At 41.0% G+C, this 72,089-nt stretch overlaps 1 long non-coding RNA gene across 1 annotated transcript; it reads right to left on the reverse strand.

Annotated features, from left to right (window-relative positions):
- Positions 1 to 6,879: 6,879 nt before the first annotated feature.
- LOC131700497 (uncharacterized) lies at positions 6,880 to 35,896 on the reverse strand. Its single transcript, XR_009308384.1, has 3 exons — positions 35,730 to 35,896; positions 11,005 to 11,227; positions 6,880 to 8,589 (listed from the first exon to the last, which is right to left on the reverse strand). It is a non-coding gene; the product is annotated as an uncharacterized LOC131700497 (long non-coding RNA).
- Between the last annotated feature and the right edge of the window lie 36,193 nt (positions 35,897 to 72,089).

The raw sequence follows: 72,089 nt of genomic DNA on the forward strand, positions 1-72,089 counted from the left end.
ACAGAGATAGACAAGCAGGGACCTCATTAACAGTTTAGAAATCATAAACATAAATCAATTACTGACATTTCTTTTTTTCCTCTTACAGTACACACTGAACAACAGAAACAACTTGAAATTAAATTTAAGCTCCATGTAAATGCTGTGAAAGTACCATTATCTGTCGCCCACACTGTGTTGCATTTACTGATTTCTTTCAGCACAGACAGCTGTTACTCATAGATGACAATCAACAAATCATGAGGGACCAAAGTGGCTGAAAAATATCCAAAACAGGGCAGATACAGAACTTATGAAAACCAAGAGGTAACAGGATGCATCACACAGCCTTGTAATGCAATGTAATGGCAGGGTTAAGGTAAATCATAGGTCAGTATTGGAAAGCACCTCGAGAGGTATGGAAAGCAGTTTGGTAAATATACAGTATAAACATGGGGAAGGTATGGGACAACTGCTAAATGACTTTGCAAAATGAAACCTTTATAAGAAGGGAACCTCCAGGAAACACTTGAAACTAGCACTGCCGAGGCAAGCTACTGTGTGCACCTCCACTTAACCCCAGAACATCAAAGTGACCGTGCCCAGCTATGAGGGCACACACACTGAAGTCTACAGAGTTTGAACAAATCTCACTCTGAGTTTCATGAATACTCCAGTATGTTTTACTTCTTCAAGAAATAACTTTTTCATTACCTATTGCTTTTAGCCTGCTACAGATTAAAGTGCTGATTTTTTTTTTTTTTTTTATGTTAGAGAGTGCCTGGAGCTTTTCATAAACATAGGAACAATAGCATTCAATGAGCTGTGACAACAGGCCTGGTCCTGCATATGGAGTGGCAGTAGTAGTGAGATAGATAAATGAGATGAAAGCCTCAATAGGAACATAACTACCCCCATCACACCCCCCCACTTACAACACACACTTACAAAGGACTACAGCCATCGCCAAAGGTTTAGCATCAACAACAATTTTAGGGTTGAGACACAATTTAAACAAAAATCATAACTGAGATTTTTTTGTGTAATATCATGTATTCAAAGGAACTACACAATTATATTGCAAAAGTCTACAGTATTTCATGTTGATTTTGAAATGTCACATTTTTCAATTTTTGTCATTTTTTCGTTAAGTATACGGAAAACTGGTTTTGTTCGGCTTTATGAAGCAAAATTAGTTAATTCAATAGGGTGATGCAAAACTTTTAGCCTGGCTGTACCAACTGTGATAAATTAAAAAATGTGTTTCTATTCATGCACGTACAGAACTAACCTTCCCTTGAACAACAAAGAAATTATAACAACATATTCATGTTTGTCCTTGTTAATATAATCTAATACAAAGAATTTGAAGTCATACAAAAAAACATTGCACAATGTTGTGGTACTATTGAAACTGAGATGGATTCAAGATCGCTGCAGTGGACCGATCACATGATTTGAAAGGGTTTAAAGTGTTTACCGAGAGCCCTGTGTCCTATGGTAGCAGAGCCGTCTCACGATGACTTCAGTCCTTTCTGTACCATTTCTATCCTATGTGCCTCTCTCTCATGCACGCGCGCACGCACGCACACACACACACACACACACACATTATGGTGTTTACTTAAAGAGAGGTCTAGTTCTATACAACCTAAATGAAGACAAAGCATTTGAAAGCCCTGTTTTGAAATGTCCTTCACGCTAATAATCATCACCAGTGCAGCCTGTGGGAATTGGGAGGCACCTGTACTCCGCAGTCAGCTCCCGCCGCAGTTGTTTACATTGTGAGTCTGTCATAACTGTGATGAAGCTGAATACAGTGGAACTCATCTTGGCACTGTCAGTTCACTGCCTCGGCTCCTCTGCTTCCTCTCTCCCTCTCATCTGTTAACATGTTGACAGCCATTTGTTAATAGGTATCAGTTTGCAGAAAACTAAATAAGACAGATATAATAATGGTCCTATCACTGGCTGTTGGGCTGTTCTCTCCGCGGCACTCAGGCGGGCTGCTTTCATTGAGCGGCTGTCGAGCAGAAAGGGTGCGGGATGGGGGCGAGCCAGCTGAGGTTAGTTAGTTTGGAAACTTTGGGTGGGCTGAGCTGTGCTGCCAGCCCTGAAGCTTGTCAGCGTAGATAGACATGCAGAACTGATGGCAAATTACAGCTGCCTTCCCGTGGAGCCAGCTTGATGTTTAGAGAGGTAACTGTCAGGCCTGCAACCGCCACAGAAGCCTTAGCATTATAAACACGACCGCATTTCCAAATGAATACCTGTTGATGATATAAATGAATGCCAGAGTTTGGGTTTATGACAGGCTTGGTTTGTGTCACACATTGATGTTCACATCATACCAATTCCAGGTGAATACAATAGGGAACGATGGTCTGTGTGTAATACTGTTTTCTATTACTGACACAAAGTGGTGACGGAGGAACAGTCAAAGTGCAATGCATTGGTAGGACAGCACAGTGCCTTGTAGCCTGCAGTTTAACAAAGTGATCTTAAACCAGTGAGAATGCAATTACACTGATCTCGTTACAGTTCATGGTACTTTTAATACAGCTAATAATTTAACAACACTGGGGGACCTGTTTCATTGAGAATACAAAGCTGCAAACCCTAGTCTTCTGTCCAGGCAACGATCTGGGCTTCAATAATATAGTGACTCAGTCCATAGCTTCACCACCATACCCCCTGTGTAAAATCTGTCCACATTTCATTTCCTTCTTTCTTTGAAGATTTTAAAGACTTCTATTAAGCCCCCCCCCCCCCCCCCTTCTTCGTTTTAGGCTAAATAATGCATATTTATATTCATATTTCTATCATAAGAAAAGGCAAGGCGATGCTGCCCAGCCTCTACACCATGCGCTTCAGCTCATTAGGAGTGTCCTGCCTGTTAATGTGCCTGCAGCAGAGCAGTGAGCAGGACTAGCAGCACAGCAGGTTAGGGACTGTGCTGCAGGGGGCTGTGGAACACACTGGACATGACTGTGGGTGGTCCAGTGAGCTGCCTGCTGGGTTTTTACTGAATACGACCTTAGGGCTTTTTAAACTATTAGAATTCAGGAAAATGTTTGTGGTGGATATTTATTCATTTAGTTTTTCTGAAATGACTGCTTCTGAATGTCAGCTTGAAAGGGAAGGCACACTCTACACTCAAATCTAAGCCAGCGTGTCTGAAGGTTCACTCTCCCATGATGAATAACAATTTGGTTTATATTCGCGCATGTACAGTACTAACCTTCCCTTGAACAACAAAGAACTAATAACAGCATATTCAGTGAAGTTTCGTCCTTGCTAATACAATATAATACAAAGACGTGAACCCATACAACTCAAAGTATAATGCTCTGGTATTGTTCAAACTCAGATCCAATCAAGGCCGCTGCACTGGACCTCTCACAGTTTGAATGGGTGGCCTCCAGGATTGGTTGTTTAAAGTGTTTATAAGACACCTGGATAATAAACGGAAGGATACTGCCTCCTCCGGAGTCCGTAGGTGATACACTACTACAGTAATTATGAGCTTGAGTTATGGGCAGACTGTTCCCTTGATCGCCAGGTTTAGAAACAGCTCGCAGCGCATTCACTTCATGTGTTTCTTTTTATAAGATGACAGCAGCTGCTCAGGTGGATTTCATTGAGAGTCCTTCAAGACTGAAGGCGGGGGAAGCTTCAGTCGATTGCCGTTCAGTAAGTTGTTATACGGTACAATTGAAGCCACTCTGTCATCGTCCCCCTCGCAGCATTGACGGATGTGCTGTTGAATAGGTATTGGTTTTAGTTAAACACGACAAAGTGAAAGATTTACAGCCATTGGTCAGGAGGTTTACAGAGGTCTGGTAATGCCTCAGTGCCTTGCTTTGTGCTGTGCTCTGTGTAATGGTAATGTGCAGGAAAAATGCTGAGGTGGTAATTGGCAGTCAAAAACAGACCTGAAGAGACATTGGAGTTTAAAGAAACACTATACAGTATAGAAAAATATAAACACACCTATACTTATCCAGTAAATGTGTGTGTTTAAGTGTGTGCATGTGTGTGTGTGTGTGTGTGTGTTTAGGGTTTGGTTTGTCCATGATGTAGTTACTGTATGTTTCCTAACTCACATTATGAAAAGTTTTCAGTCAACATGTGATCGGCAATTCAAAGTTATTGGGTGTATGTTTTATTAAAGATGTTTCGAAAAGGGAAGCAGTTCCAAATACATTTTTAATTCAATCTTAAAAGTTATATACAAAAAAAAAATTCCATTCTGAGCTTAAAGAAATCCAAAGCCTTTCATTCAATCTCAGACAAACCGCCAATAAAACTATATTAGCAATTAGAGTCTATATTGTAGCCATATTTATTTCAGAAAGCTGAATGCAAAGCTGAATGCAACATTAAAAGATAAAAAGAAAGAAACTTTGCGAGCTGTTTTTCCCAGCGTTGGCCACAGCAAGCAGTGCGTGTCAGGCGCAAGTAACCTCAGTGTGGCCTTCCTGCAGAGGGATACCCTCGAGTTCACAACAACAAATGGGCCCCGGTATTCAGGGAGTCAGCGCATTTCTCAGCTGGCCAATTAACTGCTTTGAAAGCCTGGGGCTGCTGGGAAACTTTGACACCTGGAAATAAAGCATGTACACCATTTTCTGAGGTACAAACAGAACAGCGATTAAAAAGCTCATAATTCCTTAGTAGTAAGCGACTTTGTGTTTTTGCCGGCAGCAAATTTTGTTGGGATTCTAGAGTGGGTGGGTGGTTTGGGGGTGGCAGTCAGCCTTCAGTTTAAAACACTGCTTTAGAGTGATCTTGGGTTTTTATTTATTTATTTAGTTCCCATGATGCAGGCGGAGTTGATATTTCAGTTTTTACCAGGGCTCTTGGTTCAACACAGAGTCCACCGATGAAGGTCCCAGAACACCAACCGAGGCGGCAGCACCAAAGTTTATTGTGTCCCGTCCAACCCTTGTGTAAAAATCCATAACTCCACTGCTATTTGAAGAGCAGCACAGACCTTGTTATCAACCAGCACATATAACACACACAATATTTCAGTACATAAGATCATTCATGAAGACTTCAGAAGCCTTAGAAGTCAGCCAGTACCTCAATGTATAGCTCTCCAGACGGAGAGGGGTGGGGGTATGCAGTGCTGTGTCAGGAGTCGAGAGGCAGCTAATTACTGCAGGATCTCCGTGGCACAGCTGATGAGCCGCATGGGTGGAACGGAGGATGTCAGGCCAATAAATCAGACACTGGTGTGGCAGCGGCACACAAGAAGCTGGATTGTCCTTGGATCTCCGTGCAGACAGCAGTGAGGTGACCCAGCAGCAGCAATTGCAATAGTCTGTATACTGGCCAGGTCAAACACATGCCCTACCAGCTCCACAGCCCCATTTGTTTTTCTGTGCCTTGTAGCGGGCCAGCTATGAACTGTTTCCAGAGTTACTTACCAGGATAATTGAAAGTGCTTTGTCATCGCTTTCAGTATAACACTGATGGATGTGATGTTGAATGGGGTTTGGATTTTAGTTAAACAAGAGCCTGTGAAAGATTTATCACCAGCGGCTTGAAAGCGTATGAAAGGCCCATTAAGCTGAACTTCCTTTTTTTCCCCCAACATTTTTTTAATTGTTACATATTAAATCGGTTGCAATAACAGGCACATCTCCATATTAAGATAGACGGCAGCTTTTAAACCACCGACTACTGCTGTAAATGATATATATATATATATATATATATATATATATATATATATATATATATATATATACACACTGTGCCTGTCACTGGATAGAATAGAAGTTCAAAAACAAGTTATTACACCCTTTTGCAGTTTACAGTGGTATACGATAGTAAAAAGCTAAGGAAAGGATAAAGGTAAAACATACCTACTGCTGTACAAGCAGGCATTGGTAAGTATGGAAAAGTATTGTGAAATCCAACACATAAAAACATCTACCACGTAAGAATGGTCACAACAAAATTACCCTTTTATAAAAGGGAATCATGGAAGAACCTTTTTATTAACCTTCTGTGTTGATAAATTTTACTTTCCCAACATGAACATTTGTTTCATTTGCATTTAGCCGTTAAGTTGTTGCAATTATATTATTAATTAACTTCATTAAATTATAAAATAGTGAAAAAATAATGAATGGAATAAACTGTGTAATCATATCCCAGTTCCTGCTTAACTGCTCAACGTCATATACATGTATTCATTTTAATCAAAGCAATTCTGATTCCTGATTAAGGAAAATATATCAGGGTAAATAGATATGCATGTAATTGTTAATTACATACAGAATAGCAAAACTATTTAATTCTATTGTTTTAACAGCTTCCAGGTAGTAATTATTAGATAATTACATACAGTGTTAATTAAGAAAGCTTTCAAATAATGTGTTGCCTTAAAGTGCCTCCTTGAGTAATATGCTATTGCTAAAATATTTAGATGTGACAAACATGTAGTTTTTTGAACTGACAGTCACACTTTCGAACCCCCAAAGTAGTATTGGAGGGGGTAAATAACTGTTGCTGCTATTGGTATACAGCAAGATCAGAATGTCATACCATGTCATGCCTTGCTATTCATTTCTAGTGCATGTACCAATTCCGAGGGCGTATTTTTTCCTGAGTTCTGATGGCCATTCCCTGCAGTCAACCTTCAAAGAAGGTCAGCAGTGTGGAGTAGTGGTTAGGGCTCTGGACTCTTGACCGGAGGGTCATGGGTTCAATCCCCAGTGGGGACACTGCTGCTGTACCCTTGGGCAAGGTACTTTACCTAGATTGCTCCAGTAAAAAACCCAACTGTATAAATGGGTAATTGTATGTAAAAATAATGTGATATCTTGTAAGTCGCCCTGGATAAGGGCGTCTGCTAAGAAATAAATTATTAAAGAGGCTGGGGATTCTGACGTGAATAGGAACAGAAACAGCATCAGTACTCTGGTACTGACCAGAAGGATGCAATACCTTAAATTGCTGTAATAGTGACACAAGACCAGACTAGCACAGTCAGTCAATAGAAAAAGCTCAGCGAAAGCGCTGGTTTTATAGGTTGTCTGAGCCACATTGAGATCGGCCGCCACTGTTTGGACCGTTCCAATAGGTAGTAAGAAAGCAGGAATGAGTCAGAGAGATGTCCAGCTTTTTTGTCCTGGTAATTGCCATTTGGGATGAACTGCTGTATTCGGGAGCTTTTCAATGAGACAATGTAGTTTAGAGGTTAGGGGCTGCAATGTGGCTTACAGTCCCTTAATTCCTGTTCAGCATACAGTACAATACAGTACAATATTTAATCTCCATACCACAGTTTCACAGAAGAAGACGGAAACACCATAAAGCTTTAGTTCACTGTCTATTTTCACATCTCATAACTTATTTAGTCCTGTCCAGTACTGCCACAAAGCAGCAGCTGGGGTGCATGAAGTCATGTTGATGGCTAAGTCAGGGAATACTGTCAACTAATGCTTCCCAGGTGTTGGGTGTCACTGTGCTGTTTACTATGATCTTAAAGATAAAGATCCAGTCTGCTTTGGCATCAGTAAAGATCCCTGTTAGCACTGAGGAACAACAGAGCCATTAAACCATTAAATGGCATTCTAGACATTTTTCAAAGCTAAAGCAAATTCTTCTTGCCTCGGTGCATTTAAGGTATAATGTTTTCAGTTTCACAGGTAGATATAAAGAACGTTAGATAATGTATTCAGCTATTAGTATACCTCCATAGTGTTTGTACAGTACTGAGTATTCAGCCATTAGTATACCTCCATAGTGTTTGTACAGTACTGAGTATTCAGCTATTAGTATACCTCCATAGTGTTTCTACAGTACTGAGTTCAAATATATTGTCGAGCAAAAGAACAGATAAAATGGGAGTGTACGCATTTGCATTGTATGGGTGTTCAAATGTATTTGAAAGCAACAGTTTGTTCACAGCGGTAATGCTTAACAAGCATTACACAAAAATAACAAACCGTTGCTTAACAATGAAAAAGAAAAAAACAGTCAATGGAAATGTTGCCGCCTCAGGGTATTAGGCTGGTAAATGTTTACTGCAGCTCTTAACTAGCAATTGATTAACCTGTAAATTCCCATCACCCAGCTGCTGTTAGGAATGTTTACCATAAATACGAGGGTGAAAAGGAACCCAGATGCATGGACAGCAGTCTGGCATGTTCTAAAGTAACACTGATGGATGCCGGATTGAATAGGTATTGGTTTTAGTTAAACATGACAGAGTGAAAGATTGCAGGGCCACTGGTCACAAAGGTCTAAAGGTCTTGTAATGCTTCAGCGCCTTGTTCCAGCAAAAATGACCTTCTGATCTTTTCTTAAAAATGTACCAGCTGCTAATTTAGCAAGAGCTTGTGAAAAGTTTCCTGTTGTTCCTGGAGATGTGACAAAACAAAAAGGTAACCTTCTTTGGGGCTCCTGCGCAATGCAATTCATGGAGGAACCTTCTCAGGGGCAATTCCCAAAAGTCCAAAGGTTCAAAGTCTAAAGCCAAAATAAAAAGAGGTCCAGTTCTGGTCTCAAGACAGCTAGGGTCAAAAACTCCATTCCCAAAAGGGCCAAAGGTCACAGTTGACGGTCCTAAAAGAAGCCGATGGTTGAAATCTGAAATGTCAAAAAGACACAAAGGACAACGTCAGGAGTCAAAGCTGTCCAGCATCCATAGTAATCTAAAAAAAAAGGTCAAATTATTTGAACTGAAAAGGTCTAAGGAACAAAGAATGACCTGTAAAGGGCAAATATGTGAAGAGATATATAAATCTGAAGCTCTTTATATCTTTATTGATATAGCTCTAGATATACATATTATATATTGATTTTTTATTTTGTTTGCTGCTTAAAAAAAATGTGTTTTGTTTCGCATCTAATTTAGCATGTCAGAAAAACAAGGAATCTGAAAATGAACAGAAAGATCAACCAAAAAGTACAGAGTAGTTGGGCCTTTAAGTATAATGGTCCTAACAGTTCTTGTAAGATGTGTGCTGGTTTACACAGTGACACTGGACACTGCCTCTCTTTAAAAGGGTCCACCTGGATCTTTGTAACGCCCCACTAATACATGTTTCAGAGGTTCTGCTGACCCAGTTGATCTTGGGACTCCTGAACTACACAATTTCATATTTTCTGCATCGGGACCAAGAGCAACTCTTAGACAGAGAACGTCACCAGCAAAGGTACAGCAGCCTGCCAAAGCCCAGTGTAGCAATGATGAATGCTCTGATGCACGGTAACCATGGTGACCCCCTCAGCAGTCAGGTGCCAAGCCTGTACAAGAGGAAGATGGTGCATTGGTCTTCACGCGAGCTGAGATTGCTGTGTGCACAATGCCACAGGAGACCTGGCTCCAGCAGTCAAGCCCAGTTCACGTGTGACCTGCAAAGGCATCTGGTCAGTCAGAAGCAGTGTGGAATCCCAGCAGAGCCTCGGAGTGAGGAGAAACACAGAAACACACGCAGAGCTACAGCTCCACCAGCCCCTCCATGAAACACGCATCCTGGCAGCCTGGTTATAAAACTGAAGAGGAACAACTAGAACAACTAGTCTATCACAGTGGCAATTCACAGCAGCCTGCACTGATGATTCTGCTCAAAGACCTGTTAAGAGTCAGCTGGTAGGTCTTTGGGGTGTTTTGGGGAGACAGTTTGGTTAAATAAACTACAAAAGACCTTCATTAATTTCTTAGTAATTATAGAGCTGTATACTGAGCAATCTACAAAGCCATTTAAAAGTTATTAGCTATCATGTGCGTTAAACCTACAGCTTAGTGCACATAATAATAATGGTACTGTACAAATTAAGCCAGGCTGGCATAAGGACACACTGCAGGAAATAGAAATACCTGCATATAAATCACGTCAATTCATAGTTCAGTTTCTTTATCAAGATATATGTACTCCCGACTACTGACTAACTACCAAATACTTGCTAGGGACCATGATAACATATTTCCTACGCAACCAGTTACATAAACACTACTGGAAACAGTTAAACTGAGGCTAGCATACTGTCTGCACACCAGGCAATCAGAAACAAGCTCTTCTTTCAGCCAAGCAACACAAAATTAACACGTTGTGATTTTAACAGGCACTTTTTATACAGGTTAAGCTCGAGGTTAGTGTAAAAGGTTAGTTAAATGTTAATGGATGTTAATGCTACAATTAAATTGTTGCTCTGATTGAGAACTGCAGAGCACTAACTCCACGTCAGCACTAGGACAGGGTACTGCTGCCGTGTAAATTACAAGCTGTAAATCTACACCGACTAATTGGACACTCATTCAATCTGTTTTTCTTTTCCTCAAGGCTGTTAATGCTAACAGATATCCGGTTAAAAATAGCTTGTAATTTTGTTTTCAATTAGGCATTTTTAAAGCAGGCATACCACAGCGAGTATAACCGTGTGTGACAATTTCTTTTTTACACCTGTAACATGTTGTACTATAGTACATTGCGTACTGTATCTGACGAAAGCATGTGACATTTACAAAGAAACCTCCAAGTCGTATACAGAGGTGATACGGCTACGTTGAAAAAGATAATCAGCAATCTTTATTGACTCTTTTTTTGTACATATCACATCTCTTTATGGATGATCTTGTTTAAAAACGTGACCCCAGCGTAGGAGGAAGTGAAAAACAAGGCAAGTTCTGAGGCTTCTCAGCCCTAGCACTGATCTCTTCCAACGTGCTACCTGTTCTTGGTAGCCAGCACTGAAACATGTAAGGGGCAGTGTTAATTTATGCACTGTCAGTACAGATTCTGACCCCTGCTGGGGAGATGAGATTGAAAGCTCTAGAACTGCTCATGCAAAGCAGCCTGGCTCTTGTGTGCAGTGATTAAGGGCCTCACTTGAGGAGCGTGTGGTCGCCGGTTCACTCCCAGTCTCGGTATAAAGTAAAATAATATAACAGTACTGAGCAATCCCCAACTACTGCTGCCCATCAGAGAGAGAGACGGTCTCAGCTGAGGATTGCCTGGCTCCCAGTTCAAACTCACAGGATAAGCACATGAGTTCACTTACTGTCAGCATCTGCATCTTCTAACTGCAAAGCCATGTGAAAAACAACGCGGAGGGCAAGATGTTGTTTCGAAATATCTCCCCTGCACACATTTGTGGAATCACACTGTTTCCAAACAGCATCTCTTGCTCCAGCCTTGCCAGGCAGGGATAGGCAGCCCCAGGTCGAGGGTTCTGTCTTCACAATAGAAGCTTTTCAGTCCTGCAGGCTTTAGACAGGCAGGCTCTGGGGGAAACAGCAGAAAGCCATTAACTAACTGCAGTATTATCATGATCCGCTCACAGGAATGAGCTACGGACAGCTAATGAACTCGCCTTAACGTTTCTCAAGCTGAAGCGCACCACTGGGAACTCAGCTAGTACAAACAGCGTGACAGATCAATGTCTGTTTCCTAAATCAAGGGAAAAGGTTATTCACTGTCTCTCTGGGATTCCACCAACTCCTGCATCTCTGTGAAACCCCTTGCTTTTTTCTCTTTAAAGCAAAATCATTATTTTTTTATCTTTTTTTTTAGTGCTAATTAAATGTAAGACAGATGATTGTTTTTTTGTTTTTTTTTTCAATTGCCTCCAGCGTGGAGTGAAAGCAGATCTAATGGGGATGTATTGAGAGACTGCACAGCCACTGGCTGATGCAGCTGATGGCTGTCAGTCTGTGGGTCAGTCATGGATCTGCAGGTGGGTGGGTGTTGAAGGGAGCTGGAAAGAGCTGTTGACCAGCCCTGTGTTACACGTCTCCTTACCTGGAAAAGTCTTTCCATTTAACAACAGATCATTCACGTGCAATATTCCCACTGTCAAATTCACACACACTGGCACAGCCTAGCAAGTACAGTATGTGTGACCTATTTTGGAATATAGCCAGGACAATATACAGAGCCACAGGATATTATAATGATCAAGGAGTAACTGACTCCTGGCCTCTACTAAGGGATGAATTCAATCACAAACTACAGTTCTGCCATATGAGCCCTGTAGCGCTTTCCCAGCTACACTGTGTTGTGTTATTCAATTCCAGACATACAGTAAGAGTACACACTCAGACATGCCTCTTCAAGAGCAGAGATACCAGATCCTTGAGTTAACACTGGGTAAGCGCCTTGTGGAAAGCACATGCAGTACATTCCATGCTTCTGAACAACTGGATTGAATGCCACCATTCAACAAAGGAAAAATGCAGACAGGCACTTTAGTTTAATGTGTATGGTATCCAGCCCTGAGAAACAATCGCTGCTATAGAAATGTGTGTGTGTGCATGTGTGTGTGTGTGTCCTTGCGTGAGTGTGTGTGTGTGTGGGCAGGTACTACTATCAATGTGTGGACAAAATTTGAGAAAATGCCCTCACAAAGATAGTAACTCCTGAAAAAACGACGTTGTGTGGATGTTCCCACTTTGTAAAACATGTTTTTAAGAACTAAATATGCCTTAAACAAAATAATAAAAGTGCCAAAATATTTTTTTGTAGACTTGTGTGGATTTTTGTGTGACTGGAGTTAGAAATAGTAAATGAAAATATAGTGAGAGTCAATGAGAAGTCCCCACAAATATAGGAATGCAAACGTGAGTGTTTAACTACCTGATATTTTTAATGCACTGCAGGAACTGTCCAATCTTGCGATCTAACACGAGTATACTGCATGTCTCTCCTGTTATACAGTCATTGTTAATAAAGCTTGCACACACGTGTGGTTCCTGGAGGCTTTGGGATTGCTTCTTTTAATCATCCTTGCACTATAAAACAAGTCTTTGCATGTCTGTTCACAGATTGCACTTAGTATTGTTAGCCATGCAGCCAAAGCCTCAGCCCTGCCTGCACATGGCTGCAGATCCCTGTTTTGTCAGCTACGAGACAGCTGTTCAGTACAGCTTCATTCAACTCTGAAGAGCTTTCTAATTTCCTCCAGACACCCAGGATCAAGATGATAAATGAATTCACTTGGGCAGCGAGGAGAGCAGCTTACTGACCCACAGATTCAGCGCAGGTATCGATGCTGAACTAATGAGAAATCACAGGCCCAGATTTCAGCAGTTTATTCCAATTACCTAACAACTGATCACAATTAAATGGAAATTAAACAAAAAAGGGTGAAAAAAGCAAACTTTTTTAAAACATCTCATTTGAGATTCTTAGCAAGTATTGAATGCTTTGTTAACAGCGATTATTAAATGATGTCAAATATTTACCAGTCACTGATATTTTATTTTGCAGGCAATCATGACAAAGGCGATGGACTATTTAGTTAGATATTTGTTTTGTGGTGAATCCAGAATAAAGTAAATAAAAAAAACTTAGGTCAGGTGAAAATCAGCCCAGTTCTGGAAGGTGGAATGTGAGGTTACATTCGTAAAAGGAACATAACGTTGTTACCAAATTAAAAGAGTAAGCTTGAGATTTTTTCATATTCTAAACTACATACTCTGTAATTGGTATCGAAATGGCAGTCCTGGAGTATATAGTCATCTCTATTTACACAAAGCAGGGACAGCCTCAGATCTTCCCTGGCTTTGAGAAGCAGTTCAATCTCCCTGTCCATTATGTTTGGCCTCTCCTTTTGAGACTGCCCTCAAAGGTGACCTCAATCCCAGTGCCAACTGACTCATTCCACTTGTTACCAAAATAACATTTTGATGAAAGACTAGTATATTAAACCAGCCCTCAGTCTCAGACATTAAGCATTTAGGGTATACAGAACTTACAGAAATGCTTCATCATAAGCATCTCTTCCAATCCGTAAACAATCAATAAGGCACCAATATATGTGTTACAAGTGAAGTTATAAACAAGCTTCAGGGCGGAAACAATCGAAGTCTGCTGTATTTGAGAAACAATTCACACTTTTAAAATATTAAACTTTAATTCATGGACCATTAAAGAGAAAATAAGAAAGTGAAAAAGGCAGTTCTATGGAAAGAGGAGACCCGCCCCCGCCTGGGTGTTAGACTGACGCATTTGTCAAAGTTCCCTGCAGGAATGCCTCTGCTGCTCCCAGCCTGTGCAGAACCTTTGCAATGACTTGGTCGTGTCTCTGGCTCACACCTTTCTGGTCAGTGGGTTCATGTCTCGGAGGAAGCTGCCAGGCCTCACAGCAGTCATGCTGAACTTGTTTTCTGGCTTCCAGCGATGTGCATAGCGGGGTGCCCCACATCACCTGGCTGCCCCAGAAAAGCCTGCTGGGAGTGTTTGAGATGTGGGCCTAGTGCTGGTAGCCGAGGCGAGGTTAGTGAAGGTCCTGAACACAGGGAGGGCATGATGAACAGGGGCAACTCACGTCTGTCGATCATTCTCCCTGAGATCATTCTCCCTGAGTTTTCAAACTGATCGGTTTGAATTGGCTGTTGATGGAGACTGGGAATTTACTGCTGTTCAATTCTTTTTTTATTTTTCTTTCTACTTTATTCAGTACTTGATGAAAAGAAAGGGATCCTGGACCCTGAAACATTACTGTGTCCAAAGACCAGAAGCCATTTTGCCAAGTGCTGGAAGCTAACGGGTGAAATATTAGGGTTCTGCTGACCGGTCCATTTCAGTACACTGGATCCATTTTTGACAGCACTAGCAATTCAATCTGGGTCAAAGCTGGTGTGGGGACTACGACAAGAAAGTAGGTTGTTCCAATATGATAAACGCATCTTAAAATCACTGGATCTAATTGGTCAGCTACAGCAAGCAAAAACATGTTTTCTTTGATGAAACAGTGACACGTCTATTTAATTTGTTTTTAATAAGAAGCAGACTATTTCTATTATTATTATTATTGAAGTAGTACTAACAGAATACAAATGAAGTCAAGTTTATTTAATAGAAATCAGTAGCGATCAATCAAAACCAATTTAGCCCAATCTAGAAGAGATAGACAGACAGAGAGAACTTGATTAGGGAGTCAAAAGGCACAAATAAGCTCAAAACAACAGCACGCAGTGGACTCATTATTGGCAATTCAGATCCTAAAATAGACACAGCAAAGCTCCCGTTTCAGTGTGGCCTTCAGCACTGAGCAGGGAAGCTTACCAGTACCTACCCAGTTGCTCAGTAGTGGTCTATATGAACACTTATGACTAAGCCTTGTCATTCATGTAATCTTGTATTCACACTTTTTAATTAGGTTTTCCATATGGTTTTGTGGTTACATTTTTCTATTCTATTGCTATTTGCTGGTATATGCAGCACAGAACCTTCAGGATGGAAGGGGCTGACATTTACTGCACTTATTTTTTCAAATAGTGTTTATTATTATTATAAAATCCTGTAAAGCAACTCATTTATAGGAAAGTGACCTGTTCCGAAGGACACTTTGTATTTATGCCTGCAATGTTAAAGTGTTCAACTTTCTCCTCTCAGGCAAACTCAGACCTGTTTATGAGAACAAAGTCGACAATTTGAGACTTCGCTGCATTTAAAAAGAACATCTATAAAGAAACCCAGTCCTTTCATTCTGAAATATTTGATAGGTGATGCATGAATCGTAACCAGACCAGCTGCCCTCCAGGACTCAGACTGTACATATATTTCTAAAGTTTCCTGCATTGAAATGCTGTAAAGAAGGTTTTAGTTGTAATCAACGGCACCTGCGGTGGCTGTGTCTTCGGAAGGTAAAGGGAGCTGGCTCCTCACATCAAGCACAGTTAAATGTCACTCGAGCATCACACTCAATAGCCTTGATTTTCAAAGGGATGTGCTCCAACAACGGTACAGAAAGGCAATGGTCTTGTATGTGAGCATCCCTTTGAAAAGCCACACAGGATGTGTTGCCTGCTTCCTTTAACAGTCTCGGGTATACTTGCATATCTCTACATGCTACAACATCAGAAGCGTTGTGTAGAATTCACTAGAATAGATCCTATTGTTAACTTTACCAGTGCAGGCTAGAAGCCATATCATGAAGTGCAAATACCAAGACCAATAATTAAACTGTTACTTTCTTGGATAGATTTAGATCTATGCAACTAACTGAATGCACTTGTCTATCTGTGTGTTTGTTTTAGTTTTTTTAATTACTAATGTACTATATTTCATTTAGTGTACATGTTGGTGATATTGTTTTTAACACTGATTATAAACAATAGCACTCTGATAGACCTCTGGAACCATTCCAGTTACCTGGAAACCTCAGACAGCAAGACTTCTCGGAGGTGATGAAGAGAACGAGTTAGTACAGCTGCATATGTATCAAATGTCCTGTGATTAATGTTTTAAAAAAAAAAAACAAGTACTGCAGATTATAACAAAGACTTATCTGGTTTTCTGGTGTACAAATAGACCCACTGCTCCCATTTCTAACACTCAGGAAATAACGCATTTGAATCGTGCCTGCAGTTCTGTCTGCTGGAAAGTACTGTAATTAATACACACCAGATAACGCACACATAATTAGAGTTTGCCTGAATGCTACAACAAATCTGCAATGTTCTGTTTTTTTAATATCTGTGCACAGTTTTTTTGTTTAAGTTGAATTACTTTTTCATATAAAAGACAGCATCACTGCAGTTGCAATTTTATATTCAACAAGATGGTAAACATAGCAACGGAGGCACAGTGAAGACCAACAATAAGCCTTCAGTTTGAAGTAAATAAAGCAAGAAAATAAATAAATACCCAACCCAACCCCGCAGCCGTAACACAGTCTCACCAGTCTGATTGGGACGACTGTGTTTCAAGACAACATCTTCTTTTCTTCTAAACGCATAGCTTTCAGGCCTACAGAAGCCCCCTCGGTCAGGAATTATCAGCGCGCTAACTCCAGAGAAGTGGGCCAGATCAATAAGCACATTCTCTGAGAGGATCGAGAGAAGCGGGACGCGATCAGAGCTCTGCGGATCTGTGTGTCTTCAGGAGCTGATCGATGCCGTCACAGGGCCGGGCTCTGTTCTCTCACCAACACCAAGATGTTTTAGGTGCTTTACATGATTGTGTTGGTTCTGCCTTTTTTTCTATTTTTATTTATTTATTTATTTTTTAACTTTGGCCTTTTTCCTGAAGTTCAAGTACTTCGAAGTGTGGACTGCAGTGGAGCTACTGAGGTGAGAAAAGGTTACAACGAGGCTCTACTAATCAGCTGTCCATTCTTCCTTTTACCGCAATCAGCTTTTCTTCTGTTCTGTGGAGGTTCTGCAATTCCAGTCCCAGACTGTTGATCCTCCATGGCTTCTTGGAGAGGTGCTGACAATGAACAGTGCAAGACAAGGTGTCCTGATGCACAGCTTGTAGGGTCTTAGAAACCAGGAGATCGTCCAGACTCTTAATGAGTAAGCACAGATGTGCCCTTTCCTGACACTGCCCTTCAGGTCATTGTACTCCGGCCCTGCACCCTAGCCACGCTGGTCCGGTTTTGTGTCATCTGTGTGCCGAGACCTCATTAAGATGAGATGACGAAAATTAGGGTCAAGGTATATAAAGGTAACCAGAGAGAAAGGGCAAGATGCAAAGGCTAACCGAGGTCTATATCACAGCAGAGGGCCATCCCTCCAGACTCTCCCCTCAAAGGTGACCTCCAGGCCCGGTCATTATTTAAATGAAGCAGGGCCTGATCATTATTTTACATGGATGAAGAAGAGGCCAGAGAGAAAAGGGAATGTGTCGTTCTCAGAAAAGGATAGTGGGGAGAACACAAAGAAGGAGAGAAAGGGAGAATCAGAAAAGATCAAAAGCAAGCCTTTCGCTTTTCAAGTCTCACAGGCCTCAAAAGAGGATAAGGAACAATCGGGCTTAGGGTCTCGTGTCCTCTCTGGCAATTAGACTCAGCTGATGAACAGAAAGGGATGAATGGCTGGGTTCAAGGCCTTCTGCAGGATTCACACAACAGGGTTTTTTCTTCTTCTTCTTCTTCTTCTTCTTCTTCTCTCAGAGTGGCAGAAATACAGCTGCATTTATGTTTCTTTAAATGAAGACGATATGGGAGGATTTATACCTGTCCTTAATAATTAACAAGTATCAGATGTCTGCTTTTTATTATTCTTATTTTCACTCAGAGAAGATGGCCTTCAAGCCTGAGCCTAGTCTCCCTTTTATTGAAGCGATTTGCTTTCTTATTATATTTTATATTTTGTCACAGTTGCTTTGTTTGTTTTTCGTTGTTAAAAAGACAAATAAAGATCTTGACATTAATAACTTGCCTGTCCTCACCTGTGGATTTCATTGTAAAGTGCTTTAAAACAAATTAAAATGGTAATGGAAGTAGACTCAATAAAGACCTGCTGCCATAATATGGTTTATATTTTCTATGAATTCTGAACTAATTTTAAATTAACATTATTATTATTATTATTATTATTATTATTATTATTATTATTATTATTCATTTATTTCTTAGCAGACGCCCTTATCCAGGGCGACTTACAATCGTAAGCAAATACATTTCAAGTATTACAATACAAGTAATACAATAAGAGCAAGAAATACAATAACTTTTGTTCAAGTGTGACAAACCACAATTCAATAATACAGCAGATTATAGTGATAGTTACATCAGGATATGATTAAATAGTGATAGTTACATCAGGATATGAATAAATACAAAATATTACAGGTTAAACACTTGGCAGATTACAGTATTCTGAAGTACAGGATTAAATGCAGTCAAATGCAGTTGCCCTCTCATCCTCTGGTCTAATACACAATGTAATCAGAAGCAAATTCACGTAACCTCGCCATGAGGCCAACAAACAGTGACCTCTGACACACCTGGAGAAGAGGTTAACAAAGCACAATTCAGCACACGAGTAAAGGATATAGCACTAATAACACACTATCAAGTTTGTATTTTCGAATTTCTTTCTTCTTTCAATTCCAAACCATTTTGGTTAAATCTTTGCCTGTGCAGTCTGTTTGTTAAAATGATATGAAATTAATACATATATATTCATAATTTATATATATATATATATATATATATATATATATATATATATATATATATATATATATATATTATATTATATATATACATATATATATATTTATATATATATTATATATATATATACTGTGTGTATATATATATATATATTATATATAAATTTATATATATATATAAATAAATAATAACACCATACATTATTTTATTTTTTTACAATATAACATATCATTGTAACTTTTCTGTACCACTTGGGCTCCTGTCGTTCAGCAACATATTACCTCCCTCTCCAACACAATAATCTCCTCCAATTGCCCATTATCACTGAAACAGGAGAAGTTACAGTGACCGTAATAGGATCCAAATCAAATCAAACTTGCTTTAGCAGGTCTTGCAATAGAGCTGTACTCCCTCACCCCTAACACATGCACATAGAGAGACACACACAGAGACAGACACACACACTCACACACATACACACACAGAGACACACACACTCATGCACATACACAGACACACACACACTCACACACACACACACACACACACACACACACACACACACAGACACAGGCACACACAGAGACACATACAGAGACACATACAGAGACAGACACACACACGCACGCACACTCACACACACACACACACACTCCCAGGGGAGAACAAGTGTTAAGAAGCACCTGCAGACTAAGCCAGGGCTGGGGGGTATGGAACATGACAGGCCACAAACAGTGCTGGAATTTCCTTGATGGAGTTTACAAGGTGGTCACATCAAGAGCAGTAACCGCAGGTCGGGGCTGATTAAGCTGTGAACGAAGCTCAGGGGTTGAGTGCCAGCACCGTTTCATTCCCTCTCGCTCAACTTCCAGCTAGTGCTTCCAGGGCTGTTTTACCCCTTCCTCGGCTACAGAGCGGTGAAACGTGTCTGAATCCTTTGATCAGTTACACCCATGCTCTACATCCCTCTTCGAGCACAAACAATGTACATTGAAACTGTCCTTTAACATGATCTTCATGCTGCCATCAATGTCTATTTCTGAACAACAGCGAACTGGCCCATTCTCCACATGAAAATATTGCATTCAAGGCACATCATGCTTTGAGAAGAGCTGACGAAAGCTTTGTTCACAAAAGTCCTACTGTCATTAGGTACCAAAATCAGAGTTTGATTTTCAGCTGATGTAAGCCATTGGAGTTTGCCCCTAGCTTTTAACCTGTACTCCTTTGAAAATCCCTCCCATTACACCTCTCTAAGCTACCTCCACGTTCCAGGCAGCTCCCTCACTTTACATTGAAAGGGTTTTACTGTTCCATTAAATACTTTCTGATTCCCCTCCAAGCCACTACTAGAGAGTCTCCAAAATACGCAGAGCAAAAGCGAAGCTCAATTTGAGCAACGAACTTAAGGGGTGCTTTCAAGGGGGTTGAATAAAAACGATAAAAAAAAAAAAAAAATCACCAATTATCCCGTTTGTCCTCTAAATGTGACATTCTATTCAAATAATTAAGTAGGCAATCACAGGTTTGGATGAAGGGATTTCAGACTCCTGGTGCGAGAACCCTACTCAAAAAAACCGTGGATGGTTGCCGTTTGCATCGATAACGCACACGCCCCGCCTCAATGTTTACACATCCGAGGCCAAGTGTCTTCGTCCCATTGATTTCAGGGAAAAGTAATAAGAAATGCTGTTTATGCATCTGTGGTTCAAGACCCCTTTGCGTGCTGCTGCTTGTGCCTTCTGCAGGAGATGCTTATAGGAGACCAGGCTTGGGGTCAGTGCCAGCAATGTGACAAGGGTCAGCCACCGGGGAGCAGAACAAGATGCTTCTCTTTTCAATAAGATAGGAAAATAAAACAACAAAACATCACTGAATAACTACGGGGCTAAGCATTGCCGCAGCGGGGATTTTCAGAGGAGCGGTCGGTGATTTGGAAAGAAAAAAGGGAAAGGGGTTTTTGAAAGGAATTCTAGACCGAGATGAAGAAAAGGTTTGTGCCGAGCCTGCACAAGCCCTTGTCAATCCGTAGTGTTTTTTTAAATATATGTACACTTCATACACAAGCGAGGTGGCGGGTCGGTCCTTTGACTGTATAGTCTTATTTACTGAACATCTGGTTGTTTGAAGAACAGGGGTGAGGCTGTGCTATGTCTTCATAGCAGAACTAGGCACCTGATACAACCTAGGCTAAGTGGGGAGCTAGCCCCTGACTGACCAAGTGAGACAAGAAAGCACCAGCTTTAAAATACTGTATATTACTGTATGTTACTGATTAAGTAAAGTGTTTGCATGCAAGTCATTTGGATATTATCTAGCAATCTGTTAAAATAGTAGGGGTCCAATTATTGCATGGACACTTTGTCTCTACAGTCCAGCAACTGAGCACCAAGGCTGCGAGGTGCAGTGGAATTCGCTTTGCACTAGATCTGGCTTGAAAAAGTATAACCAACTGGAGACTGCATTGTGATTGCTAACGTGCTGCCTAATCAGAAGATTTGTATTTCTCTCTCTCAACAGGCAAGCTGTTATTGAATTTAAAGGTCACTAATAAACACAACAGGAGTTTTTGTGGTATAGAGATGAGGTGAGATCATTAAATCAGTGGGTTTGCTACACACATTGATGATAACCTGACAGCCAAACAGCAACTCTAAAACGTATTGGGTTACCCACAGGTTTTTGTGCTCAGGCACAAGTCAGTTATAAAGGCAAAGTACCAGGATGTGAGTGAGTGTGTGTGTGTGTGCGCGCTAGACAACCAAAAACACACGCATACACAAATACTGCATTATGCCTTGATGCAGTCTCTGTTCCTTTACATTAATATCGACCTGTCATTAAATGCAGTATGTCTTTATGAATCATGCACACTTGCTTTTAAGCAAGCTTTTTAAACATCTTAGAAAGGGGTGAAGTGGTTTATGTTCTGACAACGCTGTATCCTTAAATACAGACCGGAGACGGGCATTAATAAAGGAATTCGGCATCATTAAGTGAAAGTGACTGACTGGACCACTGGTATTATAAGAGCATCTCATTTGTACAAGCAGACAAATTTGCCCACATTACATTATACAAAGATACATTTTATTTCATTAGAAAATGAAAGCAGGGACTCAGATTTTGACTAATTGGGTTTCTCCTGATAATCGCAGCTTGGTAATAAGGTACAGATCACTTACAATATTGTTAATGAAATGTGAAAAGGGACTCGGGACTCACTAGATAATAGCCAGCTTGTTTTAATTGTTCACATTTTTTTCTCTCCTCGGGTGACATAGTCATTATTTTGCAGTCACCACTTATCGGTGAAATCAGAGAGGATTAATGGTTTCACTTGTGCCAGCGAAAAATGTTTAAGTTGTCTCGATTATCAGTGCAGGGGAAAAGAATAATGGTTATTTGTCATTGTGTTCAGCAGTCAGAATGAATTATCCACCAAAACACTAAGGAAGGAGTACCATTAACACTCCAAGACCAAGATGTAGCAAAGTCAAGCATGCCAAAGCAGCCTTTCTGGTCTGGTGTCTACACGGCATATTATTGCATTCTGATTGATTGGATTCATTGATTGATTGATTGATTTATGTTTAAACATTTGTACTTTTTTTTTTTTTAGGAGTCATTAAAGCTTTACTTTTTTTTTCTCCTGACGAGCTGAAAGATGCATTTATACACTGCAAAACAAATTAAACAAAATGCTACAAATTAAAATGCATGCTGAGGAACATTGCCGTGATTATAATCCCATCCATTGTTTAAATCAGGTGATGTATTTAGAGGGCGAATTTATGATCAGAAAGGGTTATATATGTGCTTGAATGATCTGTCTATCTACTGTAAATCGTAGTCACATGCCATCCTCTATGGGATATAATAGGTTTGAGTGTGATATCACATTTATCTCCTCTCATACAGACAGACCTAATAGCTTGCAAGAGGAGTGAGGAGAGGCATGTGTGTGGAGACTCACAAACTAACAGTGTGAAAACCACCAAGCCAGTGAGTGGGGTAACTGCATGCAATACTGTATACATTTAACTTAGTATTCCAAATGCTGGGGACTAAATCATTCAGTTAGACGCACGTTTCAAAGGGGACTCCCTTAGACCTCCTCAGGTTAACAGTCAGAGGTAATTCTAGGTTGTTTCAGATCTTGCAATCTGCAGTGCTATGCCGTGGCCGTTGGCAGAAAGAATTGAGCTGGCATCTGTGCTAGTATGTATGTTTTGTGTTTGTGTGTCTGCTGGAAGATGGGGGAGGGAAGCCTTTCATTGTAACATAGCACAGTACCCAGGCAATCCTTTCATATTTTTTGGCATTTCTTCTTTTTTAAACCTCATTAGTGAAATGACTAGTTTACCCTGCTTTAATAGTGAAGGTTCTCCTGCTGTGGGGGCTGAGCTTGCCAAACACCCCTATGTTCTACAGATGAAAGACACCTGTGAGATTTGCAGCCTAATTGCTTCACCAACACATCCTCCTCCTTGGAAGAGAACTAAACTCCTTAATTGCAGGGAGACATGCATCACCTCACACTTGCATTATGTCAGTGTGATGTGTGCTCTGAATGCCTTGGAAATGAGGCTGCAATGGCAGCGAAATCTCCAACCTCCCTGCACCTCACAGCACAATATCAGCGGCTAATAAACAGCATTCAGAAATCATGCAGGAGGTGGCAATGCTCTCGGGCATGGTGGTCCAGCCCCCCAACCCCAAGCCTGAAAGAGGTGCATTGAAATCCATTAACTCTTCATTGAGGAGTGAACATCATTTACAATTCACAGCATTTAAACATCTTGGAAAGCCAATCAGTTTGCATGCAGCCCATCACAAGTCCAGTACCCATTGACAGTGTAAGGAGGAGAAGAAGAAGAAGAAGAAGAAGAAGAAGAAGAAGAAGAAGAAGAAGAAGAAGAAGAAGAAGAATTATTATTATTATTATTATTATTATTATTATTATTATTATTATTATTATTATTATCTCTATAATTGCCTCTATTGTATATGTGTTAATAATTGTTCATTACCAGGTGGGATTCACTTATTTTAATGACCTGTTTGGAAGATTCTGACTTGTTCCTGATGGTTTAATTGGCTCATTAATTGGTATAAATAGAAGTCAGATAGTAAATTTAACGACCTGATCATCAAAAGGTTCTTGTTTTTCTGTGTAATGACGCTTTTTCCCCAAAGCATTTATTATTTCCACGTTACAGGGAACATGTCTAAAAGTAGAGCACATCTGCAATGTGAAAGCAGCTTCTGACCCTTGCTCTGTATGTCATGGAAAGGGCTTGAGCAGCACACGGGGTTATTCACAGGGATCTCTCCACTAATATCACACACATTGCAATAGCAAAGCACCACACTTACAAACACAAACTCGTTTCATTCCAATGAGCAAAGTTGTTGTTGAACAGAAAATCAAACTGAGTAACTATGTATAAAGCCTTCTTATCATGATGTTAATTGCAAATATTGTATTCCGACAATTTTGCAATATGGGTTTGGGTTTGGCCCCACACACAACTCTATTCTTGAATCTCTACTGCACAATAGTCAAAGCTGCTTTGGTCAGATTTGAACCCAGGTTCCATGGGCAAGTCCACAGATCATTGGTAAAGCAGTTTATCTAACGTCTTTGTTACTCCAGGAATCTGCAAACTCTGCTGAGGAATGACTTCATTCCATCACAGATTAGCACATCACCAATAGTTTCCATGCTGCAACATCATTCATGGACATTGTATCCCAGACAGACTCTGTCTCTCTAATCCACCTCTTGTTCAGCCACTAGAGCACTTAAGAGAAAAATAGAGACAGTGCATTAGAGAGTCAGAGGCCGCAGTTCAAAGGTGACCATATTTCTCACTAAGAGCTGGTTCCAAACAGTGCTCGCAGAATCAATACCTGAGGTGTCAGTAGGATCAGAGACTGGTGAATGATGCTCTAATTGAACTGACAAACCATACAAAGATGCCCGGTTATTAGGAAGTTAACCCTGAAGGTGGTCAAGTGGCTGAAAGCAGCCCGTTCCGTCTGTGAGGTTCCGGTCCAAATTCAAGAATACCCGACAGCACATAACTACTTGGGGCAACAGCTTGTTTCTCAAATTCTTGGCTGGCAGATAGTTAACCTTCAGCAGGTGGATTAATTTATGAGCTATAAAGAACACTTTTAAATAGACCAATGGTCTACCAACATGTGGTTCGGAAGCGACTGCTAACTGATAAGGGAAGACAGCGGCTGCAGAGGACTGTGACATCTGAATATGCATATGAATGTGTCACCGAGAACAGTGCACTAGGCATCAAAATCAGTGATGAGTCCCTTGTTTGACTAAACTACAGAGAAGCTAGAGGGAGACAGCTACTGCTCAAAATCCACCTGTTCTCCAGTCTTAAATCCAGTCCAAAGTTTTACTTGTATGCTATTTCTTTGTATTTTTGTATTTATTTGTCTGGTAGTGGTAATGAAAAACTGAATCGCTGCCATTCTCTTAACCCCACTACTCGCTGGGGTCTGTGCTTGGCTGCTGTATTAACACAGCTAAAAATAGAGGACTCTCTCCACTTAAAGGGTTTGCTTGCCTGCTCCCATCTTTGAGTAACATCAGATACACACTGTTCCCAAGCCTTTTACTGCTGCCACATACAGGTCACCTGTGAATATTCATATCTGCTAGCACGGTTAGGCAGGGAGCAGCACATTAGCACGCTCTCTCCCCGCCTGGCTGGAGCACCTGCTTCTGGATACTTATTTTATTGCTTGGGGAGGAGGGAAAGTCCCAGTCATTTAGCGCTAAGTGCATTTTTGTATGGCTTTCCAGCCCGTTTCTGAATAGAACACAATCACAAAACTGCCGCAGCTCTGGGTCACAGCTATACTTTATTACAATATTAAAGAAGGCTTCCTCTCACAGTGCAAGAGACGGCTGAACCTGTGAACTCACCGTTACCGACTAGTCAGATGTTTTGTTTTTAGTTTTTGTTATAAATGTAGTCTAAATGTCCTTAGGGATTAAAACAGCTTCAGATTAATGTAAGTAAGGTATTGCTGGTTTATTTCTTAGCTGATTAAACCCAGTGTGTGCTCTGCTTAGCACAGAGTGGTGCACTCTATTGCAGTACATTTCCCATGGCAGCTGCCCGGATACATGACACATTTTGATCTAAATGTTGTGCTTCTCTGCTGCTATAAACCACAGATGAAGCTTAAAAGGCAGTTTGTGTTTTCAGTGAGTTGGGCGCACTCAAGGTCATCCATCTCCTCCTGATCTACACACCACTGCCCCCCCCCCCCCACCACCACCTTCCTACCTACAGTAACACGGGCCGCGAGATGAAGACGGCTGCTTCTTTAAAGAAATCCACTGCGTTCATTTTTCTTGTCTTGCTCTTTCCAAGCGTCTGCTAACTGCTCTCCGTTATCTGTTTGCAGTGCTTTTTCCTGTGCATGTTTGATATATTGGAAGAGAATGATTGTTCACTGCAATGGGACCAGTCCCTTCCTCAGTAAGACGAATAGCAGCAGAACACCTAAACGGCAGTCAATGATAACTCATTGTGAGGAGAGTAAGTGAGTTTCAATAGAGTGGACTGGGACGGAGAGTAATGGCAGAGCGTGGGTGAAAAATAGATGTTTGGTTCTCGGTAATTACTACATTAGGAGGCTCGCTGTTTACACAGGGGAGGACTGAATAAAGGCAAACACAAATAGCTGCTGGGGGGATTCAGAAAATACCCCCACGCCATGTCTCGTCATTCAAGCAGGACATAATACTAATAATAATGACAATAATAATAAAAGTAACGTGTGATACAGCCACTGTATCCCACAGCAGCATACACTTCAGCGGCATTTCCATTCACACTATTTTTTAAAGTTTATTTATTGATTGATTGATTGATTGATTGAGTGAGTGATTGATTGATCCCTTCTAGCCAGGTTCAATCTTTGTAAATCCCTTACCCCTTCTTTACAGAACTCCCACTGGCTGTTTTGTTATCCAGACAGGCTGGGACAGAGGGGAGTTAACTGAAACAAAGACCTGCATACAGATAAGCGACTGTAATACTTTCAGAAGGCAACAATGTGTATTTTTTTGTAGTTTAGAATAAAGGAAGTAAATTATAATAAAAAATACAAACAAAAAGTTCTTTATTTTGGATAAGTGGTTCAAATAATGAACACCTGCAGCCCCACCGCTGCCTCTGTGTGTCCAAATCACTTCTCCTTCTTTATCTTTAAAGCTGCTTGACAGTCCTGTGACTGGGAGGTGGACCTGCGTTCACTGGGGCCAAGGTGAAAGACATTTAAATTCACTCACAGCGCCTCCCAGACCATGGTGTGATACCTTTCTCACACTGAGAGGCCTTTCATCCCAGGCAATTGTGGAGCATCCCAGGACCCCCTTGTCAAAATATGTTGCATTTCCATGGCAATTATTTTACATTAATAGGTAAAAAAAAAAAATTAAAAAATAATGCTGTCAGTGGTAACCAATTGATTGTTTTTTCAAACCTGCTATTCACCTGCAAAGCTGCTAATGCCAGTACCTTGGTCCTCCTTACCTTACCTGAAGCGGCTCAGAGAGTCTGGACAGACTCTGTCTGCCCTGGTCACTCCTGAAGTCTGCCCTATTCACTCCTGAAGTCTGCCCTATTCACTCCTGAAGTCTGCCCTGGTCACTCCTGAAGTCTGCCCTATTCACTGCTGAAGTCTGCCCTATTCACTGCTGAAGTCTGCCCTATTCACTCCTGAAGTCTGCCCTATTCACTGCTGAAGTCTGCCCTATTCACTCCTGAAGTCTGCCCTATTCACTGCTGAAGTCTGCCCTATTCACTCCTGAAGTCTGCCCTATTCACTGCTGAAGTCTGCCCTGGTCACTCCTGAAGTCTGCCCTATTCACTCCTGAAGTCTGCCCTGGTCACTCCTGAAGTCTGCCCTATTCACTCCTGAAGTCTGCCCTATTCACTGCTGAAGTCTGCCCTATTCACTGCTGAAGTCTGCCCTATTCACTCCTGAAGTCTGCCCTATTCACTGCTGAAGTCTGCCCTGGTCACTCCTGAAGTCTGCCCTGGTCACTCCTGAAGTCTGCCCTATTCACTGCTGAAGTCTGCCCTGGTCACTCCTGAAGTCTGCCCTATCCACTGCTGAAGTCTGCCCTGGTCACTCCTGAAGTCTGCCCTATCCACTGCTGAAGCCTGCCCTGGTCACTACTCTAGCATTTTTACTACAGTTGTACCCAGGACCTTAAGGAGTTTTAATCGCAGAGATGTTTTATTATTTGGATTCCTGCATTGAGATGTCACTAACACAGATGGAGCAATGCTGGGGGAAGCAGCCCTGTGTGTCTCTGTCTATACACAGGTACTGTAATAAAGGCTTATTAGACCTGGATTAAACCAACATTGTTTATAATGCAGTGACAGCCAGTCTGGTGTCAAAGAAATATGTTAATAATACCACAGCATCGTGACAATACAGGAGCTGTGCTTTTCATTTACCAATGAAAGCACTTTATTTTTTTATTTTTTTTTCCTTCGTCTTCTCTTGTTTTGACACTTTTTATGCATTAAATAATAACAGAAAAATGTATGTAAAAACACCTCAGCAATTATTTCTCCCAGTAGACCCCACTCCGAGGCATGTGCTAGGCTCATCATTAAATGGTACCGTCTTCTAATCAACTAATAATTCTCAAGAGGGGGTTTTGTGTCCGAAAGTTGCAGGTTAATATTTTTTCCCATTACACTGTAAAATGTAAAATGACTACATAATAAAATATATAAAACACAAAGTAAATCACTTAACAAGCTAGATGTATATATGAAAGCCTATCTCACAATACTAGATTCCAGTAATGAAACTTCAGATTGTATAGACAACAAAAGCAGTTCATTTTAATTAAACAAAAGCAATATAATTAAAAACATAAGCACTAGCAATGTTTGATTGTGTATACTGTACTAATTACAGAGCCACTATTTTCTACGGTGTAACAGGATTCAAAATGAATCCTTAAAAGCATGTTCTGACAATACTAAAAGGAAGGTTTCTGATGCAACGTCATGTTTACCATATTGCACTGCATTCAATGCCTGCTGCTTTTAAAATTCTGATTGGGATAAGAGAGCCTGGCTATATCACAGACCTACAGATTCACCCGACTGCCACGGCTTTATCAAGATGAAGTAAAGAAATGAATGTCAGAAACAAAGTCCTGGGCACTCACATTCCACTCCTTTCATGCATCTCTCCAGCACTGCCATCCAGTCTGGGGGAGGGAGGCTTTGAGCAACACCACCCAAAGAAGAACAATCAGCATTGCAAAGATCTGCACAGCAGCTGGAGAGTTCTAGCGCTACAGCAGTCATCTCTGATGCACACACAGTATTTCTAGCGCTACAGCAGTCATCTCTGATACACACACAGTATTTCTAGCGCTACAGCAGTCATCTCTGACACGCACACAGTATTTCTAGCGCTACAGCAGTCATCTCTGATACACACACAGTATTTCTAGCGCTACAGCAGTCATCTCTGATGCGCACACAGTATTTCTAGCGCTACAGCAGTCATCTCTGATGCGCACACAGTATTTCTAGCGCTACAGCAGTCATCTCTGATACACACACAGTATTTCTAGCGCTACAGCAGTCATCTCTGACACACACACAGTATTTCTAGCGCTACAGCAGTCATCTCTGATGCGCACACAGTATTTCTAGCGCTACAGCAGTCATCTCTGATACGCACACAGTATTTCTAGCGCTACAGCAGTCATCTCTGATGCACACACAGTATTTCTAGCGCTACAGCAGTCATCTCTGACACACACACAGTATTTCTAGCGCTACAGCAGTCATCTCTGATGCGCACACAGTATTTCTAGAGCTACAGCAGTCATCTCTGATACACACACAGTATTTCTAGCGCTACAGCAGTCATCTCTGATGCACACAGTATTTCTAGCGCTACAGCAGTCATCTCTGATGCGCACACAGTATTTCTAGCGCTACAGCAGTCATCTCTGATGCACACAGTATTTCTAGTGCTACAGCAGTCATCTCTGATACACACAGTATTTCTAGCGCTACAGCAGTCATCTCTGATACACACACAGTATTTCTAGCGCTACAGCAGTCATCTCTGATGCGCACACAGTATTTCTAGCGCTACAGCAGTCATCTCTGATACACACACAGTATTTCTAGCGCTACAGCAGTCATCTCTGATGCACACAGTATTTCTAGCGCTACAGCAGTAATCTCTGATGCGCACACAGTATTTCTAGTGCTACAGCAGTCATCTCTGATACACACAGTATTTCTAGCGCTACAGCAGTCATCTCTGATACACACACAGTATTTCTAGCGCTACAGCAGTCATCTCTGATGCGCACACAGTATTTCTAGCGCTACAGCAGTCATCTCTGATGCACACAGTATTTCTAGCGCTACAGCAGTCATCTCTGACACGCACACAGTATTTCTAGCGCTACAGCAGTCATCTCTGATGCACACAGTATTTCTAGCGCTACAGCAGTCATCTCTGATGCACACAGTATTTCTAGTGCTACAGCAGTCATCTCTGATACACACACAGTATTTCTAGCGCTACAGCAGTCATCTCTGATGCACACACAGTATTTCTAGCGCTACAGCAGTCATCTCTGATGCACACACAGTATTTCTAGCGCTACAGCAGTCATCTCTGATACGCACACAGTATTTCTAGCGCTACAGCAGTCATCTCTGATACGCACACAGTATTTCTAGCGCTACAGCAGTCATCTCTGACACGCACACAGTATTTCTAGCGCTACAGCAGTCATCTCTGATACGCACACAGTATTTCTAGCGCTACAGCAGTCATCTCTGATGCACACACAGTATTTCTAGTGCTACAGCAGTCATCTCTGATGCACACAGTATTTCTAGCGCTACAGCAGTCATCTCTGATGCGCACACAGTATTTCTAGCGCTACAGCAGTCATCTCTGATGCACACACAGTATTTCTAGCGCTACAGCAGTCATCTCTGATGCGCACACAGTATTTCTAGCGCTACAGCAGTCATCTCTGATACACAGACAGTATTTCTAGCGCTACAGCAGTCATCTCTGATACACACACAGTATTTCTAGCGCTACAGCAGTCATCTCTGATGCACACAGTATTTCTAGCGCTACAGCAGTCATCTCTGATACACACACAGTATTTCTAGTGCTACAGCAGTCATCTCTGATACACACACAGTATTTCTAGCGCTACAGCAGTCATCTCTGATACACACACAGTATTTCTAGTGCTACAGCAGTCATCTCTGATACACACACAGTATTTCTAGCGCTACAGCAGTCATCTCTGATACGCACACAGTATTTCTAGCGCTACAGCAGTCATCTCTGATACACACACAGTATTTCTAGTGCTACAGCAGTCATCTCTGATGCGCATACAGTATTTCTAGCGCTACAGCAGTCATCTCTGATACACACACAGTATTTCTAGCGCTACAGCAGTCATCTCTGATGCACACAGTATTTCTAGCGCTACAGCAGTCATCTCTGATAAGCACACAGTATTTCTAGCGCTACAGCAGTCATCTCTGATGCACACAGTATTTCTAGCGCTACAGCAGTCATCTCTGATGCACACAGTATTTCTAGTGCTACAGCAGTCATCTCTGATACACACACAGTATTTCTAGCGCTACAGCAGTCATCTCTGATGCACACACAGTATTTCTAGCGCTACAGCAGTCATCTCTGATGCACACACAGTATTTCTAGCGCTACAGCAGTCATCTCTGATACGCACACAGTATGTCTAGCGCTACAGCAGTCATCTCTGATACGCACACAGTATTTCTAGCGCTACAGCAGTCATCTCTGATAAGCACACAGTATTTCTAGCGCTACAGCAGTCATCTCTGATGCACACAGTATTTCTAGCGCTACAGCAGTCATCTCTGATGCACACAGTATTTCTAGTGCTACAGCAGTCATCTCTGATACACACACAGTATTTCTAGCGCTACAGCAGTCATCTCTGATGCACACACAGTATTTCTAGCGCTACAGCAGTCATCTCTGATGCACACACAGTATTTCTAGCGCTACAGCAGTCATCTCTGATACGCACACAGTATTTCTAGCGCTACAGCAGTCATCTCTGATACGCACACAGTATTTCTAGCGCTACAGCAGTCATCTCTGATACACACACAGTATTTCTAGCGCTACAGCAGTCATCTCTGATGCGCACACAGTATTTCTAGCGCTACAGCAGTCATCTCTGATACACACACAGTATTTCTAGCGCTACAGCAGTCATCTCTGATACACACACAGTATTTCTAGCGCTACAGCAGTCATCTCTGATACGCACACAGTATTTCTAGCGCTACAGCAGTCATCTCTGATGCGCACACAGTATTTCTAGCGCTACAGCAGTCATCTCTGATACACACACAGTATTTCTAGCGCTACAGCAGTCATCTCTGATGCGCACACAGTATTTCTAGCGCTACAGCAGTCATCTCTGATACGCACACAGTATTTCTAGCGCTACAGCAGTCATCTCTGATGCGCACACAGTATTTCTAGCGCTACAGCAGTCATCTCTGATGCGCACACAGTATTTCTAGCGCTACAGCAGTCATCTCTGATGCGCACACAGTATTTCTAGCGCTACAGCAGTCATCTCTGATGCACACACAGTATTTCTAGCGCTACAGCAGTCATCTCTGATGCACACACAGTATTTCTAGCGCTACAGCAGTCATCTCTGATGCGCACACAGTATTTCTAGCGCTACAGCAGTCATCTCTGATGCACACACAGTATTTCTAGCGCTACAGCAGTCATCTCTGACACGCACACAGTATTTCTAGCGCTACAGCAGTCATCTCTGATACACACAGTATTTCTAGCGCTACAGCAGTCATCTCTGATACACACACAGTATTTCTAGCGCTACAGCAGTCATCTCTGATACACACACAGTATTTCTAGCGCTACAGCAGTCATCTCTGATACGCACACAGTATTTCTAGCGCTACAGCAGTCATCTCTGATACACACACAGTATTTCTAGCGCTACAGCAGTCATCTCTGATGCACACAGTATTTCTAGTGCTACAGCAGTCATCTCTGATACACACACAGTATTTCTAGCGCTACAGCAGTCATCTCTGATGCGCACACAGTATTTCTAGCGCTACAGCAGTCATCTCTGATGCACACAGTATTTCTAGCGCTACAGCAGTCATCTCTGATGCACACAGTATTTCTAGTGCTACAGCAGTCATCTCTGATACACACACAGTATTTCTAGCGCTACAGCAGTCATCTCTGATACACACACAGTATTTCTAGCGCTACAGCAGTCATCTCTGATGCACACAGTATTTCTAGCGCTACAGCAGTCATCTCTGATAAGCACACAGTATTTCTAGCGCTACAGCAGTCATCTCTGATGCACACAGTATTTCTAGCGCTACAGCAGTCATCTCTGATGCACACAGTATTTCTAGTGCTACAGCAGTCATCTCTGATACACACACAGTATTTCTAGCGCTACAGCAGTCATCTCTGATGCACACACAGTATTTCTAGCGCTACAGCAGTCATCTCTGATGCACACACAGTATTTCTAGCGCTACAGCAGTCATCTCTGATACGCACACAGTATTTCTAGCGCTACAGCAGTCATCTCTGATACGCACACAGTATTTCTAGCGCTACAGCAGTCATCTCTGATGCGCACACAGTATTTCTAGCGCTACAGCAGTCATCTCTGATGCGCACACAGTATTTCTAGCGCTACAGCAGTCATCTCTGATACACACACAGTATTTCTAGCGCTACAGCAGTCATCTCTGATGCACACAGTATTTCTAGTGCTACAGCAGTCATCTCTGATACACACACAGTATTTCTAGCGCTACAGCAGTCATCTCTGATGCACACACAGTATTTCTAGCGCTACAGCAGTCATCTCTGATGCACACACAGTATTTCTAGCGCTACAGCAGTCATCTCTGATACGCACACAGTATTTCTAGCGCTACAGCAGTCATCTCTGATACGCACACAGTATTTCTAGCGCTACAGCAGTCATCTCTGATAAGCACACAGTATTTCTAGCGCTACAGCAGTCATCTCTGATGCACACAGTATTTCTAGCGCTACAGCAGTCATCTCTGATGCACACAGTATTTCTAGTGCTACAGCAGTCATCTCTGATACACACACAGTATTTCTAGCGCTACAGCAGTCATCTCTGATGCACACACAGTATTTCTAGCGCTACAGCAGTCATCTCTGATGCACACACAGTATTTCTAGCGCTACAGCAGTCATCTCTGATACGCACACAGTATTTCTAGCGCTACAGCAGTCATCTCTGATACTCACACAGTATTTCTAGCGCTACAGCAGTCATCTCTGACACGCACACAGTATTTCTAGAAATTGCATAATCAATCTCTGACTAGATTCTGTGCTTTTAAATGAGCTTCACCCCAGTTGGGGAGAATGGTGTACTAACAAGGGACGAGCCTTGATGGGACGAATGGCCTTTTCTCGTTCCCAAACTGTTCTCATGATTTTATGGTCTTTATCTCTGGAAGAAAATACAGTGAATGTAAAAAAGGAATCCCTTTTTTCCCATAGTGTGTGTTTATGTGCGTTTGTTCTGTGCTGATGAAACACATTCGAGAGGCATGCATTTCAGGACACACTTCTACACCTTCACCCAGGCTACTCATGCAAAGATGTGTGTCATCAACACACACTAGTAAAGTGTTCTGGGCTGTAATAGTTCCATGGGGTTATAATAAATACAAAATGAAGAGAAATAAGGTGAGGTTCCAAGGATGCTGCACAAGGCTTCTATATAGTCTGCTTCTCAATGGCTACTCCTTGCATAGGCACAGCAAGCCACAGCCAGTTTCAACCACCGCTCAAATAAACGCAAGACTGTAATTACAACACACAGCACTGTGTATAAAGCAAAGGGCCAGAGTCCAGCGTCTTAGAGGAGCAGCCCTTCGCTCCCATAGTTAGAGGCCAGTATCGCAACAGAATGTTCTGGTAAAATGTGAAATATTTAAATACACACACGCATGCAGGCCTACATACATGAAAACATTTTAAAAATCCAATATGTAATTATGTTCTTTTTTTATACAATTCCATATATATTTAGGGATTGCAGTATTTGAAAAAATGCAACGTTGTGTTTGAATACCAGTATGGATTCCATTGTTGTTAGTCATTGTTAGTTGTTTGATTTTGGTTTTTCAATATTCATATATTAATAGAGAAATATCATTGGCATTACTGTTTGTATTTTTAAAATATACTGTACCCATTGTAGAACAAATGTTTGTGTGCTCAAAAGATAGATATTTAAACATTACATTCTCTATAAGAAAATACCAAAACATATATTGTCTTTAATATAAAAAAACAGACACATTTCTTTTATCTAGGCGAATTTCTCAAAACTTCAAATTACCAAAAAAAAAATAAGCAAAACTATATATTCCTGTCTGCCACCAAAACACGATCAGCATAACAGCAGCGTCAGAAGACACTGCTATTCATGTTTTAAAACGGTGCCATTTATTGTGCATTATCTGTAACATCTGATGGTTTGCAGCGGGGTTCGTCTGTAGATAATAGCATTAGCATGGACATTAACTAACTGTGCTGCTCGATCACTTTAATGTATTCCTTATTAGCATCAGTGCATTGCTACAGTGTGTTATTTGTTCCTCTCGTTCCCTCTTCCTTCGTCCAGGTGCATGCTAAATTAGTATTAATGACAATATCATCTTTCTGCACTCGGCTCCTACCTGCAATTTGTTTTTAATTACCCGCCGCGTTCTGTCTCCTTCTTACTGACAGCCATTAAATAGGGAGTGACACGGGAACCGCAGTGGAGTTAAGCCGCTGTGGGCCACAAGTAACCTTCAAAAGACAGCCTGCAGCGCCGCCTAGTGGGAGACTGCGGTTCAGCTTCCCAAGAAATCCCCGAGAATTTAACCCAAGCACGGTAACATCATCATTTCTTTACTTACTAAGATCAGGCTGTTATTTTATACAACTGTGTTTATCTGATCTGTATAAATGTGCATTATTATTATTATTATTATTATTATTATTATTATTATTATTATTATTATTATTACTTGGTGTTTATTGACTAAAAGATAAAACACTGAGAAACAAAAACAACAATTTAAATTATCTTCTAGTAAAACAATAGGGGAAAAAACTCTACGGTTTAATTAGTTTAATTAACTACTTTTTCAGAGGAGTATACAGTATGATAGTAATTGCCATAATTATAGTACCGGTAGCCTAATTTATCGGTTTTTTTTTTTTGTATAATAGTACTGTATGTTGAAATTCTGCATTAATCCTTCATAACGCGTTTTATATATAAAATATATTTGATTTATTGAAAGTAACAGACACACACGCGCACGAATTCGTGTACCTTATTAATATTTGCATCGTATGGCAGTTCCTTAATAAAACTGCATTGTCAATGTCAATACCATTATAATCAAAATAATAACGTAATAAAAAATCAATACAAATATATGAAAAAGAATAAACAATTAGATGTCAATTTTCTTTCTAGAAATATTGTACACAATTCAATATATACATGTGTTTCATGCAGAGTCACATTTAGGAAGACAAGCAGTCCGGTCTCATGGTTTCTAATTGTTTTAGGGGCTGTCTCTGATTTTATTAACTCTATTCCCAAAAGATCGGTTGTCTCTGTGCTGTCCTATACTCTGCATCCGCGTTCACTTACAGTGTATCCAGACTCCTATAACCACAGAGCATGCTTTCCTCCTTAATGTGTACTATTAGTAGAAGTAAACCATACTAATAATCTTTATTTTTATATAGCGCCTTTCATAGTGGACCATCATCACAAAGCACTTTACAAGATACGACACTATAGTAGGAGTAGTCGTAGTAGTAGTAGTAGTAGTAGTAGTAGTAGTAGTAGTAGTAGTAGTAGTAGTAGTAGTAGTAGTAGTAGTATTACAGTAGAGGTCGTAGTATTTATTGTATTTCTGCTGCCACTACTAAGAAGATTGTTCCACTGGTAAACAAGGGGACTAGCATCCTGGAAAGACAACCAACACAAGTTGTCATATTATTAATAATTTTATTTATCTCTAGGCTGTGTCTAATTTCTAAAAGGCATTTTAATTTTGCATCCATACAAGATCCATTTCCTTCACTTTATACTGTTATTAAAAATGATGTGGGGCCATTTTAATGTTTAGTTATATATATATTCTATATAGTATATATACTGTGTGTGTATATATATATATATATATATATAAGAAAAAATGGTGTTGTGCGCTGATATTATATCATATATCTGTGAGCATGCATGCCTGCACACAAAGCATCCTTTCCCCATCCTAATGTAGGTCTGGGAAATGAAGATATTTCAATAGAGAGGCACTGAACTTTGGGCATGTATGCCAAGGGGTCTCTACTGGTGTAGATGAGAAATGCACCCAGCTCCAGCAAAGACCATGGAGACAGGGCTCAAAAGAGTAACACACACTGAGGTGGGGAAACCACAGCAAAGGGGAGTGAAGCACACAACAGCATAGGGTGAAATATATAAACAAAATGCTGTAGAAGAAGACTTCAAAATGAATTTACCATGGGACACATTTTGATTTATCTGCAAATCTTTCTTTTTTTCTCTAAAGAAGCGTGTGCCTGCCTGAGGAGCCTTCAGCTTCACTCGCACTGCCAGAGAGTAACCCTGCTAACCGGGGAGGTGTGGGGTCGCCCCTGCACCCTCTGCCATTGCCTGTGCTGCAGCCGGGCTGTGCTGATCAGCTAGAATAATCCAACAGCACTGCCAGAGAGTAACCCTGCTAACCGGGGGAGGTGTGGGGTCGCTCCTGCACCCTCTGCCATTGCCTGTGCTGCTGAGAAGTGTGTTGGATAATCCAACACACTTCTCAATTATAACTGGGACACAAAAACCCAAAGCTGTTAGAAAAGTCCACTCCTTTACAGCTGCATGTATTCATATTAAAAAATGAGGCATTTTGTTATTAGGAGTTTTGTATTCTGTGTATCTCATTGTGTTAAGCATTATAAAAGTTTCAATTATACACCAGTTTAGAGGAAAGAAACACCTGGTTTACTATGGTTATAATCTCGCTGTGTCAGTGAACCTACAGCAGTGCTGTGGGATGTTCTAATTATTTTCTCAGGAAGGCAAACCAGTTCTGCACGGCTTCTCCAGTTTATCTCCTCTACTGTAGACAAGGACGTGGGGTGATGCTGAAATCTCCCACACGGCCACTGCTGGTGTGCCCTGCTCCGGATTCACTGCTGTCAGATACCCTGCTCTTCATCCTGCACTAATAAAGCACAAACGATATCTGCTTAAAAATGACAGGCAGTTTGAAAGCTGTGCTGGGTGTTTGAAGTGATAGCAGTGACAGAGGCCTTTACCAGTGAGACTGGCAGTAATGGAGAGCAGTGAGAGAGGGACAGCTGACACGCTCTCTCTTTCCAAAGGGAAATGTGAACCAACGCAGCTATTAGAGATGAAGGGCAGGGAAGCTGGGCTTGTTAAACCCTTGAATCTTGTAACCTAACAGGGAAGAATCTCCAGCGCACTTTCATTCCCTCAGTAGTCTGGAGATGCATGCCATGAGGACTTACACTAGATCAGCTTTAATCATTCGTAGGCTTTAAATCCTATTTTTCTTTTATGTCTCTTTTTCTCCAGTCCTTAATCTTGACCTGAAATGACCCATTAACTTTCTATGTATTCTAATAGGGCATTATTGGAATAGAAGGCTGATGTTAATATGCATCAGAGGGAAATGTAATATAACAGCAAGGGATGTGCAGAAAACCAGACTCCCCCAAACAAAAGCGCAATAACCAAATAGGGCCACGAGGTGGCTATACACTAATTAGCAGGGATCCTAGTTTTCCATAATAAAAATAAATAGATTCTCAGACAAAAATATTTCGCCCAGCCCCAAGTGTAAAACCAAAAATTCGACAGCATAGAAAATCAGTGTTTTTCCTCATTATTCTGCAGCAAACGGATCCCTAGGATCCCTGCTAATTAGGAATTCCACTGGCATCAAGGGAGAAAAGCAGAACAACACCTTAAAGGGGAAGTTGTTTTAGCCACAATAGCTGAACTGTTTGTGCCTCTGTATTAAAACCGCAGCCGATGACCGGACAATATGCAGTGTGGTGATCTTGACATTCGTATGATGTCCAAAAGCAGTTGGAAGACCCTTGGCCATGCAGTTTCTGATGTAATTCAAACCCGTCCACTAAAGAACTGTCTTTTATTCACTGCCCAGCCATCCTTTATGCTCTGCTCATAGGAAAGCTCCCGGTCTCCGATATGATTCAGATAGAATTATAGGCTGGAGTGAATATTGCACAGTTGGAGACTGAAAATGAAACCTTCCATCAGGAGATTGCCTGCAATGCGCTCTACACTGAGCAGCAATCAGAGGTATCTTGCTGTGCAATGCACACTCCGACCACACAATCCTATATGTATCAATATCTCTTTGGATGATTATGCTGTTGTAGTTGGCTGGAGTTGCAAAGCTGTTCTGGTGTGTTGGCGGCGATGCCTTTCTTTTCTTTTTGTTTAGTGTGTTTAAAAGGATCTGTACCTGGTTGTGCACATTCACAGAGGGGACTGCTGACCCATTAATAATGTGTTTCATCACCTTTCCCAGGCAGGTAAGCTCTATGGTGAGAAGCTCAGGAGCCCCAAAGCACGGCACTATGGGTTTTATTAGTTGACTTAACCAGAGTGCATGCTGGGAACGGGTGGCTCTGTGATGGACGCTGGTGGATTGATTCTTAAAAGGGCATTGCCACTGGAAATCAAATCATATGGGTTAGCTTTCAATAATGAACAAAGCAAAGGGTCTATGCAACGATACTGGATACTCTTGAAAACACAACTACATGTCTGTTACGTTGTTTAGTTCTTCTCTGTTGATATTCATGCAAATAAAGTACACATTAAGTATATTATAACTATGCATAATAACACTGTAATTATGTGCAAGCGCACATGTATTTACTAAGTAACTATTATGTAAATACACAGTAATTAGAGACTTAATGTAAAGTGTTTGCAAAAAATATATCTAAAATAAAGAGATCTGTTCATTTTAAATACAGGAGAAAAGAAAATATTCCTAAGTCGGGCTACACATGCAAGAGCTCGTAGAAAGAAATGGGTTGCAACCCAACATTGGGAGTTCCACTCCCAATAACCTTGCCACTGAAAGTCCATGCAAACCCTTGGCAGTCTGTTTCAGGTGTGCAGTGCTATACATAGCCATCAGGAGCAGAAGCCGCACATGACCTGTAAACTGATAGATCATGTTTAAGTGCCGGAACCAGTCAGGGAGGATAACACAGTATTCTTTACCGATACGCTTCGTCTGGTGAATGGTTTTATACCGTGACTCACGATTTCTCAGCGCTCTCCTTTGCTGGTCCAGTAGTGTCTGTAGTGGGTCTCTCGAGCCAGGCTCTCCCTGAAGGCATAGTGGCAGTGCTGGAGATTAGGACATTCGGCTATCAAACACAGCTAGTCATGAAGCCACTAGTCTGGCGATGACCTTTGCAGACAGATCCATATCCATTTTCAAAAGGAGATGACTGGCAGCTTTCTCTTCTTTTTTGTGGAATGGAGATATTGAGTGTTTGAAGTGTTAACATGAAGCCTGGAGGGTAATTCCAGACAGGCTGCCTGCCTCACACACAATGGGATGAGCCTCATATCTTCTCTCGCTGAGGCCTCTGACCCGGCTTGGTTGTCAGGGTTGTGGTATCATGGAGTCCACAGATGCAACATCTGCTTTTATCAGATGAAGAATATCTCCCTGTTAGCTCCAGATCACAGCACAGCACAGCACACTTAAACACGGCACATTTTAAAGGATGTAGAATTGCATACAAGCCTTTGAAGGTGGTACGACTGGCTAATTAAATATAAAGGGGCCTTGAGGCTGTTGACCAGCCCTTTACACACATTCATGACGATTCACTCCAATTTCCTTTCTTTTAAATCAAAATGTAATAAACTGATGTGCATTTCCAGAGGGATTGTCCCTGGATCCCTTTCTGATGAGTTAAGGCATGGATGAGGGCTCTGGTTGGGGATAGACCCTTTAAACTTTGAAGGTGAAGGTGAATACATTTAGAAACCATACAGTGTGTGGCCACTTAATTAGGAACTTATTCAGAAAACACAGGCGTGTAGCCAATGTGCTCTTTTAATTGTGTGGTTGTATACATAGATGAAGAATATTAACTGCCTACTAACAGCTTAGCGGTTAAACATATTCTAAAGTGGATGAGGTATTGCTTTTTTATTTTCTTTAAGGTTGCTATCCAAGGTGTATCTCTCAATCCTGAGGATCTGAGATCAATAAACAGGTTAACAAGTTGTCAAAGAAAGCTGTCAGTGAATGAATAGTCATAAGGAAATAAAGCTAGGACAGAAGGGGATCAGTACCGATAGGTTAGACTGAGAGGGAAGGGAGGGGAGAGACAGCGCCTCCATTAGACAGCACCCAGTTCTTTATAGCCAAGCAGCCCCAGTGAACAGTGCATCATTTCCATTACACCCCTTTCCTGAAGACAGCAATAGAGTCATTGAGGTCTGATTGCAGAAAGAGTATCTAGAATCCTGGGCAGGACTGCATGTGGATTCTCCATTGACACTCAAATCGGTTCAGCAAACTATTATGTTTGTCTATTGCTGGCGATGATGACCTTTGAAGATGGGTATATATTTTTGTGAAGATGATACCTTAAGTGCAATCCCTTCATATAGATGTCAAGTGCCTAACCCAATAATGCTGACTGAGCGACTGAGTCCACATACTGCAGCCTGACATACAGATCAGAAAAGGCATGGCTAGCGGCTTGCTCTTTGTTTTTTTTTTGCAGTCTGTGTACTGCTTGACCCTGCGCTGTTTCCAGGATTGCTGCACCAAGGGGGTCTTCAAAGGCAGTGTCTGCTTGCATCAGATCAGGACGATCTTGGAATTGGCTTCGAGATCATAGCATGTTGAAATGAGGGATGAGATGACCCTCTCCTCCGGGCTTGATCAGATCTTGGCCCAGTCAAACCCTACAGGGCCAAGCCTCCTGCCAGCCTCGCTCTCTGTAATTGCAGGGATGAAAGAGAAGACACCAATTGAGCATCGGGTCTAATATGACATGCTGTGAGGCTCAGCTGTATTACAGCAGACACAAGGAAGGGGCTGTCCATGGCATCAGAAGCCTATCAATACATCCAATGTTTGTTTAAAAACACTTTCCCTTGACAAAAGTATGTTAAACATATCGAAACATTGGGAAGTTGGGAAATGATCAAAAAATAATTTATTTCAGGACGTTTAGAAAAATATATATATATATATATTTTTTTTTTTTCGAAATTATTTATATTTAAATGATCAAAAAATAATTTATTTCAGGACATTTCGAAATATATATATATATATATATATATATATATATATATATATATATATATATATATATATATATATATAGATAGATAGGAATGCCAGTATAAACAGCTTATAGGTTTGCCACTTGTTTGCTGATATGCTTTTACAATCACATTGGTCACAAAGACAGACAGGGGAAAAAAAACCTGACAACTAACCCCTTGCTTGTACAGTCATCTTGATCACATATTTTCCTTGGTGAACTTGGTGACTCTGTTATAGTTTGTCTATTCATTATTATTGTTCATTTTCTCATTTAATCTCTCTCTCTCCCTCTATCTCTCTCTCTCTCTCTCTCTCTCTCTCTCTCTCTCTCTCTCTCTCTCTCTCTCTCTCTCTCTCTCTCTCTCTCTATATATATATATATATATATAGACACACACACACTCACACACACACAAAGCCATGTATGTGTTGGGTTTGGAAGACTTTTAAATAGAAGCTTGCATTCTAAACACTGTACTTTCATCTAACAGTCTGACCTTGCTCAGAAGCCCGGTGATCCCATTCAGTTCTCTATAATAGAATGCTGCTGATTCTCTGTTGCACAGTTATTGCTGTTAAATGTCCTTCCGTGTAGACTGACAATAGCATATCACTGCAGGCGGCTTCATTCTCTGTTCTGCAAAAAGAAGAGAGAGAGAGAGAGAGAGAGAGAGAAAACTGTTTAATTCATAAAGCTTTGATGTGCAGATGCACTGTGACCCCCCGTTTAAGAACTTCAAAGAGAGAAATTAACTGCCAGAAAACATAATCCAACCTAATTTCACAACCTGATGAGGAACACAGAGCGGAGAAGAAAAAGAAGAAATTGTCTTCTTGAGCTGTTCACACAATATAAAGACCTGTCAGGGGTGAGCGATCCACAGCAGCGCGATCATTACCTCGGAGAAAACGCACACACAAAACAATTAAACCAATACATATTTACAACTGGGGAGGATCTGTGAGGGAGTTTTGAGCTACTTAAAGGACTTCAATGGATGGCTGTACCTGATGTCTGTTCCGTGCTGATTGCATTCATTTTAAGAGGGTGCTCCACCTTAATGTCAATGGGGTTATAGCTAAGGAAATAATTCCACCCATCTTACCTGCAGTGCACCTGTATTCCATACCATATCTCACTGAAAATGTTATCATAGCAAATCTTTTCAGCTAGGTTAAAGAAAATGACCTGTTTCCAATGAAACCTTTGCATATGGAGCTGGGTACATGCAGGGACTATGAGTCCATCAGGTATCAACTTCATTGATATCTGTACAGACCTGTCTTGTTCACACCAGGGCTCTGATACATGGATGTCTCAGGGAAGCTGCTTTTCATTTCATTCTGCATCAGCTCCTCGTGTTCGTTTCTGGAATGCTGCTGCAGGGTAAGAGCTTCCGGGAGCAAGGTCAGGCCGACAGTCACAAGTATTTCAATTCACAGCTCAACTTCTTTCTGGTTAATTGCCATGTTGCTGAGCTCAGATGGCAGCTGGATACAAAGCCAGCATCTTCAGTTTGAGCCTCAGTCAGATCCCATGTTTCCATCCTGCTGTATGTGGAACAGATTGTCACCCAGAATAGGAAACGAACCAAATGATAGTTTTCAGTGTTTGATGAAGTAATAGAATACAAATGGGACCATATACAGTATCTATATATATTTATATTTCAAATTGCATTCATCTTATGTATTTTAATGATTTTTACAACACCAAAAGCTATAAAGTATGGTCCATCGTGATACTTCAAAAACAAAAACCTGGAGTTTAAACATGCAGTAATCATGTTCCAGTAAACATGAAAACAAGGAAAATTCGGGCTTAATCAGATATTTAAAAATATGTTCACATGCTGTATCTAATGGATGCTCTGAGTAAGTAACTTCCCTAAATATGTATTTCTGATATGAAGGGAGCATTTGTGCAGATACTGCGGGTCAGTATCAGCTTGTGCTAATGACTCCCCGGTACATCCCCATGTGTCTATGCAGCTTCCCCTCTGACTGTGAGGACAGGGGGAAAGTGGGGACTGCTCCATATATATACAGCATATATAAACAAGCATGTGGTTATAGGAATGTATCTCCAGCATCGACCTGTTTTAGGTGAACTCTTGAGAGCATACATAAAAAAAACAATCCTCTGAAAATTATACAGGGAAAGGAAAAAAAGAAAGCAAGAACGTGCTCTTTTTAAATGCTGCTGCAACACCTCCTGAGTCTTTAAAAATAGCTCTTTCAATCTCAAGCCGCATCGCTCTGTAAGTGTTACCCTCGCTGCTACCTCCAAAAGTCAATAAGCAAGCAATTATTATCAGGAAAATACTACCATCACAGACCTGACCTCCCACTCCCCCTACATTTCAGTGCCACCATATCACAGCTCACTTCCAATGTGGCAGCCCCCCTACCCTAGACAATCTCCACCTGCCCAGCCCCAGCGCATTGCACCGCAGCCATTAACAGCCATTACTGGTCAGGGCCATTTTCCGGTCAGAGAGCTTTCTAGTGTAAGCATCCCCATGGGCTGTGAGTTCACCCTTGAGTCTCTCAGCGCTATGTACTCAGCTACATCCGCTCTGCTTGTTTTTTTTTCTAAGCCATTTCATCCTTGGCTTGTGCACCTTCACTCTGCACATGCTGGATGTGACGAAAGGAAAGTTCACCCTCCACGGTCAATGGTAAATAATTCTCTGACCAGCTATTAAGTTGCTCCTATTTTTTTATTTATTTTTGGCTCCGTGATGAATATGTACTTGGCAGCTTGTCTGCTGAATTGCAGCCTGACACGACTTGCCATTTTAAGGTGAACTGAGGATGTTCACATTTAATAGAAGAGAAGGAGGATGAGAGATCGGTTTCTTTACAAAGTGAGAGCAGTAGGAGAAATGATCAGGACAAGAACGGGGTTGCTGTTTGCTTTGCTGTTGGGAGAGGGAATCAGCCAAATGGCTCGACAGTTTGGAGTATAGAGGACCCTTGGGTTAGTCTTGTTGCTTAGGTCTCCTGTGGAAGCTAGCTTTACCTTCACGTAAGGTTCTCCTGGTCTTCATGGAGTCTTAGAGGACCTTGCATTGATCTAACATTGAGAGGCCAAGGTCACAAGATAGTATTCATCAATACTGTAGGCCTAGCGGCTATCAGCAATATTGCTAGGGGTTAAAATCTGAAGTACTGTACCACACACACCCCAACCCCTAGCAACATCATATTGCATTAAGCAGTTGTTCAGAAATAAAAAAAGCTTCCTTCTCATTTATCAGGTGACATGGCATTGATAGTGATTAATGGTGACGTGGCTGATCACCTCATCAGTGCATCCCTTTCCCTTGCTGTGAGCTGTGCGGCCCCTTGGGGAGAGGAGGCACTGAGTGAAGTGCTTCCAGCCCTGCTCTGATCACAACACCTCCCTCGCTCAGGCCCAGCCCCTGCCACTCTCCGCTCTGATTCTGAAGCTTGTCAAGAAGCTCCAAGCTCAGTGAGCTTAGGCAGGCCTAAGAGCCATCTGTTCTTTTCTGCAGAGAAAAGAGCGGCCCTGCTGTCTCAGAACCCCACTTTCTGTCCCTGTTTTCCAATTGCACGTTATTATAATGCCTTAACAGCAAGTATCAAAGTATAGAAACATTTTACTGAATTTTTGTCAAAGTTGTACTGAATTGTATTCTTAGAATATTGAAGTTTGGTATATGGTACGTTTAATTACAGTATTCATTACCTGAACTGTAGGTGTTAAAGGTTTACTGAATTGCATTAGTTTAATGATTTGTAAAGCTTTGATAGAATAGGTTACTAGTTATCTATTATCAGTAGGTACTTGTGTACTAAGTACTTGTGTATGTTAACTTTATTCTATACATTATTAAAGGTACAGTAATTGTTAGTAATACCTGTTCGATTATCCATACAAATCGATTTTGGGAACTAGTATTGGTCCCAATTAGTTTGGATAATTGACTCTCTACTGTATATAGTTTTATTTTGTATTGAATGTCCCTCACAGTCCCAGTTCAGCAGGCCAGTATGATTCCCATGCTGTTTCCCCCGCAGCTGCTCAATCCACCCACTTGTTCTAATAATATCAAGTCTCAGCGGTCTCAGCTTGTCGAGGAGTGCGATTTGCTCTGTGTCTGGAATTCCAACAGGTTTGCGTGGAGAAAATAAATAAATAAGATAATAAAACAACCAGTAACACCGGCCACTGTCAACACACACACAGCAGCTTAACAGCCCACGGAGCTCTGACAGTCCGCACAGCTGTACATTTTACGCTGTGTGAAGCCCAGTAATTAGCGTCTGTTTAAAAGGAAAAATATATATGTATTTATGTACACACAGCGCTGCCTTCGCGACAAATTACAGGAATGAATGTGTCCCATTTCTCAGGGCTCAGGATCCCTGGTATGATTTAATACGATGTTCCTGTCACTGTTCCACTTGTCACACTGAGACGTCAGTGGAAGGCCTTGTCTTGCAGTGAAATGAAACGCCTGCCGCACACTGACTGCCTCATAGGGGTATTAAACGACAGCTCAGCTTTTTATTTCTTCCTTTCTTTCCAATCCAAGAAGAGGTCTGTGTTCAGTTTAGTTACTGCACATCACAGAAGTATCTGGGGATCTGCTGGCTGTCTAGCACTCAAACTGATCATAGGTGTTGTCAAAGACCCCACAGTGATAGAAAGTGAGGAATTCTGTTTTGTTTTTTTACTTCCTTGTGGTGACAGGCCAAGGACATGACAACTATGTTGCAATCTTTGAAATATTTGCAGTGTATTCTAGACATGTGGCAATGCAAGGGTTAAACATGCTATTCAAAAATTCACTTTGCAATGTGTTTTAGGAGGAGCTTTTCTGGTCACTGACTGCTAAAGTTAAGACTAATGATTTTAAAGAAACACGCATGTGCCAGTTAGACCGGGCACACATTGGGGTGCAGAAATTATTAAAGGGAAGAGTTCTATGTGTATTACTGGGAAAAAAAATTAGTAGACGTACAAAAATCAATACCTGCAGGCATACAAAAATTGGTTGGATTTGAAAGGATTAAAAATTGAAACTTGCCCCCCAAAACAGGTTGTCAAAACACACAAAAAATAAACCACGGAAGCCATCAAACTGATTGCTGACATTACTGCACAAAGAACTCTCAACGACCCCTAGCCCGATGTCATCAATAGTGGAAAGCCATGTACCACGAAAGAGATAACATTGTGTAAGCGTTTCTTTAAGTGAAAATGTCTTTCACGCTCGATAACCTCTGAGCTATCACCGAAATGAACGGAGAGGGAGAGGGATAGGGAGAGGGAGAGGGAGAGGGAGAGAGAAAGAGAGAGAGAGAGAGAATGAATTCATTTTCTTCACTGAGTTCACAAAGGGCATTGTTAATTCACCATTTTATAAAATGCATATTCAATTTTTAATCTAGTGACGACCAGTACCCTTAAAATACACAACACGTTGTGAATGTCCAGCCCCCCTCTCTTTGTCTTGTGGCAAGTTTGGTTTGACCCACAATAAAATTAGCCAATACAACATACGAGAGAGAGAGGGAAAGAGAGAGAGAGAGAGAGAGAGAGAGAGAGAGAGAGAGAGAGAGAGAGAGAGAGAGAGAGAGAGACGGAGACAGGACAGAGGAGGGAGGAGGGGGGACAGGATAGGAATATATAAAGAAAAGCTGTTTGTGTCTGTTTTGTCCTACAGGCAAAAGGGCCAGGACGAATCAGCAGGCTTCAGGGCAAATCTTCTGTCACAGGAGATGGAGAGCCGTGCTGGCTGCCTTGACGGATTGTTAGCATTAGTAGACCTGAGTGTGATTAATATGCCGGCTCTTCAAATGACATGCAGGAATAGGTGTTGCTTAAAACCCAGCCGCGGTGACTTCATTGTATCTTTTACAAAGGTCTTGTATAACCTTTGTCTTACAAACAGTTTGGTGGTACAGTAAGTGCACTGCATCACTTTGCTCAACCCTGGTTTTTGCAAATGAATCCTTTAAAGATCATGAATACAAGTCACATTCTGTTTAAAGGGAAACTTATTCTAGTTCAACAGCGTGCAATGTAGTTACTGCTGGTGTCAGCATGCTGAATCGTATCCCATCAGTAAACAGAGAGAGACGCACCCATGCCTGTGTTAACCTCTTCGGTAACACTTTACATTAAGTGTCTCTAATTACTGTATTTACATAAAGATGTACACATTAAATACATTATAACTGTGCATAATAACATTGTAATAATGTGTAAGTACACATTAGCTAATAAGTAACTACTGTGTAAATGCACAGTAATTACAGACGCTTAATGTATAGTATTACCTCCTCTCCATGTCTCAGTTTGGTCAATACTAGTTCAGTCCATATACCTATATAACAGAGTTCCTCCAGGGCCAGGCTTGGTTTTATGACTCAGCTCCTTCATAGGTTTGTCTCCAGTCTATTTGTAATAACACTAATTGGCTCTTCCATTAGTCCTGTGAGGAACCGGTGTAAGTAAAACAGGATGGGCCATAAATAGCGTATGTTTTATTTCATTGTCATAATTGCACATGACGTTACCTGGTAATTACATTGTAAGTACACAACAACAGGCATAAATACAGAGTAATTACACATGGCATTAGCAACTGGCTTGAAATAATGTATATATTATATTTGAGGTTACATTACAGTTACATTACTATAATGATAATTACTTTGTTGTCTTTTTTATTATTATTATTTATTTTATTTAATTTTGTATTTGTTTATTTAAACAGGAGATTTACCCATTGAGACCGAAGTCTTGTTTACAAGGGGGTCCTGGAAAACAATGAAAAGACAATTACAAGCACACGCAGCACAATAAAAACATGGTGGTTCAAACTTAATCAGCAGCATACAGAGACCAAAGAACAGAATAATATTAGTTAAAATACAGTAATAAGTGTCATTAAAATTAAGATAAAACAAAAACAAACACTTAAAGGCAGACAGAATGCAAGGACCATATGGTGCCTTTTAAAGAAAAAAAGGACTTTGGGACAGAATCCCTGAAGTGTAGCAACCACCCCCCTGGCACATCTTCCACACACAATGAGCAGGATTGTAGGGTTTCTGCTAACCCATACAGTATCATCTACATGTGTACTACTGTATAGGGTTAGCAAAACAAGTCTTCAAAATGAAGAAGCAGTGTGAACAGCATCTGTATGCGGTCCATTGTACTGCAAGGGCTTCAAGGCTGGCTCACTCTCTGTTCGCCCTCATGCAAAAAAGGCCTGCCAGATTGAGCAATGATGGCGAGCCGCTTGATTATTAGGATTAATTGTCTTTTAGCAGTGCAGCGGAGCAGGTATGCCTGGGTAATGAGGGCCAATAAGCAAACTTTTAAAGCAGCCTTCACAAGACTGCTGTTTCTTAAGCTACTTTGTCTGTCAGCATGACTGGAATTGGCAGCAAAACTGCTATATCTTGACAATGAGAAAATGATTGTGTGCTCTAAGCCCACTATATGGGAGGTTTTTGACGGAAAGACGGGCAGTTTGAAAGAATAATGAATGCAATTTCGATAAACAGACGCTGTGTTTCTCCTCCTCCGACCCTGCTAAGGTCAGCCTCACCTTTGCCTTCCAGCTGGTGTGACCCTTGCCTTTCATTAAACTCCCCTTGACCTCTGATATATCCACGTATTGATCATCATCATCATCATCGTAATAATAATAATAATAATAATAATAATAATAATAATAATAATAACAATAAACTGTCAGGCTGCACTGAAATGCAGAAATAAGTCGCGTTCCATACTTGCTCATTGCTTCCAATTAGCACTGTAGTCGTAGTATTTGGATACAACAGATTTGTAGCAAATATTGTTCAGTGGTCCTGATGCTGTGACTAACGAAGCACCAGGGTGTAACAAAAAGCATTATGAAAACATGCATAACTGTGCACGTGGAAATATGGACTGTGCACGTGGAAATATGGACTGTGCACGTGGAAATATGGCACAGCATGCTGAATGCACAGTGAAGTCATGTACAAGGCATGATAAACTGCTGCAAAAGAATGAGCAGATCACAAAAGCCTGGTAAAGGGATATAACAGAGCAATTAGATGAGTTTATGAGATATACAGAGAAGAAGCTATCCCTCTACAGTGCTCCGGGGCTATGGCCAGATAGATGTACCTTTCCAGCATCCACAATATGCTGTGTGCTCATCCTCTCCACTGCTCCACAGGCACTCCTCCATTAGGCATGGTATGAGGGTGATTGCAAACACACCACTGCTTTTATTATGAACAAGAGATCTCTCTCGACTACTCCTTGTCAGCCACCAGTATTCCACAGAAATTATAGATGTCCTGGTAATGATAAGCCAGCCACTACTGCTATAAAACAAGTATGTTTTTTTTTCCCTCTGACAGACATTACTTACAGGAGCTGAGGGTTAATGCCCCATGCGTGGCCTTTGGCTGTGAGTGAAAGGACAAAATTAAACTAATAAGCATGCCTGTAAGAAAAAGAGCTTGGACAGTTCATGTATAGCTCCATTGTTTTGCTATCCCTTCTTCCATTTCAGTCTGTATATTAACAGGTGCTCAGAAAGGGCTTGCATTAGGTAGACGGGCACCCCCAACGCTGAGAAATTATCATCAGCCCTGGGAAGAAGCTAGAAACAAAGGGTCCAAGCCATCTGACAGTCCATTCACACGGCCTCCGTGAACACTCCACTCAATGGTTTTGCTGATGTTTGTAAATTAGCATCATTCAGCATGGGTTGATAGTAGGCCTGTGTGGGACTTGAGGTCAGTGTTGTTTTATGAAGAGGTGTGGCCTCTGTAATGAGGAGCAGCTGAGAGGTACAGTGATGATCAGCCACTCCAAAGAGCTCTTAAGATCACTTAACCCTGCTCCCTAAAAGTGAGCTGGAAAACACAGCTTAAACACAAGCGAACTGTCTCCCTTCTGGCTTTGTCTGAAGAAAAAATAGGAGTTTTTTAGTTAAGTTTTTTTTGTTTGTTTGTTTGTTTGTTTTTTATGTCACACATGGTTTGTAAGTGTAATTTCAACACTTAATGGGGCAACCCAACAAGTCTAAGATACAGAAATCCCTGGAAAAAAAAAGTTCTCAAAATACTCCTATTTGGTGTTGGGTGGCTTCCTCTAATCATATTGGAAGTGCTTTGTTTTTTCCTGTGTTACCATTCTCAGCATGATTGGATAGCCACCATATGATTTACTGAAGCATCGCTCCCACGTTTCATCAATTGGATTGCTGGTCCAGACTATTTGCTGTGGATGAGCAGAAGAGGGTTAGCAGACTATTTGCTGTGGATGAGCAGGAGAGGGTTAGCAGACTATTTGCTGTGGATGAGCAGGAGAAGGTTAGCAGACTATTTGCTGAGGATGAGCAGAAGAGGGTTAGCAGACTATTTGCTGTGGATGAGCAGGAGAGAGTTAGCAGACTATTTGCTGTGGATGAGCAGGAGAGGGTTAGCAGACTATTTGCTGTGGATGAGCAGGAGAGGGTTAGCAGACTATTTGCTGTGGATGAGCGGGAGAGGGTTAGCAGACTATTTGCTGTGGATGAGCGGGAGAGGGTTAGCAGACTATTTGCTGTGGATGAGCGGGAGAGGGTTAGCAGACTATTTGCTGTGGATGAGCGGGAGAGGGTTAGCAGACTACTTGCTGTGGATGAGCGGGAGAGGGTTAGCAGACTATTTGCTGTGGATGAGCGGGAGAGGGTTAGCAGACTATTTGCTGTGGATGAGCGGGAGAGGGTTAGCAGACTATTTGCTGTGGATGAGCGGGAGAGGGTTAGCAGACTATTTGCTGTGGATGAGCAGGAGAGGGTTAGCAGACTATTTGCTGTGGATGAGCAGGAGAGGGTTAGCAGACTATTTGCTGTGGATGAGCAGGAGAGGGTTAGCAGACTATTTGCTGTGGATGAGCAGGAGAGGGTTAGCAGACTATTTGCTGTGGATGAGCAGGAGAGGGTTAGCAGACTATTTGCTGTGGATGAGCGGGAGAGGGTTAGCAGACTATTTGCTGTGGATGAGCGGGAGAGGGTTAGCAGACTATTTGCTGTGGATGAGCGGGAGAGGGTTAGCAGACTATTTGCTGTGGATGAGCGGGAGAGGGTTAGCAGACTATTTGCTGTGGATGAGCAGGAGAGGGTTAGCAGACTATTTGCTGTGGATGAGCAGGAGAGGGTTAGCAGACTATTTGCTGTGGATGAACGGGTGAGGGTTAGGGGTATCCCCTTTCTTTGAGAACATTTTAGACAATGATTTATCTGAACTAAATTATTAAAATTACATTTCGAATCAATAAAGACAAAGAAAACAACAACATCAGTTAATTTAAAACTACATAATTTGCAGCATATATTAAAACCCCATCAATGACGGGAGTGTACATACAATCATATGTTGATAAGGACAAACTGCAGCTTTTTACATCACCCAAGCACTGATCTTACATGGATGTTTTATTTTGGTGATTTCACAATGACTGTTGCCGGTCTGCAGGTCACTTGGGTGGTCTGTGTAGATGTATATCAGACCCAAACTGTATTACTTGAACGCATCATTTACGCTTTAGGACACATCCATTTCACACCAGCAACTCACCAGGTGGGAGGCTGTAGGGGCAGGTGTTGAAGTAGAACACCTGGACTGTAACAAAGTAAATGAACACAGAGTGATCTGTCAAGCCATTCTGATAGGGATCTTAATGTAGAGACTGTACAGTATATGCTGTAGAAGAGTGTGTCAGCCATGCACACTCAACAAGCACTGTATTGAGATTTATCAATATCAGTCATGTACCAGCTACCGATCCAGCTACTGTGTGTGTGTGTGTGTGTGTGTATATATATATATATATATATATATATATATATATATATATATATATATATATATATATTTATATATATAACGGTCCATGAACACCAAGCCTGGAAGTGACAAGTTATCTATACTGAAGAGCACTATGCAGGATGTACTGTTACCCTCCAAACCCAAGCAAACACTTCACAACAGCTACAATCCCACAAACACTTCACAACAGTTACAATCCCACAAACACTTCACAACAGCTACAATCCCACAAACACTTCACAACAGCTACAATCCCACAAACACTTCACAACAGCTACAATCCCACAAACACTTCACAACAGCTACAATCCCACAAACACTTCACAACAGCTACAATCCCACAAACACTTCACAATAGCTGTCACATCCTGACACATCCATTCATCATGATTTCATTACAATATGCAGGGCAAGGCCCTTAACACTGCAGCTGCATTCCCGTTCTTACTCCCTGGCCATGGCCATCGCAATGCAAATCCACAGACAACAAATATTTTTCTGTAAGTGTGTGGGTTCAATACTTCAAGAGCTACTGTACACGATTCAAATGTATGCAGTTTTATGGTTATAGCTTAAGCGGGATTAGATTTAGTTAAACTTAAGCTCTTAGATGTACCTTGTACGGGCCCCAATTGAATGCTATATAACTTGACTCTTCTGTGATCTTCATTTCTTTCCTCATCCATACTCCAGCAGAGGTGTGTGAAGGATCCAGAGTACTACAGGATTTCTGGGATGGTGAGACCGGAGGTGATCTTAAGAATGAAACAGACCCACACGCCGACCCAAGCACAGTATCCGTGTGAAGTCCTAATTCCAATCACTCTCTAACCGGAAGAGCATTGCGAGCGACTCATGCAAACACATGCAATGAACAAACCAGTAGAAAATAAAGTTAAAGTGGAACAAAATGACATTGTGAGTGGCGAGGCTGCCCTATTGTCTGCCAGGAAGGTGATCCTCGGCATCTGGAGATGATGGAACGCATGATTCAAATTAACATCGAGAATGATTAATATCTCCTTAAAGCACCTACTTCCAAGTTATCAATCATCTCATTATACAGGAAAAGTTCATTGTGAGAGGGGAGGGCTGGAGCCCTGAACCATGAATAACTAGCCCTCCCCTCGACATGTTTACTTACACCAGAGAAAGGACCAATAACTCAACGAGCGCATCCCAGACAAAGAGTTCTTGTTTGTTTGTTTCTTTTCTTTCTGCGGATATGTTTTTGTTAATGTTTTGCAGTGCAGGAGTTTGCTCGAGCCAATCCACAGAACAGAAGAGGGGTGTTATGTAAAAAAAGTTATGATTGATTTAAAAATCTTGTACTGCAGGATGCTGTATAGGCTTGTAACCCCGGAGGTCCCCGGTATTTTAAAATGAGTCATTATTCTTAGAAAATAGTTGTACAGGAGGTTTTGTAAAGGGTGATTTTGCACCACTTCAGCGATTTGACACATTTTGCAAACTATTTCTCCCACAGCCAAAAACATAACATCATTTTAAAAAGAGCCTATAATATACATTTTAGAGTATGTGTTTTGTATTTGATCACCTGGTGGTTGATGCAGCTGACAAATTGGCTGCAGTGGGGGGTGGAGCCCTTGATTGATCCACCTGACATGGCACAGCATGCTGGGATTCCTCATACTGCTTAAGCAAGGTGTCCCAACTTCTATCTAGACATGCCAACCTCTAAGGTGAGTGTAGTGTGTAGTGGGGGGGGGGGGGCTGTTGGTTGTGCTAATACAGTTTACACCACTGCAGCCCATGCAAACCCTGCATACAGTGGCTTTAATTCATTTAACTGCAGAACTCAATTTTAACAAGTTGTCTTAGAGCGCAGATTACTGCACTTGGGTATTTGTTTGCGATTATACTGATTAACTAATACAAAACGGATGCACGAGTTGTGCCACTAAAAGCGCATTCTTCCAGTTCTCTTATTAACAGAAATACCTGAGAAATGTGTGGTGAGCTCCCAGTTATGATAGGTGCATGAGTAAGTGTGGCTGCGATGAAGATTATTTAAACACCAGCCAGAGGAGCTTGCTGCCCCGACTGCCCTTGCCTAGCCTCGCTCCCTGGGCTGCCTGCATGTAGCCCCGACTGCCCTTCCCTAGCCTCGCTCCCTGGGCTGCCTGCATGTATCCCCGACTGCCCTTGCCTAGCCTCGCTCCCTGGGCTGCCTGCATGTAGCCCCGACTGCCCTTCCCTAGCCTCGCTCCCTGGGCTGCCTGCATGTAGCTCCGACTGCCCTTGCCTAGCCTCCCTCGCTGGATTGCCTGCGTGTCCTACTCTTTGCCCTCTCTGCTCTGCTGCGTTCGTTCCTCTTTTTTTCCCTCTCTCCCTGCGTGCCTCTGCTGCTGAAGCAGCTGCTCCCACTTCATCTTCGGCTGCGTCACGAGCCTGGGTATTAATCATGTTTTTCGAGGGGGACACTCTGCTATTTATCTCCCTGACACTTGCAGCGTTTGGAAGCCCGGCGCTGGGCACAGCCCATTGAGTAGTAAGATTACACATTACCTCGCTCCATTGCCTCTCCCTGCCCTCTCCATTGACTAGCTGTTCAACAGTGGAATCGTGCTTGTTCGATTGGACATAATGTATGCCTTTTATCAGCGGCTGAGCTTACATGTTTAAAAAAGGCTGTATCCCTTTTTTCCCAGAGTATTTCACACCAAATTACGTTTAGGAAAAGTATGCTTAACTGTGTATCTATCCATTTATCCTTTATTTATAGCTGCTCTTTGGAAAAGTAGGCTGCTTCTCCTGAGTTACTGCTGATTCTTATTTTTTATCATAACTTAAACAACATTAAAATCTGGCACCTAATTATAACTCCTTACATGCTGTCTAAAGCAGTGTCTACAGCCACACACAGCACGTATCTGTATCTCAGACGCTGGGCAGGATGCAGGGCTGACGATGGAGTAATAAACACCCTAGATGAAGAATGCTGCAAACTCACCTATTCAATTTGTTTGTACCATCAGAGGCTAATTACCAGAGTAGGGATGCTAAATGAAGATCATTAAAACTGTCAAAAGTTCTACTGCAAGGGCTAAATCGTCCTTCTCTTGCTTTTTAACCTGAGAAATATGGGGGTGGCGGGCGGAGGGCTTTTTAAACACACACCTTTGGCATACCTTTATGGTTTCTGAAGCTTGCTTATGCTTTTAGTTCTTGTCACTGTGCATGCACATTTGTAATCATGTATTTTATATTTTTGCACAATGCTGCTGTGTGGTGTCAGCCAAAAGAGCTAGAAACAAGATCTCAGTTCATTTCCTGTATAAATAAAATCACTTAACTGTGTGTGTGTGTGTGTGTGTGTGTGTGTGTGTGTGTGTGTGTGTGTGTGTGTGTGAGTGAGTAACAACAATAAAGTGACATTAGATTCTAATTTCAAATCCTAACTAGTAAAGTTGCCTCTGATGTACTTTCAGCTGGTAAAATACTACAGACATCTACTGAACTTTATGAGTGCACTTTTTCTGCAGCCTAGTTTTGGCTGAAAGCCTAGTATGCAATGGCAATATCAGTAATCCCTTCCATTAAAAAGACATATTGCCCCGAAGTCCTCCCTTTCACAAGACATGTCCTAAAAAAAGTACCAGCATATTATTTTTGGCAGAGCCATCAATAGGATTCCTCTCTAATTTTCTGTCTGAAACGTATTTACAGCCAGGACTGCTCACTGAAGAGATCTGTGTTTTCTTTGGATGTCTGATATCAGAATGTTTGGGGAGTTCTCCCCTGTCATTTTGTATTTCATTTTGCAGGTTATGTTGATTGAGAATAGGAATATTTTTACAGAGAGGCCCTATCTTCAGACAGAATGACCCCACATCACAGAAAGATAAATAATGCTAATATTTCTACATTATTTAGAATAGAAACAAAATAAATTAAATAAAAGCAATTACATAGTAATTACATGGGATTGTACTATTACAAAATGAAAAACTCTCTTTTGTAATTACACTTTATTTACACGTGTGCTTCTGTATTCACAATGCAACTAAGACGACCACTACCATTAATGAGGAGGTTTGTATTGGAATTGAACAAACCAAGAAACAACTGCTTGATAAAAACAGTGCTGTATGGGTTATTTGCATAACATTATATCATTATGGGATCCATCCAGATTTAAAGCAATTTTAAGAGCAATTAAACAGATGCTGTTTTTTTATTGCTGTAGTTAATGCATGCACTAATTACTGAAGTTGCACATAACCTCCAATGTTATTGCACACCTTGAGGCAACACCCAGAATAGCAATACTTTAAAAAGCAAACTGCGGATGAACCACGAACTGATGACTGTGCAAAGCAAGTGCATTTCTGGTGTCTGTTCACAGTCTTGAGAAAACGCATAAAGTGAGCCTCTGTGTGACTGCTATAGCCAAAAAGCCTATGGCTATAAACAAGTAGTCCTTTTTCTTAGGCACTATGGCATTATATTGTAATACTTTGGCTGAGAACTGCTTCTGTGTTCTGTGTTAGCCATCAGTGAATGAGTTAACTTGTTAGCAATTAGTTCAGTAACACAGATTTCAGTTTTGAAACCATATGTTTCTTGGAGTCTTTCCAAAATAATGGTGCATGGGCAGGAAGCCAGGTCTTGCACATTCTTTACTCAAGTAATTTGGAACATATCTAAACTTTGCAGACACATTTTTCTTGTTCTGCGCATTAAAAAAAAAAAAAAAACTTAGCCTCTTAGATGTTGCCAGGTCATAAATATGTAATAATTTATAAGATTGCCCAACTGATCCCTTCTGAATCTATCATGTGCTGGTTTTTACTGGCTAATGAAAATAAGATACAATCAGGAGACACAGCACTGGAAGAGAATTGTTTAAGCAGATGCTTCCTTTGAAAGGCTGCTCTGCTATTGTGAAGGCATCGCACATGTGCAATGTTTTTCATTGAACTTCTCCTTATATTGTGTGTGTGTGTGTCCCGTGTTTCTCACGTTGAAAGTCATTTAAACCGGGGCTGGGATTGTCTGTTCAGGATGCATCGACATCGATAAACATCGTGTTTATCAGAGAGAAAACACCAAATAGTAATACAATCCTAGGTGTCAATTTATGTCAATTGTATGTAAAAGGAACTGTGTTTTTCAAACTTAGAAAGTTGTCTCAAAAATATTTGTTGTATCGATACCAATCTCAGCAGCTAAGGAGCCGTGGTTGTATCTGGGAGTAATCCAAGTTTTTACATGCAGGCCACACCGAACAGCTCCCAAAAAGGAGCGCCGGCTTGAAGTTTCCAGTGATTTATCGGTTCTTGTTGAAAGAGATGAAAGACATCATGAATTTGTACTACTTGCAGTGATTAAAGTAAAGAAGTGGATGTGCCAGGCTGCCAGGGTACACAATTTCGAACTTAACCTCTTAACTGCCTGGAGCGCTGAGCTGCTTTTACTCTACCACTAAACCAGTTATTTCACAATATGTTTGGCCAGGAAAGAATACTTTATTTTAACAATGATTGAAACATTTTCTTCTGAATGGCAAACCTGCATTTTTTTTCTTCTGTCCTGAAAAGGTTTAATGACATATAAATGCACCACTGTTAGGAGGTTAATACAACAGTATAAAGTACAGCGCAACCTTAAATCAATTAAATGTAGTGCCATATACATCATTACCATGTGCTGGTCAAACCTTTGTGCATTTGGGCTCAGCTCAGTCCTAGAGGTTTAACCAGCGGCACAATAAAACTGCAAGGTCACCTAGAACAAAGGGCCCATCAGGGTGGCCACCCTTCATGAAAGAGCCTTGAAAAATTGCCAAGCACCGCAAAAGCTCATCTCCGCTTATTGTTTGTTAAATTAATAAAAATGTATTTTTGGCATACTGAGGCGTACAGCACATCCCTGTCCTGCAAAGATCATTAGCCAGCATCTCTATACTAAGAGTGCTTATCATGAAGCCCAACCTGCCACCAATGTGTTTTTAAAGAGAAGGTATTTTTAAACCTCTTGAAATGCAAACAGACACGCAGAGACAAACACTAGCACTCTGTAAATAGATGTGAACCCTTGAAGAAATCTTAATATACTTCAGCTTCATGACAACTTCCCAAATCGCTCCACAATCAAATTGCCAATAAAAGCAATTCCAAAACCCAGCGAATCTTCCCTTATAGTTTTAGTACAGCAGTATGGTACCCCATGTTTAATGGACTCTGTCCAGCAAAGAGGCTTTTGTGATTTTCTGGGGAAAATGACAGGAAGATTGCTTTGTAGACAAACTCAAAGCTAGATTATGGATACACTTGTATATAGAAAGCACCTTTTTGTGTGCATAGCTTGTGTTAATATGGATGGTTTACAGTAGCTCCTTGTTCTGCTTGCTCATTAAAGGCATCATATAAATCAAAGCTGCATTGTATTGTATTTTACCCAATTATACAGCTCAAGACACTTGGCCAAAGTCACACAGTGAGTCAATACCTGATCTGCTGGCTCACAGTTCTCACCTTGTTAACCACAGTGCTTCACTAGCTCATTATCAGAAAGGCCAGATATAAAATGCGGAAGCTGTTACTAATGAATCCGGCGATTAAAGACTTTGTGACTCAGGGATGCTGCTGATGCTAAAACCTAAGAAACTGGTGTTCGGCTCAACGTTAATTCCTGCTGACATTTGAGTGAAAGGATTTCATGGTAATTCACGCTTCACTTGTCTAGTAAATCTCGACAGAGTGAGTGAAGGGGTGATAGGTGGCCTTTAACGAGAATAAACAGCCGCAGGCAGTGAATGAGTTTAACAGGGACTTGTTGCTTTTTAGTTTTTTTGGATCGGTGGGGCGGGCAGTGGAAAGATTGCAGGCCGATGAATCAGCATGGGGGCAGATTGTATCACTTTGTAATCATAACTGTTTTCTTTGGCTCAGGGACTCCAATGTGCCTCTAGAGAGGTGATTACAGTAAGGGAGTAAATGCAGCCTATAAAACTCCTCTTTTTATTCACGTCAACCAGAGACTCGTTGCTCAACATATGGTTCAGATTCCAAGTGTGAAAAAAAGGCCTAAACACCAATTATTTTATCATATAAACACTGGAGAGAAAGGTCTTCAGGATTATAAATGCTTGTTTGTTTTAGATTAGGCCTTTCACGTTTTCCTCTACATAAAATCCAACAGTTACACAGCCTCCTGTTTTTATTTTGCCAGGGTTCACCAGTTCATTTTATGGGCCACAAACCGCAGTCTTTTCAGGCCCCCAAAGCCTGTGATTTTATGCTCACTGCGCTAATATGAGGCAGGAAAGAGCTGAGGGGGGTACAATGGCTGCCAGCACAGTGTGGAATTGGTTCGTTTCGAAGCGTGAGGAATAGGAAGAGGAGCAGCGAGCCAGTAGACAGCTCCTTAAAGTACACAAGAGGCATCTGAAAACTAAACACAGCTGGACAGGGGAGGGCATTTCACAGACCAATTCATCAATAGTTTTTTCTCTCCTTTATTTTCTCCTTCAGGGACTAGTTTTATTATTATTATTATTATTATTATTATTATTATTATTATTATTATTATTATTATTATTATTATTTTTATTTATTTATTTATTTATTTATTTATTTATTTATTTATTTATTTATTTATTTTCTTAAAGCGAAAGTCATTTTCAAATGTATATGCCAACCACAATGGTATTCCTGTTCTCTGCAGCCATACCTCTGTATGAAGTAGTGCTGGATGCACAATAGGGATGGGGTTAGGATTAGGGTTAAGGCTCGGGTTAGGGTTGGGGTAATCCCTATGGCATTAAGGCTGAGTTTATTTTATTTGTATGTATTTTTTTACATACCCAGTTTGAATATTGCCTAAATGCTGTCAGGCCAGTCCTCTTTTCACCTGGCAACCCTAGACAAAAGGAGTTTCCAAACTGCTGAAACCAGGTGCTTAATTATAAATTAATTACATTGATTATCTTCGGCAGGGTCAATTAGATCATTACGGAATTGGCTGGAAGAAGGACCATGCAATGGAATGGACTGGAGAAGCCAAGGTTGTCTACCCCAGGGTTAGAGGTACAGTACTGTGAATGTGATGGCGGCACAGTACCGTTACTTTGCCAGTAAATACGATACATCCTTTAGCTTGCACAACAGAGCTCTGTAAACTCACAGCTGCAGCTGAAAGAGGAAAGATGATTTCAAAAGAAAATTGTCAGTGATTATAGCATGTGTCGTGCTGTCCTTCAGGGTGGGAGAGTTTGGTTTCCCTTTAATGTAACAGACATGCTTACAAAAGGCTGGCTGGGTTTTGAAGAGGTGACAAATCAGCCCCACTTTGTGCCCCCGCATCCTCTGACCAGAGTCTTGGTTCCACATGAAAGCCCTCCATCCTTTACACAGGCCTGGAAATGGAGGTAAGGAAAGTGCTGAAAACAGAGGCGCAGATTATCAGGGAGAGGCTTCAAACGTAGAGAAAGCAGGACTTCAAATGCCGCTGTGGTCTTGAAACGGGATCTGTGCAGCTGAAAGGGCTGAATGTGGACTTTCATTCGCTTTCCTTTTGATGAGCAGAAATTGGGGGAGAAAAGGAAAAAAAAACACACACAAGCAAACAGACAAGCAAACTCTGACACTGAACTCACAAAAGAGAGGAAGATGAAAAGAAATGGACACTAATCAGGCTGTGAAAACACTATCAAAACCAGCAGAGTACCCCTATAATCTTCAATAATATGAGGCATCAGTGCTCTTAATGGTAGACTGCATAAAGGCCAGAGTAAAGACAGTTATCAAGGTGGATGCTCAGCCACCAGCAGGGTTAAACCAGGCTATCCTGCATACGTATCTCGTAGCCCAAAGTCTATGCACAACATTTATTTTGTATTTTCTGCCATATGAAAAAATACCAGATTCACTGTTGGTAAATTACCAGGTTAATTTATACTGGATTAATTTAAGTAACTAGAAAATGCAATGTTTAGCAACACACATTGAATGGGCAGTGGATTTGGTTCATAACCTTTATCTTCAGATGAGATTGTACATGTTACTCTTATGAGATTAATTCTTAATACAATTCATACCCTTCATAAAAATCATTGTGTAACCAAGGTCATGATTTCGTTGTGCATTTTGAGCTTGACCTTGGAAGTGTGAAGCTGCAACATTTCAGTGATGATTTGTCTATATCATTCTGCTCCTCTTCCTTTGAACCAGGATGCCCATCAAGTCACAATGAGCAGGGATCCCAAAATGATGGATCACCCCATGAGCAGGAACAGAAGAGAGCATGGGTATTCGATATTGATTTGAATCCCCTTCCCATAAAACACTGACAGGACCATTTCTGGCATTGCTGTTCACAATTTGTAAAGTGCTTTCCCTCTGCGTACCCCCTAAGTGACTTAAATAAACCAATCGTTTTAGAGAGAGTGCTCAGTGTTGCTGAAAGTAAACAAGCAATAGAACCCTATTCATAAACCCCAACCCTATCCTAACCCTAACTCTAACCCTAACCCTAACCCCACGGGGTAGTGTCATCTGTCTTAGGTGCTGGTTCTGGGGAAACTACAAATACACTCTACTGTGTGTGCCATAGTATTACCTAGTATCCCCTTCAACAGCACGGTCCCAATATGTGTTAGAGAACAGCGTGAATGTATATATTTCAACCCCTGCCAGTTCACCCCCACGCTCACTTGTTGAGTTTCTTTGATCAGACATCCATGTCTCGTCAGAGTTCTCCTGCCAGTCCCTCGCATCCCACAGTAGCCAAGAAGCTACATTGCATTTCTTTAAGTAAATTGAACCATTGACATAAGCCAGCCTCTAATGGCTCTTTCACTTGCTTCTCCCCTATCCCCCACTGCTTGGAAGAGGTCACTGCTAGATCTGAGACACGCTCCTGTAATTCACCCCCTAGCACTGAAGTGATTGGGTGCTGAGAGGACGGCTACTGCACAGAGTAAAAAGAGAATTTATAAATGGGATTGGGAGGCTGGGATTCAGTTTCAACTCTGTGAGAACCCAGAACTCAAATAACTTCTCTCTCACTTCTGGGGTTTTAAAAAAAAACTTGTGTCAGCCTGGAGTTTCTTACTTCAGGTTTTGAGCATCTTCAGAACCTGTTCTAACCTTTGAAATTGTGCAAACAGAGGGCTCAAATCCTAAATGGCCTGCTGGGTCCACAGAATAGCTGGAAAAACAACCGTTTGCTCTATTCTGACAGCATCATTAGAATTACAATTTCAGATCAATACATCATTGATTGGAGCTATATGCACAGAGATTTATATATACATATAAATATATATATATATATATATATATATATATATATATATATATAACCTTTTTTGTTTATTTATTTTTTCATGCATTTAATTAATTTCACAAGGCTGGCCAATTAGACAAAGACCACAAAAAAGGTGTCTGTTTAAGAATTGTTTTAAGCAAAGCATGTGCCACGCTTAATCAGCTTTTTGAGAAACTTTGTCTCATTGGGTTTTCACTGGGCTTCAATGGATCTCTTTCTTTGCTTCAGTCTTTGTTCCAGTGAGTGTATTAAATACATTCTTTCAGTCTGCACACTTTAATATTGTATGCGTTGTATGACAGAATGCGTTTTTTAAAATTCATTAGTAACTAAAGAAAAAACTTGTTAGAAAATATGAGCATTCACTCATGCCCTTTTGATTTCTGTAAATGATTTAAAGACTAACATTTATGATGTATGCCTTCTTTTGCATAAGGTCTGGAAGCAGGACCATTTCATTTTTTTCTCAGGTTCTGTGCCAGCTTCGTGTATGTGTCTACACAGTCTTGACATGTTTATTTTTCATTTCATTGTTTTTTTTCTAGTTCCCAACCATTTCAATGTCAGCACACCTGGTCAGAACCCCAAGGCATGCTGGCAATCCTCACTGTGGAGTCAGCTTAATAGGAACCAGCCCCACCTTCTTTAAGTATTAAGGTTAACAGGGAACCGCCATTTGGAAATGGTTTAGAAAAGAAATACAGAGAGCCTATTAGGGCATAAGGTCACATATTTACACACACACTTGTTAACAGAGTATGTGCAGAATCTTCAAGTGCATTTGGGTTTTATGAAAAGAAAGTCACACAGCGGTATCCATAACTACTATTGAATTACATAGAATCGAAAAATAAAACAAGGATTTGTACGCTAGCTTTGTGACAGCGTGTGTGAAATGGCTTTTTAGCCCCAAATCTTTTTGTCATGTTGAAAAGATTTGTTTTCTTGTGGCCAGCAGGAGTTTCGTTTCTTGCACCACTGACTGTTTATCAAGTGAACGATTGAATGATTTAAACAAACTGCATCTACCAGTCTAGTAAGGACAACGGCTGTGTATTTAATGGGCTCTTGACAAAATTAAACTCCCCCATCACGGCAAGGTTTGAAATTATAATTTCATCTGGAGTTTGTGGACACTTCTTTTAATTAGATTAAAAATATGCAGCCTCTGTCAGGTGTATTTGCACAAGTATATTTAATTAAACAAAAGCAGAACAAAAATGCTGGTACAGTAGTATTTCAGGTGGACAGGTTTATTATGCCTCTTTGTAATTAGTTTTCAGATTATCTTCAGAGAGCTGTTTTTCTTTTTCTAGTTACTGGTATTTTAAATCTCAGTCTATCAAATACTGTAGGAGCAGTAGAAAGAAATGCAGATTTTAAATTAATATTTACTCCTGGTTAGAGAAAAATACCTTTACTGCTACTAGACTCTGGAATTTAAAACAAGCCCTGGGCTTTGTATTTTGTATGAATTTCAAGAAACAAAGAAAGGAAAGAAATAATTGTTTTGGTAGAAATTCTAACATACATGTTAGGTAGACTTAAAAATAAAACACTTTCACATGCCACATTCATACAAACACATGTAAAACACATGCACATGCACATGCACACGCACATGCACACACACACACACACGCACACACACATGCATACACAAACACACAAACACACACAGACATAATATACAACAGCAGAAACCCTGATATTCTTAAAAAAAATAATAATAATTTGATCTCCAAGCCCTTTTTCCCAAGGGTCCACCAGTGAGGTAAAATTAAGAAAGCTTTAAACTATGGCAATTGGCAATAATGAGCTATCATTACTCAAATTACAGTGAGCACTGATTAGGTTTAAAGTAATGAAGAAATCAGCATGATCAATCATCATCATGCCCCTGGCCCATCGATCCGTGCTGAAGCCCACAACTGGCTCCTAGTGCAGGGCTCCACCTGCAGGGGTCTTACTGGAGATGTATTAACACACACACACACACATGGGCACACACAAGTCCAGTGCCAGCAATGCAACTATGATCCGTCTTTGATACCTTTGATTTTTTTTTGCATGAGCTTGTGTTCGTGATTTTTACCATGATATTTAGGTCTGTCTGTGGTTTTACAATGCAGAAATGCCACCTTTTATATCTTGGCTCAAACTGGTGACAGTCATCAAAGCACAGCGAAGCATTGTAAAGCCCTGATGGGCTATGGGAAATGTAAACTCTGGTAAATACATTGAATAATCATGGGAAAAGCATGGGGGGAAACTGCAAAATGAGCGTGCAAATGTAACCTGGTAAACTTTCAAAAACGAACATGTGAGTGAAAAGGAAAGGTGCTCACACACAGTAGAGGGATTCTATAAAAGCACATATAGGTGGAGAGAGGGAGAGAGGACCAATAGAAACACTGGAACAATTGCAATATTCAGCTACTTGGTGGCACTGTAGGCTATAGAAATGTTCCATTAGAATGCTATAGATGGGGAGTGATTTCAATATTAGTGCTTTAGCACAGCCCTTACATATACTCCAGCCTCACAGCTCATTATACACCTCAGGGCTCATAAGATTCACAGGGAGGTTTTATTGCTGATCCAATCGCCACACTGAGTTAACTCTGCATGAAAGCTCCTAAAGTTGCTCATCATCAATAATGAGGTCTCATTTACACAAATTACTCTGAACGCTGATTAGGTTTTATCTAACGTAGAGGGCCGCCCCGATCAATCATCATCAGGCCACGGATCGTCAGTGGACATCGAAAGGTTAACCCAGATCTGGGAGACCTTGGAGGTGTCAGCAGAAACGAGTGAAGGAGGGCTTCTAATCTGTCAATAGAGCACTAAGACAATTAGGTAATGATTAAAATACCATCACCTGGGAGTCAATAAGAAAATGAGCCATCCTGGCATAATGTGAGAGTGATTTGTTTAGAAATCCATACCATGGTTGAAAGAGGCATTAAGGCGCAGTGCATTCAATCAGTAGGCTGTGTTTTTCTGTTCATCCGCAGCAAAGTTTGAAAGCTGCTGTGTTTCCAGGCACTGGTTTTGTAAAAGTGCCCCACCCGATTGCACAGCAGATGAGTGCTGAGATTGTTAGCTGATGTCTGATGCAGCGTGTGCTTGAACGACTTTGAAATCGCCTGCTTTGGTGTTTAATATTGGGGTGAAATGAAACCACAGACAGCAGAGGTGCAGCTGGAAATAAACACTGTAGTAATGAAATGATATATTATATAGGTGTGCACGAAGCTGAAACCACAATTATACCAGATTTGAGTTTAGGAGTTACCCATTTATTTGATGAGATTGAAGCAATTTAAAAATAATATTCCCCATCAGGTCTGATTCTTCTTGGTACAAGGAAATGGCTTTTAAAATGGCAGCAATTACAGCACAGTACTTTAATGACTAATGCAATGATGTTCTTCTTTGAAATGACTTGATGCCTCCAAGCCTCGACTATCTACAGTGGCAGCCAGCTGACCTAGACATGCCACATTATAACAGCAATAATTATACACAAAATATGTGTTGAAAACAAAATTATTCTTATTATTATTATTACCATTATTATTATTATGATCGTGTTTATCTAAAGTCTGTTTTCCCTTTGATGTGAACAGAGTCTCAGTTGTGATCAGCAGTGCTTCACAAGTATAAAGCTTGGGATCAATGACATAGAAAGATGAAGGCCCTCATTTTCAGCATTTTGCCACACAATGGGATTTACCTTGCTTCATGCAATTCTCTACTGTGCTGTGCCTTTGTGTTGCCTTACCCTGTCTTTCTTCTACAGAATGAGAGCACTCCCCCAATATCCCAAAGCTATGTGGAATAGCTTACTAGTGAAACTCATGATGTAAGGAAGTCATAAAACGTGGTATAACGTTATAGTACATTGGTAGTGTTATTTTATGTGTACAGTATGCAGTATGTTGTGTTGTTGATGATTGTCTATCCTTATATCTATCTGTTAGAGCACATTTTTGAAAACACAGTTAGCTGGAATTGTCCACTGTAGAATTCTGGAATGCTGCTCCACGTGTGTTCACAGTGATTTCAATTGAACTGCACCATTCCTCAGTTTAATGGACGGCGTCATTGAAACAGGTCAATACATATTTAAACAAATGAATAAGAACCTTTCCATTCATAAAGATCTCTTTCTTACATCAAGTTTCTTTGTGCATGCTGGAATGTCTCTGGTAACCATGGTCACCCAAATATACAATGCCTTAAAAGTATTCAAGTACTGCATTATAGATAAATAATGTATTAATACATTCTCACACAATACAATTTCAAGCACTGAATATAGTTTTCTTGCTTGCTACTGTACATACATTGGTGGTGGTAGAAATCTACACTGTGTTCAGCTACAAGCATATTTCAGAATACATGCGACTAAGAAAATATCCAATGATGTTTTCAAAACAGTGCTGTCTGCTGTACAAACTAGAGCAATACAGCATCTTCTGACAAAAATGCTATACTACAGTTGCTTAAATATTGAAACATTGCCCATTACAGGCTACTTCTTTCTTTCAAGTCTTGTAATGAATGCTGTTTTGTGTGTGTGTGTGTGTGTGTGTGTGTGTCTGTGTAGCATATCCAGGTGGATGTGTGTGTGTGTGTGTGTATGTGTGTGTGTGTGTGTGTAGCATATCCAGGTGGATGTGTGTGTGTATGTGTGTGTGTGTGTGTGTGTGTGTGTGTGTGTGTGTGTGTAGCATATCCAGGTGGGTGTGTGGGTGTGTGTGTGTGTGTGTGTGTGTGTGTGTGTGTGTGTAGCATATCCAGGTGGATGTGTGTGTGTGTGTGTATGTGTGTGTGAGAGAGCGAGAGAGAGAGAGAGAGTGTGTGTGCATATGTTAATTATCTGATTAATAAATACAGCCTGCCAATACTAAGTTAAATATCCAGGTGATCCAAATGGAAAGATTCTAAGAGTATAATCCGCTGCTCTGAAACCTCCTGTTGCTTTGGATGAGGATTGTCACAGTTTGTCTATTAAAATGATTCAATAAGAAGCATCTCTATTGTGGGAGATCCCAGGTCATCTCCCTTTTGGCTGCTCAGTCTGCTGGTTGACTCCTGTTTCTATTTGCTCCACGTGGCATGATAGCAGTCCCTGCTGTGTACATGCATTAATACTAATGCACCTTTACCATAGACACAGCTAAGCAGGACCTTTTTAATAGCGTGATACAAACACAAGATATTCACTATCTAATGACTGACAGTGGGAGTTTAGACATCATAACTCCTGACTGCTTTCAGCATTAGTCAGATAGGAAGGGTGCTGCTCAAGAGTGGGATTATCACTTGTACCCCGCTGGCTGCCATCAGATTGTCCCTTGTATACAACAAAGCATTAGTGAGGAGCTGCGGATTGAAAATGTAAAACTGACATATGAGAGAATGATAAGTCACTGTTAACCAGGGAGCAGATGTACTGTATCTTATCTTACAATCTGTATCTAGGTCAATTATGTTATTCCATTTATAACAAAGGTTTAGTGTAGTACTGTATGCCATGGTAAAAGTAGAGCAACAAGTAATTCAGCATCGTTTGCGGTGGCTAAGCCTTGAGAAACAGATCAAGGCTGGGTCCACACCCTGCAAATTCACGGTTCCCATGTGATGGTCCTAACTGCTGTACAACCTGTGTATATACCCCCCTTCATTGTCTAATCTTCAGGGCTCAGCATTACGGTCATAGCCAATTTATTACAAATACGAATAAGACATGGGTATTGAGAACATCCCTAATAGAACTCTCAACTCATTCTTAACTGGTTAAAAACACATACAGTCACATGGAGTTGCAACTTCTATAAACAGGACTGCTTGCTAAGGTCTTAATTGGGCATCATTACATCTGAATGAAAAGTGAAATCAACAGGGGAACATGTGATTGTAATAAAAGCGCTAAGGGGGTCATCGGCCTGCTTAACAAAGCTTGTTGTGACCCAGCAGGGTTCTCATGAGAGGCGTGTTTAAGGTTCAAAATGAGTGCAGATCTCATTGTTGTGGATTACCCTCTCGCTTCTCCGCATTCATGATGCACAGTGTCTATCACTGCCATCCCACGGGAGGGCCGTGAAGGACCTGCGTTACCCACAATGCAGCTGTCTGTTAACTTTATCGCTGGCTGAATGTTGTGTGCGTTTGCTTTATTGTAACCTTGTTGCAGCTGTTGCTAACAAGGGTGTCCTGTGAGGAGACGTTGTTTCTCAGGGGGCTAACCTGTTTAAATATTATAATTAAATAAATAAATACAATTAGTCTCATAATAGACAGCTGTTTGTGACAGCTTTACGCTCCCTATTTACCAAATTCTATCATATTCCAGTGTGGGAAGCCCTGTTTTATATTCTGCATCTGCCATTGAGGGAATGTGAATATTTGCACATGAATCAACTGTCAGCATGATTGTACTGTGAAAACTCTGTGACAGCTTCTGATTGTGGGAGAAATGGGCTTTGTATTGTCCAAGTTTTACAGGGTTTTTTTTTTTCGTTGTTTTTTCAGTCTGATACCGCTGCGAAGTGCTAGCAGTAGAAAAGAAAAATGTCCCGAACAATACTGCTATGAACGATACTCTGACAAGATGAAAAGTAGATTTTCTTTCAACGGCTCCCTGAAAGTGTGCTGCTTCAGAGGATGATTGAGTCTTTTTTATGTAGATGTTTGCTGAATTGTCAGTACAGCCTTGTAAACTCAACGTAATCCATTGTCCCAGAGCTTAAAGGCTATTATATATATAGCATGTGACATTTATCAGTGTGTTGTCATCTATGTACCACCATTACTTTTTGCATGGACTCAGGAAAGGGGACTGGTTTGACAGCAAAAACAAGACTAAAATGTACCATTTACCCAAACAGTGCTGTACTGTAAATACATGACTACACCCTGCTCACATGCTGTAAGAGGCTGGTTCCATACATTGTCCCAGCTTTATTCTGTGCTCCGAACAGGTCTGGATTCATGGTCAGGGTCACAGCATTGGGACACTGCTGGTCTGATGGCCCAGTGTAAGCAGAGCTCACATTGATTGTTGCTTACCAAGCAGCTTCAAGAGACTGCTTAGTGTATCGTGTATGAACTCCACTCTTAACTCCTGGGCTGACTCACAGCTCCACAAAGGAAAACAAAGGCCATTCTGAAACTATCATCTTGCTGATCAGTGTACTCCTGGGCTTGATCAACCACAGTAATCTGTTCACCTCAGCAAGCAGGGAGCTCAACACTCCAGCCCACGGTCCACAGCCCCTGCTCGCTCACAGGGCAGATCAATTAAAATGACTTGAACATTTGCAGGCCGTCAATAAGTGGTCCCCTTTGGCTTGACAGTTAAAGAGATCTTGCCTGCACTGTGCTTGAGGGCTTCATTCTGCGTGTGAGGAGTCACTAGTTTCCGATCAGTGTGCCTCAATGTCATAAACAAAGCAAATTCACTGAAAGGGTCGATGAAATGGAAAACAAAACGCTGCTTTAGCCCTCCATGCCTTGTCTTACAGAGAGCATTTTAATGTTTTTTTTTCTTCCCTTGTTTTAAATTGAAGCATGACAGAAGATGGTTGAATACTGTATTTGACTTTAAGAAAAAAAATGCATCTCTTATATTAATACATAACTTTTTTTTGACCATATTAAAATAAAAACCTTGTAGTTTGTACTATATACCTATGTATCTTGTATATAGTTTTATTACTATAGTAAGTAATCGGGTCAATATCCATATGAGACATACTGTATACAGTAGTATCAATGTGGAATTCTATTCATCCATTAGATTTCAGGTACATCTATTTGCACATCTGCTGATCACATGCTATTGCACCAACCAAATCAACTGCCAATATAGCGTGCACTATTCAAAAGGCTGAATATCTGTGAATGATTCAAATGTAATGTATTTATTTCATTTATTTTTAAATAAACACAACTTACAGTAGCTATGGCACAACGTTACATCAAAAACTAAGACTTCAATATGTTTGCTCTTGGAGCACGGCTTGAAGGTGAAACAAAACAAAACAAAAATGTCAAAAACGAAATGGCCATTTCATGATTGCCTTAATTCTGGTGTATTGATTTCCAAAAGCAAGCCATCAATTTACAAGAAAGAGTGTGGTTTGGGGAAAACTGTTTACAGAAAGTCTAGTCAGGCTAGCCAATCAATGCAGTTCAAGTCTTTCTTAATCTTTCCCCATTATTTGGAGAGGATGTTGTGGTTTTATTTTTATTTTTTTTCAGATGGATAAACAATATGCATCTTCCTTCTCAAATCGCTCTTGAAACATCCTTTCCTGTTTGCATTTTTCATACTTCTTCCAAACAGCTTTAGCTGCAGCTTTAACAGCTACCTTCTAAAGAAGCTGGGTAATGATCATGCATCTTGGTCCACAGAATTGTATTGTGAAAGAGCTGTCGATGTTACTGGTGGTGCAAGGCACTTTC

Source organism: Acipenser ruthenus, chromosome 24, assembly GCF_902713425.1.
Source record: "Acipenser ruthenus chromosome 24, fAciRut3.2 maternal haplotype, whole genome shotgun sequence".
NCBI lineage: Eukaryota > Metazoa > Chordata > Actinopteri > Acipenseriformes > Acipenseridae > Acipenser > Acipenser ruthenus.